The sequence below is a fragment of the Lingula anatina genome, chromosome 4 (genome assembly GCF_051362555.1).
Source record: "Lingula anatina isolate TDL-2025a chromosome 4, LinAna3.0, whole genome shotgun sequence".
NCBI lineage: Eukaryota > Metazoa > Brachiopoda > Lingulata > Lingulida > Lingulidae > Lingula > Lingula anatina.
The window spans coordinates 5,126,705-5,198,793 of record NC_141770.1 but is presented as its reverse complement, the minus strand read 5'-3'; the positions used below and the strand labels follow the sequence as shown (position 1 = coordinate 5,198,793).

The 72,089-nt window shown below is 35.3% G+C and overlaps 3 protein-coding genes and 5 long non-coding RNA genes across 15 annotated transcripts in view; 3 read left to right on the top strand and 5 right to left on the bottom strand.

The window, feature by feature from the left end:
* The window catches only part of LOC106158293 (uncharacterized), a 25,132-nt gene extending 11,875 nt beyond the window's left edge, over positions 1 to 13,257 (bottom strand). For 2 of the 3 annotated variants that reach the window (XR_015334198.1, XR_015334199.1), the window contains exons 1-2: positions 9,755 to 13,257; positions 8,717 to 8,796 (exon numbers count right to left, since the gene is read on the bottom strand). This is a non-coding gene — a long non-coding RNA (uncharacterized LOC106158293). Of the gene's footprint in view, positions 1 to 8,716; positions 8,797 to 9,216; positions 9,730 to 9,754 lie in introns of those variants that run through there. The other variant, XR_015334197.1, reaches the window with a different exon arrangement.
* LOC147762128 (uncharacterized) lies at positions 13,190 to 14,379 on the top strand. The gene is made up of 2 exons (XR_015334203.1): positions 13,190 to 13,583; positions 13,929 to 14,379. It is a non-coding gene; the product is annotated as an uncharacterized LOC147762128 (long non-coding RNA).
* A 2,824-nt stretch (positions 14,380 to 17,203) lies between these two features.
* LOC147762127 (uncharacterized) lies at positions 17,204 to 18,160 on the top strand. Its single transcript, XR_015334089.1, has 2 exons — positions 17,204 to 17,379; positions 18,020 to 18,160. It is a non-coding gene; the product is annotated as an uncharacterized LOC147762127 (long non-coding RNA).
* A 1,014-nt stretch (positions 18,161 to 19,174) lies between these two features.
* LOC106158295 (uncharacterized) lies at positions 19,175 to 36,237 on the bottom strand. Of its 6 annotated transcripts, none has more exons than XR_015334192.1 (7): positions 36,145 to 36,237; positions 35,243 to 35,344; positions 25,449 to 25,528; positions 24,938 to 25,017; positions 24,424 to 24,503; positions 21,110 to 22,349; positions 19,175 to 20,063 (listed from the first exon to the last, which is right to left on the bottom strand). It is a non-coding gene; the product is annotated as an uncharacterized LOC106158295 (long non-coding RNA). The 6 variants fall into 6 exon arrangements; XR_015334194.1 differs by having other exon boundaries at positions 24,424 to 24,500; XR_001237900.3 differs by having other exon boundaries at positions 24,938 to 25,014.
* LOC112042443 (uncharacterized) lies at positions 27,530 to 31,573 on the top strand. Its single transcript, XM_024077010.2, has 4 exons — positions 27,530 to 27,921; positions 28,632 to 28,865; positions 29,157 to 29,298; positions 30,748 to 31,573. Exons 1-4 carry the CDS (start codon positions 27,629 to 27,631, stop codon positions 31,531 to 31,533), a joined length of 1,455 nt encoding a protein of 484 aa, XP_023932778.2. The 5' UTR covers positions 27,530 to 27,628; the 3' UTR covers positions 31,534 to 31,573.
* On the bottom strand, positions 28,944 to 34,716 carry LOC106158290 (uncharacterized). The gene is made up of 4 exons (XM_024077011.2): positions 32,697 to 34,716; positions 32,271 to 32,386; positions 31,540 to 31,616; positions 28,944 to 30,602 (listed from the first exon to the last, which is right to left on the bottom strand). The coding sequence occupies exons 1-4, from the start codon at positions 33,009 to 33,011 to the stop codon at positions 29,491 to 29,493; spliced, it is 1,620 nt and encodes a 539-aa protein (XP_023932779.2). The 5' UTR covers positions 33,012 to 34,716; the 3' UTR covers positions 28,944 to 29,490.
* A 2,949-nt stretch (positions 36,238 to 39,186) lies between the features above and the next one.
* LOC106158283 (uncharacterized) lies at positions 39,187 to 42,028 on the bottom strand. Its single transcript, XM_087011668.1, has 2 exons — positions 41,929 to 42,028; positions 39,187 to 41,072 (listed from the first exon to the last, which is right to left on the bottom strand). Exon 2 carries the CDS (start codon positions 41,023 to 41,025, stop codon positions 39,856 to 39,858), a length of 1,170 nt encoding a protein of 389 aa, XP_086867794.1. The 5' UTR covers positions 41,026 to 41,072; positions 41,929 to 42,028; the 3' UTR covers positions 39,187 to 39,855.
* A 1,622-nt stretch (positions 42,029 to 43,650) lies between these two features.
* Positions 43,651 to 46,787, bottom strand: LOC147762126 (uncharacterized). The gene is made up of 3 exons (XR_015334121.1): positions 46,484 to 46,787; positions 44,988 to 45,080; positions 43,651 to 44,582 (listed from the first exon to the last, which is right to left on the bottom strand). It is a non-coding gene; the product is annotated as an uncharacterized LOC147762126 (long non-coding RNA).
* Positions 46,788 to 72,089: the final 25,302 nt, after the last annotated feature.

Sequence of the window (72,089 nt, the reverse complement as noted above, 5' to 3'; positions counted from 1 at the left end):
CAACAAAAATGTACACAGTTATAGTTAGTCTGATTGATTAACTTGGTCACCATTATCCATTACCATCAGAAAAAACAACAATATGTAATGTTTCCTTAAACACATGATCCCACAATCCACTAGGGGCAGGCCGGGAGGCACCTCTGCTGAGCAAAGAGCGCATCGTTTGCGGGGAGCTGAGGAGCGCGAGCATCTGGCGCAGCGCAAGTGGCACGCGCCAAATGCTCACCGTGTGCGGGCCCCTTAAGGGAAGCAAAATTTGCAAAGTTCAGTTCATGGTGAAAAGTAGGTCAAAGTTCAATTTTAAGGTCACATTTAGATTGCCAGTATATGACTTCCCATTCAATTTCAATAGTAACTATGGACCTATCTCTGCCAGTTTTGGAGATAAAAGGGAAGCAAAATTTGCAAAGTTCAGTTCATGGTGAAAAGTAGGTCAAAGGTCAATTTCAAGGTCACATTTGGATTGCCAGTATATGACTTTCCATTCAAGTTCAATAGTAACTATGGACCTATCTCTGCCAGTTTTGGAGATAAAAGGGAAGCAAAATTTGCAAAGTTCAGTTCATGGTGAAAAGAAGGTCAAAGGTCAATTTCAAGGTCACAGTAAGATTGCCACTATATGACTTCCTATTCAACTTCAATAGTAACTATGGACCTATCTCTGCCAGTTTTGGAGATATAAGGGACTAAATGTTATTATTTTGGAGTTACCATAATGTGACATAAATTTCCTACAGAAAAGATTAATTAAAATAAAGAAAACATCATTTTGGTCAAAATTCTTAAAGTAGGAGGTGCTCTGAAGTTCCAGGTGTTCACATTTCATGAAATAATGTCATTTTTGACCACAAGTTGTCTGCTTTGCCAAGCCTTATGTATTATTTTTCCAGAGTTCAAAATTTATTATCCATTACCGTACTGCACATTTTGCTTTCACCACCAATATGTACTTTTTGATACAGCTTAACTTGAAAACCGTATGGAATACAAAAAAACGGAGACCACTTTCAGTGTTGGGCTTTACATGCTCTACAAAATGCAAAAAAGAATGGGTCTCTAGCATTAACGGTTCCCGAATTAGAGATAGTTTTCAGTTTCGGTACTTTATGGCCGCTACTCCCGTGAAAATGCACCGATTGACCCCAAATTCACGGAGATGAAAGATGACCCAATGGGTAACACTTTCCAATGATATTATTGGTTAAGTCTGCGTGGTGTCTGAATAACAGGGCAAAAAAATTTTTTTTCGTAAAAAATTTCATTTTTTTTGAAAATTTTGGCCCGTTTGACCTTGAAATAAAGGTCAAAGGTCAAATCCAAGGGCATATTTGAAATCTACACATATGACTTTTGGAAAGCTGTCTGTAGAAATTTTTCCCATAACTCCTTCCTTAGGGTAGATAATTAGCATTTAATTTTGCCATTTTTAGACAAGGGTGCATTGCAATGAGTGCCACACCTAGACCCCAATACCGACAAAGCCCAAATTTTACGTGGAACGAGTTGAGATTATAGGTGACCTGAATCCAAGAGATGGGTACAGGGGCCCTTACCGTCTAGGAGGAGAAGCGGTAACGGTGACTTGGCGGCGGAGCCGCAGGAGCCGGCGGAGCCGCAGGAGCCGGCGGAACATACGGGTCGGGACTAAAACCATGGGTACCGCCAGCGCCTACGCTGGTGGTACAAATATGTCCGTCAATGCTACTCTATGATCAAACCAAACATTGCAACTGGCAACAAGTTTTGCATTCTTAATCAAAAATTACATTGTGGATGATTTAATGAAAGTCATTAGCATTCTAGTATGTGTAAACTAAATCATTTTGAAATAAAAAAGGCATAAAAAGGTTGGATTATTCTTATCCTTATTTTGTAAACTTTTTAAATATTTTAACACCTATGGGTAAAGGCATTTTTGTTGTTTAATAATGAATTTTATTATAAATAATCAAGATCCAAGCAGGGGTATACAAACCCAGCAGTTAGGGCCCATGAGGTCAGCTATTCTTGACAACGTGACATAGTTTGGGGATATGCGAGGGCTACCCATCGACATCATGTATTTGAAATGTTGTTTTTTCCAATATATATACTTACAGATAATGGAAGCTTTGAGATAGGAATGTATGCATTTTTCTAATTGTAGGGTAGATGTAATTATTCATTGTGGATTTATTGATGACTTAGTGCTCGGGTAGTTAAGATGATGATGAGTTGCCATGTTGCCATGGTTCATTGCACGAGGGAAAGCTCTTTTTTTTTTTGCAAAAATGGACCAAATACACATTGAGCAATACTCAGTGGGCATCTGCACATTTTGAGGATTGGGTTTGGAGGCCTATAAAGGCCCAAAAAAGGCCACCCATGTTGTTAGTCCAGTGAATGGAATCATGCCATGTCTATCATGTGAACAACATACACCTCTGGGCATTGGGTGTGAGGGGAGTCTGATTTGAGCTATAATGTATGAGTTGTTCCCACCCCACAATCAGGAACCTGGTTGAATCCCACAACATGCCAGGTTCTGTTAGCAAAATACCACAGCCAGGGTGAGAGAGTGTCAACTTTAGACAGGAACGCTACATCAGGTTGCATCAGCTGCGGGACCAATTTCGCCATGCCAGTCGTATAGCACAAGAAGCACCCGGCAGGAACAACAACCGGAGCAGCAGCCCCACTGTGCGTCGACGCTTGCTGGAGGTCAAGCGATGGTGGTCATTGATGGCAACAAACCAGTAACTGCTCGTCACTACATACAGGTAACGGATTTAGTCAGAGGACAATGCACCACTAACGCGTCTGATACCTAACTACGCCCCCTTTTTATGAATGGTCACCGTGGGAAGAAGACAATGCGACCATAAGTAATTAACGCATCGGCATTAAGGTTTAACAATGATGTTTTTCTCAAGCCAGCACGTAGCGCGAGCCTTGTCAAAATAAGTTGTTGAAGCCGCAGCGGGACGCCAACACCACTTTATTTTTTATTGTTATGTAATCCGGTAAATGACGCGTGGCTTGTTGAATGAGCTAATAAGATCGCTTCAGTTAATTATAACCTTGTGGAACGTGCTTGCATCATATATCTCGCTAGACAACTTGATTGATTTATTTCATTATGGATTTGCCAAGCAAAATTTTACCTGAACAGTTTACCGAGTGATCTCGACAGCGTGACCCTCACATTGCAGGGCATGACTCGAGTATATGCACAGAGTCTGTTTGATATGAATATACTAATGCTGCCGTGGTTTAATATGTTCTTTAAAACTTCATGTTACACTGTTTACATCATTTCAGGCCACCATTCACAGAAAATTTATTTTCAAAACAATAACTACATTCCGCGTCGAGTCGACTTTGAGCACGCAGCTGATATTTCATTAGCGCCATTTTTTACATGTGCAAGCAACAATATATCGAACGCGCTAACTACATTGCGACAAAAAAGTCGTTATAGCTTTTAGATAGAACTGTTAAAAGTGCTTATGCACCTCAGTGCCCTTTTTGCTCTCTACACTTTTATATCCAATTGAATTTCAGGTTACAAGTATGGTTACAAAGGTAATTCAGATGATGTAGGCACATGTACATGCCTTATCCGACGACAGTGTTAATTTATTGGTTTGTTTGCGGTCATTTTTATGTTGCCATGTTGCTCACTATTTTTGTTTTAAATGTTTCATCTAAAAGTCAACTTCAATTTTATAACCATTAATTGCATGGAATCAACATTTGTTCGGTTAGACAATTAAACTAAATTAGACTTTTAAGTAACAAGTTAAAACTTTTAAAAAGTAAACTTTTAAATTGTGGAAAAAAGATCAAACTAACATATCAACCCAATTTTGTAATTATTTACCAGGGGGTGAAGGATGCGAACATTCTTTGTATCTATATTTATAACAAATGTTTCACTGCCACCCCCTTACCCAGTACACACGACAGCTACCGCTCATATTTGTGTAGTGAAGATGGGTGAGATAGCATATATTAACTGATGCAGAGCTTATTTCTGTTTTAGGAAAGTGATCTTTGTTTTGTATTGCGTTTTGTACTGTTTACTAAACTAGTAATTAACTAGCAAGGGGTAGGTTAAGAGTGCAATTAGCTTGTTACTAACAAAGAGCTGCAACTCTTGTTTACGCGTCAGGGCGGCTACGACTTCTATCAACTTGTGTCGCTGAAAATAATCAAAACAAAGTCTAGCAACACACGCAAATTGTTCAACTTTGATGTGGAAGGGCAGACTTTCCTGAAGCAAGTAAAGTGTTGGAAGTTTCCACGACGACTCATATATTTAAGAGACACGAAGGAAACCGCTATATCCCGGATGTAATGAACAAAAGCTGACTGGTGGGGCAAGACATGTTAACACATTTTTGAGAAAAAGTGCATATAAACTTCACGAGCTAAGCAAAACCTAAGCTATGCCTATACACAAGTTAAAATCAACCGCCCTTTACATAAACCCCGCGAGCAAATCTGTTGATACATGTATTAGTGCGGTTTCAGGAAAGTGATCTACTGCGTTTTGTGATGTTAAGTAAACTAGTAATTAACCAGCGAGGGGTAGGTTAAGGATCAGGGGCGCAACCTGACCTTTTAGAATTGTAAGCACAGATTTTCAAAATTCCCAGGTACAGTTAAATGTAAATTTAGAATAAATTAAATTTGCCAAATATTATAGCTCAGTTTTCACCGGTAATAAAATCATCAGTTAAAATTAAATACATTGCGGCTATTCAATTAAGTTCCATTACATCATTTCACCCAGAACCAAGCCTTTTTTCTAGGATTGGGATACAGGCTGTCCAAAATGGGGTGGGAGTGTGATGAAGTGAAAAAATATTTTATAAAATTATAATAAATTTCAATGGGAAGGGAGGGTTAATAACAATCGATAACGATCTGCCGCTGACACTCTTTTGCGAACCAATTCCCATGAAAGAATATGAAAATTGCCTTTTCGTCTCGCTTAGATCGAGAACGATCTCCGGCTGACGATCTTCCGCAAACGGAAGCTATTGAACGGATATGAGAATTGCATTATCGTTTCGCTCGGATTGCGAATGATCTCCCGCTGACAATACGAAACTTGCGTTCTCGTCTTGCTCTTTGGCTAACGAAGTCTTTTTAGCAGATATGAAAATTGCCTCCTTGTCTCTCTCGGATTGCAAACGATCTCGCGCTGAAAATTTGAAAATTGCCTTTTTGTCTATCAGCTTTGCCAGGTGCCGTATGCATGGAGGTCCGGAAGGTGTCCCCTTTCATAATTTGGCAGTTTGTTTGTCATACGAATAAAAAAAATGACTGCAATCTTATAACCCTACTGCGGTGTATCATGGTGTACGACTAGACAAATTATGAAAATTTATGCAGTTGTGAAATTAAATACCTTGACAATGATATAATTATAACTGTTAAATTTCTTAATTTTATAGTGCATCAAATTGAATAAATGCCAGTCGGGAAAGATAGTGCGTGATTTTTACTAGCATGTTTCACAACAGCAAAATGTTCATCATTTGAAATGTAAAAAAAAGTATTATAAAAGGTGGGATTATTCAAGGACTTTCAGTTATTATCTTTTTCTTCGTGGTTATTCAACAGTATAATGCAATTTGAGAGCATTTAACTCGAGAAATACACGACGCGATCCGCAGGCTACTATTCTTCTGACTCACAAAGGCCGGCATTTTCACCCCACTCACCCCATCGGGTTTATCACCCTGTTTATCTAAATGAAAGTGCAGGAGTATCTTTCTATTGATGATGGTGTCCTGCTCACAGTGGGTGGCTAAAAGCAAGCTGAGTAAATTTAGGCCGAGTTAGAGTAGTATTTATCGCTGCTGGGTCCCAACGGCTTAAGGTTTAATTCCCTATAATTAACGCACTGATAATAGTCGTTTAACTACCATAAGGATTATAAACCAAGGCTATTAAAGTGTCCTCGAAATTAATCCTGTAACTGTAGATCAGATTCTGCAACCTCACATGACCTCGTTCATGCAGCAGAAAACTGAAATCACCATTTCCCAACAGGACAAGACCCGTTCACATTCAGCACAAATGATCCAAGTGTATCTGGAGTCCCAAGGGTGGATGTCCTACCCCGACCTGTCTATTCTTCGGATATGAATCCGATTGAACACTTGTGGTACTACTATATCTTGGCCGTCCATTGGCCAAGGCAGCAGCTGATCCAGGCACTATGACAAGGCTGGAATAGGATTCCGCACGACACCATCCCATCCACATTTATTGCCTGAGCATGCGCCAACAGATCGCCGCCTGCATCGAAGCAAGCGGAGATCGTACCGGCTATTGACTGTTGTGATTTTGTGTTGGGTTGGTGCCATTTTTGTCTTGAAACTATTCATGAAACTTAAGATTTTTGGTTCTGTATACCAATGTCCTAAACAAATGATTTATATGAAAATAATCCAGTTAAGAGCTTCAAAATAACAATTATTTTGAAAAATATGTCCTCAAAGATTTTAATGGCTGTCAGTATATAACCAAAAGATTTGTGAGATGTTTTTTTTATTGACTCTTTAAAATGTAAAGTAAAAAAAAAGTGCAGTAATAAGAAAAACTAGAAATGCTGTTAAATACTGATGAAATATTCTTACAAGTGCCAATCTCAAAAAAAAAAAAAAAAAAAAAAAAATGGGAAGTTTTAAAGCTAAATTTTATGTACATACTGAAAAAGTTATGATAAAGATATAAAATCAAAATATTAAGGTATGATCAATATAAAAACAAAAACCAAAAATAATAATACGGTTAATATTTTGACAAAAGTTCAATAAAATTACCCTCCCCCCCCCCCCCCCCCCCGCCCCCAACCCTGTCCCCACCAACGGACTTGGTTGGACTCCATGTAAATATAAGAGTCCCGATTGAAGATTAACATTTTGGACTCCCTGTGCCCAAATTCCTGCAGAACCCCCTGTTGACCATTGATAAACGTTTCATTAGATTGAGCCTGTATTAAAAAGAGAACTTACGTAATGGTCAGTCCTATCAATGATCCTCTTAGTATAACTGTACCTTACAAGTACACTTTGTCAATAAATAAAAAACGTTTGATATATATTATACAACGAATTACCGGTTTAAAACATAATTTAACTGCTTATTTTTACCTTTTTGGGCATGTTTTAGCGGTCATTTGAAATGCCGAAAACCATGCACTTTAAACCCGACTCTTTGCTATGTTACATAATTATTTATTTATAATATAATGATAATATAATATTTTTTTTATATTATTGACGGCCATCTTGAATTTTGAAAATTGATCAATGTTCAGTATGTAGCCACTGCCAAGAAAGCCCAAATTAAATTGGCTTTTATACCCCCAAAGTATTAAATTCTTTTAAAAATTTCAGGGAATAACATTCAAAGTATTTGACTATGGGAGCCGGGCAAGCAAACAGACTCTCGGGGGGGGGGGGGGGGGGTTATTGAACTGTCAGATAAGCTTATTCCAACAGTTCATTGTCATGACTAACAAAATATTAAAATTAACATAAATATAAAAAGGGGATATGGTTTTAATAAAACTAAATATGCAAAAAACAAACTGATTCTGCAGCTTTTATTATTTTCTGCCGTATGTTTTGATGGCCATTTTGGATTTTTGCTAAGTGGTACGCCATTAAGTGTATTCACTAGTACTGTTGTGCTCTCCTGACAGGATACACGTTCAAAAAAGCTGTCAATAAAGTTTACCTGGTGACTTCTGGTCGTTTTTCTATTTTTCCTCATAAATTGACGGCCATATTGAAAAATGCGCAAGGTCTCAGAAATAGCAACCAAGCTAATTTTGCTTCTCTCAGCCTGAAGAATGTATTTTAGCAAAAAAAAAAAAATTACAGGAAGGAACATTGCAGGGTACGACTATTGGGCCTATGAGAGTGGCGACTCGACTATGTGTTTTTGTATACTCTTTGTAGAAAGTTTTTCATGTGTTTTTGTATACTCTTTGTTGAAAGATTTTCTTTTTACTCTCTTACTAGACTTCATGTGTAAATATTGCATTATTGTAATTTGTAGATATGTTTTCATCCTTACCCAGTCGGCGAATAGCTGTAAAGCTAATGTTTCCATTCAATTTATAACCGACATGAAATCAAATTTATTGTATTGTAATTTATTGTATTGTCTATGTAAAGATTTTTGCTAAGCGCCCCCCAACAGTTTACATTAATCCTTGTCACCTTGAATATATATAAAACTGAGTGAGATCTAATTCACCTTTTTCCAAAATGATAATTTCTCAGGTAAAACATACTGTATAGCAGCAATGTTCACAATGGGATTGAAGAGAATCACCAATGTACCAATATCGTTGTTGCACTGACCTGTGCTGATGATGTGAGGTTGAGATGAGTTCAGCTGATCAGAATACTATACAGACACATTCAATGTCACAACAGACAATGCACAGGCATCAGAATGTATATATAAAATTTTGTCTATATCAAAATTTTTGCTTAGGGAACCCTCGCCTCCCCCCCACCCCCCCCCCCCCCAACAACAGTTCACATTAACCCTTGTCACCTTGAAAATATATGACACTGATTTAGATCTAAGTGACCCATTTACAAATGATAATTAATTTCTCAGTTACGAGATATAGTGGCAATGGTCAAACTGCGATTAAAGAGAATATTCAGTATGGCAATATCGTTGTTGCACTGACCTGTGCAGAGGCTGTGAGGTTGAGATCAATTTAGCTGTCCTTAGTGTGATGATAATCCAGGAAACACGTGTTCATCTCTACTGAAAAAAGATAATACATCAAAAATAAAATATATTTATAGACACATACAGTAGTAACAACACAGCAATAACACAGTGATCAAAATATATAATTATATTATAGTAAACATATACAGCGACAATTAAGACATAGACAGTGATCAGAATATACATCCAGTCACATTCACTGTCACAACAGACAATGCACAGGCATCAGAATGAATACATGGAATTTTGTCTATATCAAAATTTTTGCTTAGTGAACCCTAGCTCCCCCTCAACTCCAAGCAGTTCACATTAACCCTTGTCACCTTGAAAATATATAAAACTGATTTAGATCTAAGTGACCCATTTACAAATGATAATTTCTCAGTTAACATATATATATTTTAATCTAAACCTTGGAAATTTTAATTTAAAGTCCATACTTTTATACCCTACCCTCAGGTCATTTCAATGTCTTTTCATGCAAGAATGTTGTCTAACAACTCGGGTTGATACAATGTTGTTATCTGACGTTGATACAAAGTTGTTATCTGAGGTTGAGCCAACTTTCAAATCCAATGTTTATCCAACGTCTTATCAACGTTATGGTTCAACGTTGTTTCAATGTTAAAACAACATATTTTGCCCGCTGGGATTATTAGTTGTAGTAGTTGCTTACTCAACTTTTACAGAATAAATTTGAAATACTTCCATGTGAATTTTATCTGTTAATTCACTTCCTCCCTTTGAGGATTCAGTAGCACATTTACATTAATTAACAAAATATCAAGAAAACAATTATTTAATCCAAATTTACTCCTTATTTTACCCTTATCTGCAATGATAATGTTATAGCATTGGTGGCAGGTGTCTCTATTTAACAGCTTTAGACAACAGTTTACAGTGCTGTTTTTTTTTTTTTTTAATTTAACAGGGAGTCTCTTCACTGAGGCACCTCAAGACAGATGACACTGAGCAGAGCTATTATACTCACAGCAACTCCCTGAATGATTTCTACATGGTTCTCCAGGCTGTGACAGAGGACGAAATCAAAGCAGACCAGATGACATCCCCTTATCACATATACGATATATGTGCAGATGAGGCCACAGACTCTTCCAACAAATCTGTCATCTTCATTTACTACCGCTACATAGATGCAACTGGCATAGTGAAAAGTAGGTTTATGGGGGTGAGGGAGCTACCTGGGACAAGTGCTGAGGACATCTACACAACCATCAGCTGTTTGTATAATGCAGCTGCTGACCGTGGTCTTGAAGGGCGAGCTGTTCTCCATGGTGTTGTCAAGCAGATGGCCAAATTCTCTTTCATTGCCCTAACCTTAGAATTTTCAATTTTCAATCAATTTTCTGTCATTTCTCAAAACAAATATAGTATCTTCATTCCCTTAAGAAGGTAATAATTTTTCTTTGATAACGGACTTATTTAAAAAAGAAACATATTTCTCTTTCAAGCCAAATCATTTGTAATTTTCTTTAATTCCTCAACTGAAGACTTATGCTAACATTACTAAAAAGTTACATAGTGTATTATCATTTTCTCACACACCAATTACTCCATTACATTTTGCAGAAGTTTGCTGAACTTGTTCATGTTGTTGGCCATGATCTTTTGATCATTTATAAACCTGTTTTCCTTGCACAAAAAAAAAAAAAAAAAAAAGAATGCTGAAAAGGTTGTTGAAAAAAGTGTGGCTAACAAGTTTTTCTTTTGGCTAAGAATTTTTAGGCCCAATTAGCCACAGTGACTAAGACAAATCTATTGCTAGAGGAAGCCTAGCATAGACAGCGATCAGAATACATATACAGTAGTAATAATAATTATGTTTCTGTTGTATAACGTTTTAAAAATGTTTGAAATTTTTTAATCCCTATCCTGTGAATAGAAGGGGGCGGACAAACAATGGAGAACCGTCTAAATCCCTTCAAAATTCGATTGCAAAAACACAATAGTTTAGGCGTAATAACACACAATACCTTAGGCGAGTGAACCCCTTGATGCCAGTATCTGTGGTCCAACGAGAGCGCAACAATCCACTGTAACAAAGTGTAATTAACAGCAGGACACATCAGCCAGAAGGTCCCCATTGTTTGTTGTGGTGATAGGATTATAGCTGTAAGAGGCTTGAACCCATGCAACCGCGTGCCACTAAACCGTCTCCCGTAGCGAACTGTCCTTTTGTTCACTAGTTTGGCACGCGCATCTGATTACCTTTTTAGTGTTGCTAACAAACTGCTAGTTAAATTTGTTATCAGGTATTTCATTCCATATGAATTTTCCGTAGTCAAAAATTGAACTAAGTATTTTTAAATTTAAACTTGTTCAAAGAATAGCTATATACTCTAAATAAATGCATACTTAGCAAGTCTAATATGATATTATGATTGTTGGGTATGTAGACTTCATATTCATGTACACTTCTATTGAAATTATGTAGTTTAGAATGAGCTTGAGTTCGTCAAAGTCGCACTGAGCGGTAAAATTTGACCTTGGCAACATTGTAACTTTGGCCACTATTCCTCAACTAGAGAGTGTGCGGGAGATAATGTATCTTTTAATCAATGTTGTATGTATAAAATATTATTAAAATCCATCTTTGGAAACAAATGTTGCAGAATTTTTTGTACCAAAAATCGTGCAAAATCCAGGTTTTTGTGTCATCCATGACCCTTTATTTTGGCGATTATCACCGGTTATTTTGGATATTATTACAGTTTTCAATTGATAGTCAAACAATGCGTGTCAGTTTTATATCTAATTTGTCAATTTAATATTGTTGCACCTTCTTTTTCTATGATCTACTACCGGTACATGTCCCTTAGCAAAATGAAAAGTGTGCAGCACATATGCTGCAAATGTACTGTACATGTGCGGCACACTCTAGAGTGTGCAGTAGACAGCTTTGGGAAGTGTGCAGAAGTGTGCGATAAAATTTTTTTCTTGTTGCACACCTACTGCACACTTCCATAAGTACAGATAGTGTGCAGAAAGTATGCAAGAGACTTGGTATTTCAATAGAAGCATGCGGAGAGTGTGCGATAACCTTAAAATTTGATCAAGAGTATGCAACAAGTGTGCAGAAAATGTAAATTTTCTGTCATGAGTGTGCAGAAAATGTGCAAGACACTTGGTTTTTCAACAGATGTGTGCAGTAAGTGTGCAATAAACTTTCAATTTCATCAGGAGTTTGCCATAAGTGTGCAGAAAACTCAATTTTTTTGTCAGGAGTGTGCAACAAGTGTACAGGAAACTTAGAAATTTTAAGTTGTGTGAGTTGAGTATACAACAAGCTTTTAATTTTATCGGGGTATGCTATTTTAGAGTAAAAACCTTATTATTTGATTATTTAATATGTACCAATACAATATACATGTATATGCAATGCCATTGGCAATTACACAAACAAAATACTTCAATACACATTTTACTTTATATACATCAATCGGAAATAATCAATGCTTACATAAAATTTTAATTATTATCATATATAAGTGGCAAGTACACAATGATTAATAATACACTATTGTGAGCTATAGTGGGTATTTATGTAGCCGGCCAGAGAGAAATCCAGCCAAATTAGTCCAACAAACAAATAAATAACATTATGTAAAGCTAGTTATAAATTGTATTGTTCTAACAAACTATGGTGTTTACCTCACTCAAAGTATGAGAATACGTCAAGAGCAATATAAGTTTAACAACATCTGATAGAAAAATGCCTAATCAACCCTTTAAACTCATTCACTAAATCACAACTTTTGAAATGCTATGCCTGTCATTTAAAAAGATTATTATCAGGATGTATCAAAAACAGTCATGAAATCTAGGGTTGTGGTAAATTAAACATGGCTCCTACTAGTATAATCTTGACTTTGCTAGTTAATTTTCACAAAAAGATAAAAACACAGTAAATGTATTTTTAGTATTTTTATGATGATATTTACTAACTTCATATTTCTTCTATTATATTGAAAGTCAACTTTATCTAGTCAGATTTTAATCTTGCTTATAGTCAGATTTTACTTGACCTTGGCTGTTTTAAAAAGTGAAATTTCAATCCAGCCTAATATATGTAATGTAATGTAAAAGTAAGTGAACATAAAGGGTATAGTACTGTCCCTCATAAAGGGTGGGAAAGGAGGACAAATTAATATTTTTAAAGATACATTTTATTATAAATCATGCTCAATCACACTTTAAGCCTAGGGTTTAACAGCCAACTGATGTTAGAGAATGTCCTACTCCAACCACAGATTCAACAACTGTCTTTTGTTAGCCTGGCACCTATTATTAGGTCTCTATTCCTGCAGCTATTGCTACACCAATAGGGAATGTCCGGGATAGCCTATTTTGAACATCTGCGCAGCAGATGACGTCAAACGAGACCTGGATTGGAGAGAGATTTCACGAGAGGTGGGGTTAAAATCTGCCATTGAAACTTCTCTCGCGGTTGGGCACAAGTCTATGTTATAGGATTGCATTGAGTAAAATTTGGCGTTGTCATGTAATTTGGCGAATTGCTAATGTTGTGTCGTTGGGTGCATTGCAGTTAAAGTTAAGCAAGAAAACCAGGAAAATGACCATGGATGACGGACACAACTGGCGAGAGAAGTGAAGAAAGAGAAGTTGGGCTTGATTAGATTAAAAGGACTAAGTGCTGACATATTTAAAGTACAGATCAGGTCGCAGTATTTTGTAGAAAGAAAGGGACCAACTGCAGACAACTCGCACCCGGCACATCACTGGCTCCATGGCATCACTGTATAGACCGTATCATCAACGGTCGAGGGGCATATTAATAAGTAAGTTTTGTGTGTAGTTTACAGGACACCATGGTTTATTAATGTAATACAGCCCTAGTACTTGTGATTAATAGTCTTTTACGGTAACTATATCAGACAAATTTGCTTGTACCATTCCTATCTCCATATAACGTGTAGGCCTACCCGATTATGAAATACTGGTGAACCTTCCACACCTATTAAGCATACACAATGTTCAGTTGCATTTGTAACATTCCATGCCGGGTGGTCAGTTATCATAATTGCAAGTAAGGTAGAAATTAGAGTTGGTATTTTACAACAACGTTTATCACATAATGATATATATTTCAGAAAACTAAGTGAGTTATTTTTTATTTATTTTAGAGCATGACAGACACAGCGCATGTTATTGAACCAGGCAAGAACTGTGAGAGTCATGTGGTCAGGATAATCAGATGTTGAAGATTGCTCAGTGTATATTAATCTCTTATGTCCTAAGTTATTATGTTGTTTACTTAATTATATCAGGAGTCAATAGATGGCATTTTTGTCTGGGTGTCACTTACAGTATCAGGCATTTTCTTTATTACTTTAAAATGAAATATTCGGTTTTATGAATAGGCTTATATATAGGCCTATGTGATTTAATGAAGAAAATTATTTTTCTTGCTAGTATCATTCTTATGTTACTGTAGTGACTTTTTTAATAACTATATGACACCTGTTTTTCATATCATTTACTCAGATCACAAATACAAGTTCGCCTGTGATGTGTTTATTTGTTGCATTTGTGTATAACTGTCAATAAAATGCAATGATTTTGTGAAAATTTCAACTTATATGTTGTCCATTTTAATACTTTCTTTTGTCATCTTTCCTGTCATTTAAGTCGGATCTGATCACAATGAAACTTACATTTTGTGAATGCCATTAGTTTCTATAGCATCATTTTCATAAGTAAATAAATGAAGAAAATTAACTTTATGATCAAATTCGAGCCTTTTGAATTAGTTACTATAAATTTAGTGAAAGTAAAACAAAGATGCAGGCAAGTCTAATGTTCTAATATGCCATCCCTTCAGTAAATGAAATGTCAAATGATTTTATTTTACTTCTTTACAAATAAAGTTTAATAGTAAAACATTTATAAAGAAAAATTAGTTGCAGTTATAAAGCTTTTGTTGTTCAAACGGATCTCATGATATGACCAGTCAATGAAGAACAATCAAAAATAAACAATATCTTTAATATGTCTATTTTGCATCCACTGGCATGTTTAAATAAGCATCTCTTTAAAATCCCAAAGACAGTAATATAAATTGACAATTAAAAAATGAAAAAGAGTGGATAACTATATAAAGTTCTTGACATCTACATCAGGGAAATAGTGAAAATGGAAGTTTGTAGCCAACACCGATTGAAGAATATTTGCAAAAAAAAACAGAAGTAGGAAATTTTATATTGCAATACGCTGGAGTTAATAATTTAAATTTAGTAATTATGATAACCTAAGAATGAAGCAATTAAGCCCTCGACAGAACTGGATTACTTTATTTACAAATGTCCAATGCCTGTAGAATGTACATGGACCTACTTTCAACATTGATCTCATTGGAAGCAAAACAGTCATGCCACTCCCATAAAGTGACAAAAAGGTTGCAAATGAATCTCTGCAAAGGCCATAAAGGTGATTAAATATAGTTGTGAAAGTCCATCATTCCTATTCAAAATGAATAACAATACTGCCCCTGTTATATAAACAAGGTTTGTTAAGTTTGTATGTACACTAAGGCATTTGATCTTCAAAAATCTATCCCTTCAGCTAGAGGATTCAAGTCAATTTAGACTGGTTTACATTTGCCAAGCAATGTGATCCATCTTTATCCCAGAGTTCGCATGTGAAGTTATCCAGCCCCCTTTACCGGGTATGTCCAATATGATGCTAGAGCCACAGCATGTTTTATATGGCATCCCCACTGAAAAAAAAAAACAATGAATAATTTAAGTTCACTCACAATAACAAATTTGAAGTGCCGGATACTAAACATAGCACTATAGACTTTTTGAGAGATTGCACTTCAAACTAAAAGTGATAATGATGGCCTTTTAATTTGTGAATAAAACGATTCAAAAACATCAGCTGACAAAACCTATCATACATCAGTAATATATTAACAGAGATGTGATGTATACACTTCATCATAAATTAAGAAATATTTCCTTACCAAAGTTTAACATTGGCCACATGAATAATTGGAAGCTGCCGGGGCATCATCCGTCCGATTCTCATTCAATCCTAGCTACTTTCATCTAAAAGGCATGCGTATCAACGGTCATGGTAACTAATGTCATTTTCCTGTACCACAAGCATCTGGTGATGTAGCCTGTTTAACGCGACCTTTGCTGCATAGTACGTCCTCCGAGCGAATTTTGCTTTGCAAGCGTCATCGGCTCTTAGCTTGGCAAATTCAACATGTCAGTTGTACGTACATATTATATCAATACTTTTTCTTTATAAAGTGAAGAAAGAACAAGCCTGTAGCTAAAAAAAATGTGTAAGTTCAGCTATTTTTCAAGTAAAGAAATCGCTGCTCTACTTCCTTTTGGTCTCCATATTTTAACCCCACCTCAAGGCAGATCTCCTAAAATCACGGGGAAATTTGGTCTTCTCGTTGAGAACCCGGACAGCCTCTATTACAACAACCACCTATTTGGTGTTATCAGATGTGTGGTATCCTGTATAAGTCTTTGTTTATGAGACAAACAGCAAATGAGTGAAGGCTGTTAACTATCAAGCCAGTTTTAACTGAGGAGCATAGTGGAAGCTGAGTACAGATTGTAGAAAAAAAGATTGAGGAAGGTATGTATTACAGTAATGCATTGGATCATTTGGGCATCTAATCAAATTGAAAATGAGAAAATTGATCTAATTTGTAGTGTACATTGTAAACATTATATCTATATTACACTAAATAAGTTATAATTTATAATGTATACTTCCCTTTTACCCAACAAAGAAACAAGGATATAGAATGCAATCACTGTTTAGTCTCTTCATTTCTTATAAAACTATGATCAATTGCTCACCAAAATGTTTCTTCAAATGCAGTTGAATCTAAAAAAAATCTGTCTCTTACTGTGCTACTTGAACAAATGGATATTTGTTGAATAATTGTTTATTTCAGGTGATCCATACAGAAGCTGGCATGACAAGACTGGAAGGGACACTTTGCTGTGAATATCTATAGTTGGTGGCTCATCGAAACTCTCACAAAGTGTACCAAAAAGTCAAGTACCTTTGTGATAAAGAAGTTACTAGAAAGTTTTTTCAGCCCACAAGAACTGTCAGCAACAGTTTCTTTTGTGAAGGATTCTCTAGTTGAAAGAGCTGTGCAGAGTAAGTTTTAAAAGAGAACAACACTAACTGCAAGTTGATTACATCATTCAACAAGTATATGTTGAAAATAAGTGAAAAAGTGAATGCAACTATAAACCTTAAGATTTCAACATAACAACAATGTGCGAGGCATGTATATAAAGTATTCTTCAAAGCAGTTTTAGCACTTTGTTTTTTTTAATATCCAAGACATTTTTCTGCCTACCTCTCTACCTTTTCTTTATATGAACAAGTGTGCGGGAAGCTTAAAATTTTGCTGGAAGGGACACTTTGCTGTGAATATCTATAGTTGGTGGCTCATCGAAACTCTCACAAAGTGTACCAAAAAGTCAAGTACCTTTGTGATAAAGAAGTTACTAGAAAGTTTTTTCAGCCCACAAGAACTGTCAGCAACAGTTTCTTTTGTGAAGGATTCTCTAGTTGAAAGAGCTGTGCAGAGTAAGTTTTAAAAGAGAACAACACTAACTGCAAGTTGATTACATCATTCAACAAGTATATGTTGAAAATAAGTGAAAAAGTGAATGCAACTATAAACCTTAAGATTTCAACATAACAACAATGTGCGAGGCATGTATATAAAGTATTCTTCAAAGCAGTTTTAGCACTTTGTTTTTTTTAATATCCAAGACATTTTTCTGCCTACCTCTCTACCTTTTCTTTATATGAACAAGTGTGCGGGAAGCTTAAAATTTTGCTAAGGGGTACCTTGCATATGTTTCAATGTTACTTATGAAATTATGTAGGTAATTGAACATTTCTGAATCCAAAACTTAAGTGAATGCAACTATAAACCTTAAGATTTCAACATAACAACAATGTGCGAGGCATGTATATAAAGTATTCTTCAAAGCAGTTTTAGCACTTTGTTTTTTTTAATATCCAAGACATTTTTCTGCCTACCTCTCTACCTTTTCTTTATATGAACAATAAACACTTGAACTTGATTTTAGGACTTCTCAAACAGTAATGTGTATATTGATGGTTTTTTGTCCTCCACATGGATGTTAAAGATTTGGATGTTAAGCATTGTGCACAGTGTGGTAAATTTGTAGGACTTTTATGGTATACTTTTTTTTAGATGGACGTAGCAGGACAGGATGAGTAAAGGAGAGAAATGTGACAGAAAGACGTAAAGAAGAGAAATATGGACATGGCTTGGATTTTGCTGATTTTGTTCGATTTTTTAATTTGATTAATAAAGCACAATATATGACTGTAATTTCTTGTTTGTTGTTGATAAACGGATTTAACAATATTTCTGTTTGCACGTCTTTAAATATGTAACTCAGAACCTGTCTTTATAGAATAAATATTAACTGATTGAAAAAACGAGTGAATAAAATTTAAATTGTGTTATAAAATATTTAAATTAGTGTGCAAGAAAGTATGCAAAAAGTGCACAGGAGGTGTGCAAGAAGTGCACAAGAGGTGTGCAAAAAGTACGCAGGAGGTGTGCAAGACATATGCAGGAGGTGTGCAAGATGTGCGCAGGATGTGTGCAAAAAGTACGCAGAAGGTATGCAAGAAGTACGCAGAAGGTATGCAAGAAGTGTGTTGGTTGTGGTGTTGGGGGTGTGCAGAGAGTGTGCAGGAGATGTGCAAGGAGTGTGCGGGAGGTGCGTATTTTACCATGCAAATGAGGCGTGCTGCGCATCCGCAGAAACCCTTACTGTGAATCTGCTGCGCATCCGCAGAAACAGTGTGCGGGAAGCTTAAAATTTTGCTAAGGGGTACCTTGCATATGTTTCAATGTTACTTATGAAATTATGTAGGTAATTGAACATTTCTGAATCCAAAACTTAAGTTTAAAATAAAACCAACTTGTTTTTCTTTATTTTGCACAGACAAATTCATCCTTTCTTAAATTAATATTTTAAAGGGTTAACAACTGTTTGTATGAAATTCACATTTAAGAATAAATAGTGTAAAGAACCCATAGGAATACAATATATATATATTCCATTTTACCACCAAAATGGTAGTTTTCACAATATTTTTGGAAACTGTTCTTGCCATCCAATCACATGGTGGCTGTACTCTGTAATCTTTTGAAATATTAAAACAAATTAAAAAATTACAGTACAGACTAATTTTGAATGTCAAAACTGATTCAGTACCCCAGTAACTATTAATATTGGTAAGAAGGGGGAAATTGTCATTTACTCCAGGAGAATCCATTTTGGGCTGATATGAACAGTTACCTCTTTTATATTCAATAAAAAAACAGAGGGTAAAAAAAACAACAGGATATAATTTTATTTTCAAAACAATGGTACAAGTATACATGCACAGGAAATCCATATGCATGGGCGCTAGTAAGAATACACAAAGTATTTAGTTATACAAAGTGTGTAAAAATTTAAAAAATACATAAATAAAAACAAAAAATATTTCCAAACTTAATGAAAAAAATTCACTTTCATTGCACTAGGTTGAACTTAATGACTTTCCTTTTTTTTTTTTTTGCTGAAGAAATTTTCATACATGTTCCGTCTTCAAATGCATTACCTCAAAAAACATTAGCTATCCTTTTAAGACTTAAAATAAGAGAAAAATATGCTGACCACCAAGGACAATTTATGTCTTTATTCAAAACAGTTCCATATGCTTGTATTTGATATCTGATATTAAAATATGGGAATATGTAACTTGCTTCCTAAAAGGGCTCTACCTGTATTTGTGAACACCAGGCATTATATACTGGATATAAATGGACGTGGACTGTAAATATATTCAAAGTACCTCTTTTACTATTCTGACATTTTTTTTCTTTTTAAATTCTTGTTTGAATCTGAAAAGCAGTCTGGTTCCTGGGAGTCCAATTAGAAAAAAATGTGTCCATAATAACACTTGTTTGCAACACTGCCATCCAATTATCTTAAAGAAATACCACCGAAGTCATATTTCTTTTAAAAAATTCAATATTTATGTTTCAAAAAATGTAAGTGCTGCCAAAGAATACTTTGATAACCAATTTTCACTAAGGGCTTGGTGACAGTTTTTTTAATATGACTAATAGGAATGCATGATAACGATGCAGCATATCATCGTGATCACTTTTCAGGGCACTTCAAAGCCTGGCAGAGATTCTGTAATATCTGAAAAAACTGTTCTTCTTTTATCTGGAAAAGAAAATCAGAATAAATCCAGAATTTACAATTCCATGCAACTAAAAGTAAAAACAATCTGTTTACACCCATCACCCATTTTCAATATATAGGTCCATTTAACATTAAAAAATTGACTAACAATGAGCGAGGGACGGAAGATATGTCCAAGTGGTACTTAACTAACACAAGTCTAGGAACTCACATAATAAAATAATAATTACTGGCTTTATCTTTTTTCATACAGAAAACATAAGTGGATTATATTTTAAACCTTTATTACTGTTGTTCTTAGAACCATAATACATTCCCCAATAGATCTACTTCATTTTAACTTAAGTAAAAAATCTACAACTTCAACAGTAAGTGAGTATGGTGTATAAATGTCTCAACTTTCATTTTCATACCTGTACTAGCAAGTCATGGATTTAAAAATTTTCGATGATTTATAAAATAAACCCTACACTTTCAAATGGACCTTTATACTGAAAATGAGTGTTAACTGATCATGAAAAAAAGCTCATATTACATAAATACTTCTACCATTCTACATGTATATCCAAACATCTTTTTCCTTACATCAATGTTGGAAAGTTTTAAAAATTTTATCAGCCTGAAAAAAAGACAAGGGAAATGTTAAATCTTGCCAAATACTCCCCTGACCTATTGCTAATTATTACAAATAAAAGGTGATGTATTCATAATTCAATCAATATATACAACTCTAAAGCACATTATCTGTGCTTTACACGACAGGTGCTACATGTACATTGTACAGCTACAGTACACGTACGTACTAATTAAGGCACATGTTATGTAATATTAGTATTCTAAATAACACTAGATCAAAAGTTAATCTTAAAACTGAACTGTAGTCGGAGTTAGAGTACTCTGAATGAGCCTGCGTCGGTCACACAGTGCACATTTTAACAACAAACCTACAAGATACAATGTATAACAAATATGTTTGATTATGTACAGTAGTGGAGCGAAACTAGCACATTTCTCGTAATAAAAAGCATTTATATATATTTTACAATCTAAATAATTTGTATACGTACCTGATAATGAGTCTCTGACATGCTATAAATATGTGGGTTCCATATTTCAGCAAGGATAAAAATCATAACTTGCCGCACAACCTACTTCACCTGTCCCTGCCTCGTGGTAAATTGTGGGGTTTCGTTGGAAAGCACCTCAGTTCACCTCTCGTTTAGTGGATGGGATTTCGGGTAAATTTACTAAATTTGTATTAAGTTTTTGGTCTTTGATAAAAGAAATGTTTATTCTGTTTCTTAAATTTATATTTGACTTATATGGGTCTATAAAGGTGCATTTTAGCACCCAAATCTGCGCGTCACATGATTTGTATCACATGACTTTTTTGAACTTCCACAGTTCAAGGTCAAAAAAATACTGTCGTAGCAAGTTATGGAACATCATTGCTTTGCATGAAAATTGAGGTTAGTCACTAACTTTTTTGGATGAATAAACGTAATTTTAAGTTCGGAAATGAATGAGATGTGCACTTTTATCGGAGGTGCCTCAGGGGAGAAATTTTGCTCTGTTTTTTCACAACTTTTCTGATTTTCTGTCGAGACTTCTTAACCAGAGAGTGTGCGGGAAATTCCCTTCAAAATCGAAAACCTGGATATATATTCGACCATTTTATTAATTCTAAGCCAATTTCGTATTTGGAAACAATTTCCTCGCAATATAGTCCCTCGCTATACAAAAGCATTTTCGGACATGTAAAATTTTTCAGTTTTCTTGATTCAGAGAGAAATAATTGTAACTCTGTACAGTGCATTGACAAAATCTTACAGTTTTTCAATAGACGGATAACTCCTTGTTTAGTCTCTAAAATATGGAAAGTCAATTCACTATAGTTTTTTCGCAAAGTTTATTTATTTCCGACGTATGCATTTTTCATCGCGCCAATGTTTTGGTGCTATTTCGTGACCCGGACGTAGCAGAAAATACATGACGTTTCAAATCACACCTAAATCCTGACAGTATGTGTCCTACTGTATAAAACTGCATGAAGAAGATAACAAGACTCCATTGCGAATTAACTTTCACAATGCTCTATGCTTCAGGTTTCCAAGAGTCCCATGTAATACAATAACATCGAAGAGTATAGCCTGAGAGTAATATAAATATGAGGCCGTGTATGAAAGATTTTACAAATTAAAAAAATCAAGAATTTAAACACATCGTGCACATCACTTAAGTCATTTCACAAAAATTGCACCAAATTGCACTCTACTTTTATCGATCTCAACACCTTGTCTGATCCACCTGAAAGAAATATAGTGAACATGAGACAAACTAACACGTTTACATGTAGGCGAAGGGGGTATACTTCAATATTGATTACAAACAATACCAACAGTGATTCAAGACAGTTGCCTGTCTTTCACACATTTACACAAACACACGAAGGTCGAGTCGCGATATCTCTCTCTTTCGAACAAGCAAAGGGCTGACCTGAAGTAAGCTTTCTAAACTAATTTCCTTTTGATTGTATATTGTAATTACTCCACTTGCTCGCCTCCATTGTCTTGTAAAAGTGACAAAGAATGTGTTGTTTCACACTCGAGTTAACAGAACTTTACACAACTCCTTTGTCTTGTTGCATAATGTCTTTATCAAGGTTATAATCAGTGTGAAGAGGGCGTCTTGCCTCACTTAAAAAGGCAGTTGATTTTCATACTGGTTGTTGCTTAACTTATGCTAACCCACTTTGTACAAATATGATTTCAATAAATCGACAAAATTATGACATTTATGAACATTGTGTATCAAACGTTTTGATACGATTGAAATAAATGGACAAGAAGGATTACGGTATTAGTTATTATTTACCTTTGGCATTAACTTCACCCTGCTATATAAATGAACAAATGTTGCAGATTGTAACAAAAAAATTATTATAGTGTTTTTATGACATATGCTTTACATATTTGATAGCGAAACACTCCTCGGCTTTAATGAATCACCTGATGTTAACTATGTCTCCCCCTCCCATGCCTCCCGAAAAAAACTGCTTCTTTCAATTTCGAAATGAATTGTTTTTTTTAGACAAATATGTTCATTAAACCTTTTACTACTCATTGTACAGCATGTTGTAATCGATATTTAAAAAAGTTAATTATTGTACTCCGCTTTTCAGTGTTCATCCTGGTGCTTTCATCGGGGATACCCGTAAATTCAGAATTAATAGCTAAATAGCTTAATAGCTAAAACGCAAATGGACATCTGCCCTAATTTGTCAGATAACAAAAAATGCCAGTGTTCCAAGCGGAGGATACACTTTCCTGAAGGTAGCGGCGCTGAACGGCGTTTTTTCTGAACAACTTACCTGTGAACCTGTATTAGTTACGAAAAGCCCCCTTTTTCAACGGGAGAGTTTTATTAATTAATTCATGTCACAGAGTAAATTTATACAGGCAAAATTTCATTCAAGGAACTAGTTCCAAGAAATGAACGAGAGTAAAATAAGTCAGCACAAATATAAACCATACAACAATGAGTCTATATTTAAAGTATAATCCCTCCTGTTATGGGCCATCACCTTGGTGCAAAACAGTCTATTGTTTTCTTCCACCACAAGTCCCTTTAATTAATGTATCTGTTTCTTTCCCTTCCACTTTCACTTGTTAGAAGCAGGGTAAATAATTAAGCACTCAAAATCTGCATCACCAATCTTCAGAAAAGAATAAGTGAATGAAACATTGGGCTGGTCCACAATGTCCGACACAGCAGAATGAATCAAATAACAGCTTTCACAGATTCAACTGAAGTTAGCTATATAGTGTCACTACAAATATAATCCGCTGCACGCACAAAGCTGTTGAACAAAAGGATAGTTCGGTACGGGAGACCGTTTGTTTACATAAGTACTCTAAGGGGGGGGGGGGGGGGTGTGCCTACACAGGTGACCAGGAGATTAGGCTAGTCACTATATTCCGTCAAAAATCGTTTAGCGACCCTATCATTAGCACACTTCCTCTACTGTTTTTTCTGTCGTTTTAATCGCATCTAATCTTCTTATGGTAGACGGAATAAATGTACACATACATAAAATTAGGATGGTATACACATTTCATGCGACAACAGACAATGCACAGACATTATAATGCACACATGGAATTTTGTCTATATCAAAATTTTTGCTTAGTGAACCAACTCCCCCCCCAACTCTGAACAGTTCACATTAACCCTTGTCACCTTGAAAATAAATAAAATTGATTTAGATCTAAGTGACCCATTTACAAATGATAATTAATTTCTCAGTTACGAGATATAGTGGCAATGGTCAAACTGCGATTAAAGAGAATCTCCAGAATGGCAATATCGTTGTTGCACTGACCTGTGCTGAGGCTGCGAGGTTGAGATCAATTTAACTGTCCTCAGTGTGATGATAATCCAGGAAACACATGTTCATCTCTACTGAAAACAGATAATACATCAAAAATAAAATATATTTATAGACACATACAGTAGTAACAACACGGAAATAACACAGTGATCAAAATATATTATTATATTGTATTATAATAAACATATACAGCGACAATAAAGACATATATAGACAGTGATCAGAATATATATCCAGTCACATTCAATGTCATAACAGATAATGCACAGGCATCAGAATGAATACATGGAATTTTGTTTATATCAAAATTTTTGCCTAGCGAACCCTCCCCCTCAACTCCAAACAGTTCACATTAACCCTTGTCACCTTGAAAATATATAAAACTGATTTAGATCTAAGTGACCCATTTACAAATGATAATTTCTCAGTTAACAACATATAGTGGTGATGGTCAAACTGCGATTAAAGACAATCACCAGTATGGCAATATCCTTGTTGTACTGACCTGTGCTGAGGCTGTGGGGTTGAGATCAGTTCAGCTGTCCTCAGTGTGATGATAATCCAGGAAACACATGTTCATCTCTACTGAAAAAAGATAATACATCAAAAATAAAATATATTTATAGACACATACAGTAGAAACAACACAGAAATAACACTGTGATCAAAATATATTACTATATTATAATAAACATATACAACGCCAATAAAGACAAAGACAGCGATCAGAATACATATACACATTTCATGTGACAATTAACATGCAGACAATGCACAGGCATTATAATGCACACATGGAATTTTGTCTATATCAAAATTTTTGCTTAGCGAACCAACCCCCCCAACTCCGAACATTTCACATTAACCTTTGTGTCACCTTGATAATATATAAAACTAATTTGGATCTAAATGACCCATTTACAAATGATAATTTCTCAGTTAACAACATATAGTGGCGATGGTCACACTGCGGTTAAAGACAATCACCAGTATGGCAATATCGTTGTTGCACTGACCTGTGCTGAGGCTGCCGGGTTGAGGTCAGTTCAGATGTCCTCAGTGTGATAATAATCCAGGAAATACACCTTCATCTCTACTAAAAATAGATAATATATCATCAATAAAAATATTTATAGACACATACAGTAGTGACAACAAAGAAATAACATAGTGATCAAAATATATTAATATATTATATAATAAACACATACAGTGACAATAAATACATACAGTTTTGTGCAGAGAAGATGACATTACGGATATGCTTACTTCAAAAACGATTAAGTTGTCTTACGTATGCCCCTTAGGAGCACAAAAGAATTGTGTGAAAATTTGTACTTACGTATATTTTACAGACATCTTACGTACATGTACATCTTACACACATGCAGCGATGAGTAAGAAGGGGTGGGCTTATGTAAATAGGGTGACGGCGGGGTTTTTCTCGCCTTGCGGCAACACAACCATGCATGAAAAGAGGCGTGATATATGATCCCGCTTAATTGTGGGCTATTAAATCGTCTTCTGTTACGCTGCGACGCGACCCAAACATGACTTTGCCCTGGTTAGAATTGGACGTTTAAGAGTAATTTACATTGATTTATTGATTTCTTGTAAAAAATCAATCCCAACAGAGACTACTAGGATGCCCAGTCAATCCTTACTCTCGCCAGCAGTTATGCACGCGATTCTTCTTTTAAAAGGTGTAAGGCATTTTTTCAAACAACTTGTTTCTCAAGCTCCGCCAACTTTAAAATGGCCAAAAAAGAATAAAATAAATAAAATTGAAACCAAAAATAATTTTGTTTTTTTTTTCTCTGACGTCTGACTGATCATACTGTTCAATTGGAATAACATAAACGCAAAAATTCTTTTTCACGGTACTCTCACGTCACATGACTGCCTACAAGTTGTAAACGAAGGCCATTTGTGCCAAGGTAAACGCTTGGTTCATTTCCTCGAACTTCCGGTTTTTAAGCCAATCAGTACTTCATTGATATTTTACACAACACGTTCGACTACATGTGTCAAATTAATGCAAAATGGCCGGAAAGTGAGCTGGAGTAGCCGTCTTGATTTAAGCAGGAATTTGACCACTGTTGTGTGGCTCAGTTTATAGTGAAGAAGGGACCAAAAGCAACGTCCAATCCTATGTAATGAACATCAAACTTACAGATCACATCAACAACATAACAGTGTAAATCTTAAGGGAACCTTCTTTCTGTAATGTTTGAGTTAATAGGTGGTGGGCAGAGTCTTATTATTCAATGATGATAATAATAATTGTAGAAGTAGGGCTACATGTAGTCGCACAAAAGCACATTCCTTAATTCTGTGATCTATTCTAGGGTGTAGGTTTTCGTATATTTTTTAACTGTACCATTAACTTTCCAACTTTGGACAACTGGTGAGCAGACATCTCTGTGCTTTAGATTTCCTCTAGGGATGACAATTTCACTGTTGTCAGGTGCTGGTCTCGTATCGGCAGTTGCCGCAGGGAGCGTGATTGAAATCAAACTTGGCACATCTTGAAAGTTTAAGTGGGACAAAAGATTTTCAGGTGACACTTTTAATCAGAGCTGCCACGTAAGCTAACAGTTTAATTACTGCAACGTACAGGTAAATTGAGAGTTGCAATAAGATCACCTTCTTCCTATTTCTCCATCAACATATTTCTTGAGACTGCCTTTATTTTCGTTCACTGTACAACAAGGATAATTATCAAACGAAGAACATTGTATGGAGAAGGGATTTTTATTCATTATTTTATTCATGAAACAATAAGCAAACTGCTCGTTTCAACAGAAGGATGGGAATATAAAACCATTAATTTAAAATAAAGTTCTTAGAAAACTGCTTGCTTAAAGCATTCCATCAAGATACACATGAACTAAATCTGGATTGAATAAGTTGTATGAATAATATCATAAAAGAATATTTGCTATATGAATATATGCCAGACATTTCACTCATTGCGATAGATAGAATATTCTGATATAAATTCGGAAAAAAAACAGAAGGTACTGGTGACAGCCCGTATCGGTAATGTATAATTTGGCAGAGCAAGCTTACATGCACCAAACCAAGCAAATTTCAAAAAACAATTTTTGTAACATATTTATTCACCGTTCCGAGATGAGCGGATAAGCTCCGCCCCCTTAGATATTGTTGCTACGTGTAACAAGCTATAGTCAAAATGGCGACCGAGCAGACGAACATCGTGTCAGATTCCTTAGAGAAAATACCTGAAAATATCGCAGTTAATTTCCTTCCGAATAGTAAATCTTTATCCAAAAAAGCTCTTGAAAAAGGACTGAATTATTTTACGCAAGGTTATATTCACAATGTGAAGATTTCCGAGAGAAACGGAACAATTTATGTTGATGCAAACTGTTGGCGGTCGATGAGGAAAAATGAAGAACCGCACAAACTCCAAATCAAAATCGACGATAACATGTTATCAGATTCATTTTGTTCTTGTAAAGCCGGGTAAGTTTTTACATTTTCTACTTTTTTCTTTCAATTAAGATACTTTTAGAGGTACAAATGTTGCGTACGCCATTCACGCCTTTCATTTGATCTATTATATCTAGCCTACTGTAGTACCACACTCGTGGACATGTTTATATTTGCGCAGTGAAACTTCTGTAGAATGTGACACGATATTGAGTCATTCAGAATGTGATAAATATATATTTTGGTCAAATGGTGTTTATTACAAGTACATAATTAGATTTCTGTGTTGTTTTACACACAATGATTAGAAACCACCCTTGAAAACGTGTTAAGTGTTCTCTTGTATTTGATTTTTTTTTTTTTTTTTTTTTTGGGGGGGGGGGAGTATAGATTTGAGTAAAAAATGATTTTGACAGTTTGGAAAAATAATTCTTACCATATGAGGTGTATTAAATTTGAAGCAAAAATATTAGTCTCACTGCATCAAGAAAAAAATTTAAAAAGTCTTCACCAGACAAAAATCCAAAACCACCCCCTAGAAAATCAAATGGTTGCTGCCTCAGCAAGTTTTTTTAATAGACTGTTAACTTGCATTTTTTTCATCCCTATTCCCAGTATGTTTTGAATAAATTTTTAAAAATATATAGATATTTATTTTCATGAATCCAGCATTTTCAACCATGTGCTGAATGCTTTATTTTGCTTTTCCCCAGAAAAATCATGACAAATTATTAATTTTTCAGTTTGAATGGACATTGTTCCCATATAGTTGGATTCCTCAAGACACTCCAGGGATTTAAACTTCACAATTTCACACATGTACCAGACCAACAAAGCTGTACTAGCATACCACAGCAGTGGCATGTACCAAGGGGTGACAAAATTCAGCCAGTGCCATTGAACCATGTTGTAGTAGCAAGGCCTGTTGAAAATAGGAAAAGACGTCCTGTTTTGTGTCACATTGAGCCAGACTGTGTGTAAGTATGCATTGGATATTGTACACACATATCATTTGGGACGAGGCCTTTAAGATCTAACTTAAATAACTCATATGCTTGAAAGCCCATACTATGGTTTTTATTACATACTTTTTAGCAATAAAATTCTACAGAGATAATATTTTTATGTACAGGACAGACATCGGGTAGTTTGTTTTCGACCCGAGTGTAGTGTTACATTGTGTAACACTCAAATTACACTAGATGATTTAGTAGTATTATTTCAAAACCTGGGTGTTCAAGTTATGTGAAAATATTGTTGAATTTCAGATTACCAAAGATAACCCATCAAGACATCAACATCCTCAAAAACATGAAAGGGACCCCATTAGCCTATATTGCTTCAGTGGATGTTCCAAAAGTAGATACACCATTAGGAGAAGTGCAACTTGGCTCATATCTATCTTATCAGGTAAAAATCTGTGTGATATCGCATTACATTTCGACAACAAGTTCTCATCAGCTTTTGGCCAAAAAATGGCAAAATAGGGGTTAAAAAATCACTGTATACAATAAAGCATTTTTCACTTCTATATATACACATTTTCATTTAAATAAGTACCATTAAAAGTTATTTCTACAATTATACTTCATTTTTTAATCATCAATTATCTTCATGTGAGCTTTTATCAGTGACAAAAGTATCTTGAAATAAAGTTAAAAAGCAACATATTGTCCATATCTTATTTACACTCTGAAATAAGTTAGTTGGTATAATGTTTGAAATAATTTGGTAAGTTTTAACTTTTGCAATTAGTCTTTCAATGTGAACCCTGTGTTTAGCTATTTTTTGAGTCTGGTATGTTTGTGCTGCTGTCATTTGGGCCCCACTAGATGAAAATGGAGGAATGTTCAATCTGAGCCCTAATGTTTTTAATTCTTTTTCTATTGTAAATCCTTTGTCAGCCATGACAGAGTCTCCTTCAGCAATATAACCTTGTTGCTTAAGCTTATCTAATTGTTCATAAAATCCACTCTGTTCAGTTATGCATTTATCAGATATAGACCCAGTAAATAGTTCTGAAATGAAAATAACAGATTCACTGGGATCACAGCCAATAAGACCCTTCAGTGTTGTATTGGACTTGTAATCACTATACATCTGACTTTGCAAACCAAGAGCAGATGGAGTTTGTGTTTTGAACTCTGTACCATCAATAATAACCAATGTATTTGGAAAATCAGCTTTAAAGTCTTTTGGCATATTCTCAATAATGATATTTCTATGTGGCCAAATTGACAGTTGTCCAAACTTAAGATGCATGTGGGCTATCCATGTATTAAAAACAATTCCAGCAGACTGAACAGTTAAACCAAACCTAATGGCAATATCCTTTAAACCAAAATTATGACGTAACCATATCAACACAGAAAATAAGCAGTCCTCTTGTGTCAAAATTTTAATATCATTCCGCCCTTTTTCATACTGTAGTATATAGTTGTCTGGTAGCAAAAAATTGAACAGACTTTTAAACCGCTCATGAGTAATTCCTGTGTAGTACTTAAAGAGTCCTTTTATCTTCTGTTCTTTGTCTAAAATGCTTTCTATTCCAAATTTCATTTGATCATCAATTTTTTCCTTCAGCTGTTTATTTTCGTCTTTCAATTTCATGATCATTGACTCCAACTGCTTGATTTTGTTATTTTTCAAATCTAATTCACCACGCAATATGTGTAAATCCGTAGATGTAGCTAACATGTCCATTGGAGAAACCCCTGCAATAAAAAAATATATATTTATATATTTATATATAGATAGATAGATAGATAGATAGATTTACAATTATAATAAATGTATATGCTGACATGAGTTCTTATTTAAATATACATTTAATTTTCAATTATGACTGGTTTATTTCAGACAAGAAACATCAAAAGGACAGAGGAACCAGTCCACGGAATTGGGTGTGGTGACAACTCTGTTTTCAAACCATCGCCAGTGATTTTACCCGAGGAATATGTTATTTTGAACAATGAATATAATGACACAGATTTTGTTAAGCTGGAACTTAAAACCAGAGATCAATCTTTGTCAAAAGATTGGTTTGAGGCACGCAAGACCAGACTAACTGCCTCAAATTTTGGTCGTGTGATCAATAGAAAATCAGTACCTACTGAAAAATTTTTACGAAACTTATTTTCATCAAAACAGATTACAGCTCCATCTTTAGAATATGGAAAACGTCATGAAAGTGAAGCTAAGAAGGGGTACATGGAGCGACACAGAAATACCCATTTTCATGAATGTGGGTTAGTTATTAACAAGGACTACGCATTCCTGGGGGCAACTCCAGATGGAAAGTTGTGTGACAATGGACAAACCGGAATTGTAGAAATTAAATGTCCCTTCACAGCAAGAAACATGAAAATTTCGACTGCATGCGAAGACATTGCCAATTTTTGTCTTGAAAACAATAATGGGGAAATAAGATTAAAAACAACCCATGACTATTACGCTCAAATTCAAGGACAGCTCATGATAACAGGATGCGACTTCTGTGAATTTATTGTATTTACACAATGTGATATGCACATTCAGAGGATTATGCCAGATCAAGCTTACATGACAGAACTTCTACAAAAACTATCCAGATTTTTCAAAGACTTTGCAAAACCATTTTTGTCTAACACTTTAAGCTTGAAATAAACTTACACTGTTCTTCTGTCTGAGTGCTTGTACCAGTTTCTGTTTCAACAGTTGATTCAGATGCATGTGAATTATCCTCACCACTGCAAGAACAAAAAATAATTTAAACTAAAAAAAATTATAATCTATGAATTTTTTGTTATGTTTACAGCTGGGGACATTAAATAAAGAATGTTGTTCACAAATAAATGAAATTATTGAATGGGGACCACAAGTCCAATTTTTAAAAACTTTATTTATGTCATGGAACATTATCCATAAATTTTGTGATCACTTGTACACCAGAACCAAATAAATTTCCCACTGAATGCATTTCAAAGGTTTTGAGCATGAGCAAAACATTAGGGTCAGCTATTCTAATATCCAGGAACGTACAAAGAATTGTATTTCAGACGGCATTCTTGCTCATTCTGTCTCGGGCCTATATCTGGAATGTGCAAGAATCATTTGATGTTCATTCTGAGCATTCTAGCGGCATTCTTTCTAAGCCGTAAGAATAAAGGTAAATTTGAAATTCCCTCCCAAATGGTGCACGAAATTAAAATTTTATTCATTCCAGTTGGTTCTGCTTGATTCCTGCTGATTCCGAATAAGTGTGACAGGGGTATTAGTTTGAACAAAGCATATTCTGTTGTGTACATAATTCCTGATCAACTTTTATCAAGAAACGAGTAATTGAAAATTATGCTTAATTTACATGTTCTCAGATGTTTTGATGTGTAATATAATAATATTACCTTTCAACCTCCTGCAATAGTCTTTTCCTTGCTTTCCTTGCTTTTCTGAAGACACTGCAGTCAAAGGGAATAGGGTCAGGATAATCTGATGTTGGGCCAATGGCATTTTTGAAATGCTACATGAATAAAAAAATGTATAGTTTTTATCATAAGGGTTTATGGTTTAAAGACTTAAACATCAAACATATTTCCATAACACTGGTGGTTTAACAAGGAAAAAGCCCCAGTAAACAGGGAAAATACACAATATTTCGATGCGTGGCTGTTACATTCCCTGTCCTGCAATACAAACTTACTAAATCTGTCGCCATATTAATATTCGGCGCCATCTTCACGTTTTGAATACCGTTTACTGTGAATAAATTGTTTTTGTAATGAACTGAATAAGTTAATACTTGCACTGCATAAATAAGAGCTTTAACTCACCTTTGAACATATGTATGTGTTTTTTGTTACATTCTTAACGCTAAACTGCCTGTGTGGACGACCGCATGCACGAATCCAGGTTAGACACTTCTCCAGCTGTGTTTTTGGCTTCGGAAAAGCAATGAAATACACCCCTTCCATTCGTTCCGGATAACGAGAATCAGATTTGCAACACCCATAACAACAGTGTTTTACTGGCATGACTTTGTCGGAGAAACGTATTCTTAAGTGACAAAAAATGCAAAAATCTTCAGCGTAATCTGATACACCGGACAGATGATTGTTTGTCCGGTAAGATGGCAGCTGTTTACACATGCGTATCACGTGACATTAATTATACGGTTCTACTGGTTAAAACAATGCTGTCAATCACTCATCTCGGAACGGTGAATTGGTAATGGTAGCCGGTCAGATTCCTTGAAAACATTATATAACCATGCTGGCAGAGACTAATAGAAAAGTGCAATAAAAACAGATTTGCTAGGTCAGCAAGTAGATGTAGTTATCAATGAAGGTTACTTCTGACAAATGAATTGCGGTAAAAAATGATAAAAATTTTCACCACAATCAAAATAAGCCGTAAAGCCAAAATGTCACATAAGATGACAAAATTACAAGTAAGACGTGGCACTTCTTTGACATTTTAAGTCGAACAAAAGATTTTGGTGACACGTTTAATCAGAGCTCACTTGCCACGTAAGTTAGATTAATAACTCCAAAGTACAGGTAGACTGAGATTTTCGATAAGATCATCCTCTCATTTCTCCATCTCCGCAATTCTTTGGAGCGTTCGATAAGATCTAAAGGGACCCGGGCAAGTGGATTACACGCAATTACCATGATTGTTGATTATCTTCCTTAAATGCTTGCTTAATCTCCAATCATACTTTTTGTCGACTCCATGTTCTTAGAAAATCCTTTTAAAAACCCTTTCTACAAGCATTTAATTTGACGTACGAGTCAATGGATATAATCTCCAATCTCCAATTGAATACTCCGCGCCGCTTCATAATTAAAAGTAAAAAAAAAAAGAAAAACGTGTTTGGATAGATTACCCGGCCAATGTTGTTCTTCGTGATCGAAAATGATGTTAAAAGGTTAACAGGTTAGGGCAAAGCCAGGTTAAACTGCAATCAATTATATGTTCAAAATTTATAATAGTGTGAGCATTTCAATGTAATAATTTGAGATGAAATTGATGACTTGGGGAAAAATGTAAAATACGCCGTCTTAAGCCTAGGTCCCAACCGAACGTACGGGCTGCTACGTGTGGTCTACGGCCAAAAAATGGGGAAAACGTGGGAGTTCGTGCGTGAGGAGCACGTCCATTGTGCGACTTTTGGAGGACGCAAACAGCATGTAGAAACTTTTTGACATGATCAACAGCCGCTACGTGCAATCTTGCTACGTCCTAGCCGGACGCTAGTAACCTGAAAACCATGCGTCCAAAACGTAGTTGGGACCTCGGCTTTATTAGGGTTATGGATCCTTTATTTTCAACATTCAGAATCAATAACACATGGGAAATTTGAAATTTACAACACAATTAACAGCAAAAAAATAAGTAACTATGTGCTATATATGCAGCAAAAACGTCTATTGAAACAATTTTAGGAGTAACATTTTATATTGTAACTGAGCCTTGAGAACCAAGACATCGTTAAGAAAGAAAATGCTATCTAAAATACTATCTAAAGGACAAATACAATGAAAGCGTGCCCCATATAGATGAACAATGATTGTGTGCAGTCGGGCAGATAATCAGATAAGCAACTGGGACTTGGGAGATGACAATTAACACTGTCGCTCAGCAGCATCAGTAGAGAGAGAGGTGGCAATTAAGGCTGTCACTCATCACCTCAAACGAGGCCAACTCGACTTACTTCCCATAACCCAGCTGACACGCTAAGCATTGTGGCCTATTGTGTTTACCCTGTAATTATGTTAAATGTGCGATACATAAGATTAGGGTGGTTTATCCATATCCGTAATGTCATCTTCTCTGCACAAAACTGTATATAGGCAGTGATCAGAATATATATAAACATATTCAATATCACAACAGACAATGCACAGGCATCAGAATGTATACATAAAATTTTGACTAATTCAAGATTTTTCCCAAGCGTCGCCCCCCCCCCCCCTCCGTCAACTGAACAGTTCACGTTAACCCTTGTCACCTTGCACATATTTAAAACTAATATGGATCTTAGGGTGTATTTCCAGAGATTTAGATCGATCCAGGGATTAAAATTTAGATCGACCTAACTCCCTGGGGGTTCACGCTAAATTGCAGTCAGCCGAGCGGGCACTATAGTTAATTACCGCTTTACAGCTTTTAGTAGGCGAACAGATGCTTAATCTGGCCAAGCTGGCAGTAATCTAGTGAGACTCCCCACAGGGATAGATAGATCTAAAAATCTATGGAAATGGGGTGTTAGTGACCCATTTACAAATGATTATTTCTCAGTTACAACATATGGTGGTGATGGTCACAATGGGATTGAAAAGAATCACAAGTGTAGCAATATCGTTGTTGCACTGACCTATGCTGATGCTGTAAGGTTGTAGAACTAGATGGTGAACAGATGAATTCAGCTGTCCTTAGTGTGATGATAATCCAGGAAACACACCTTCAATCATCTCTACTGAAAACAGATAATAAATCATCAATAAGAAATATATATGTAGACATATACAGTAGTTATAACAGAGAAATAATGGAGATCAGGTTATATTATTATGTTATAATAAACACATACAGCGACAATTAAGACATGCGCACAGACAGTGATCAGAATTCATAAAGACACATTCAATGTCACAACAAACAATGCACAGGCATCGGAATGTAAACATGAAATTTTGTCAATATCAAGACCTTTGATAAGCAAACCCTCACGCCCCAACTGATTTTATGTTTTAAAAAGTAAATCCATTGGAATTTCCTTAGAATAACAGGGATCTTAATTCCTGGGTCAAAATCTGGTAGGGCCATTTTGGCCCACTTGGTCAAAAAAAAAAAAAAAAAAAAAAAAAAAAAAAAAAAAAAAAAAAAAAAAAAAAAAATTGGGCCATTTTTAAAAAATGTGTAACACAGTGATCAAAATATATTATTATAATACAATAAACACATACAGTGACAATAAAGACATATACAGTAATCAGAATACATACAGACACATTCAATGTCTCAACAGACAATTGCAAAGTCATCAAGATGTATACATGAAATTTTGTTTATATCAAGACTTTTGCCCAGCGAACCCTCATCCCCCAATTCCAAACAGCTAACATTAACCCTTGTCACCTTGAACATGTCAAAAACTGATTTGGATTTCAATGACCCATTTACAAATGATAATTTCCCAGTTACAACATGTAGTGGCGATGGTCACAATGGGATTGAATAGAATCACCAGTGTAGCAATATCTTTGTTGCACTGACCTTTGCTGATACTGTGTGGTTGTAGAACGAGACAGTGAACAGATGAATTCAACTGTCCTAAGTGTGATGATGATCCAGGAAACACACCTTCATTTCTATTAAAAACAGATAATAAATCATCAATGAAATATATATATATATATATATATATATATATATATATATATATATATATATCGTAGTTACAACACAGACATAACACAGTGATCAAAATATATTATTATATTATAATAAACACATACAGCAACAATAAAGAGATAGACAGTGATCAGAATACATGCAGACACATTCAATGTCTCAACAGACAATGCAAAGTCATCAAGATGTATACATGAAATTTTGTTTATATCAATAGTTTTGCCCAGCGAATGCTCGCCCCCCAACTCCAAACAGTTAACATTAACCCTTGTCACCTTGAACATATCAAAAACTGATTTGGATCTCAATGACCCATTTACGAATGATGATTTCCCAGTTACAACATATAGTGGCGATGGTCACAATGGGATTGAATAGAATCACCAGTGTAGCAATATCTTTGTTGCACTGACCTTTGCTGATACTGTGTGGTTGTAGAACGAGACGGTGAACAGATGAATTCAACTGTCCTCAGTGTGATGATAATCCAGGAAACACACCTTCATTTCTATTAAAAACAGATAATAAATCATCAATAAAAAAAAAAAAATTATATATATATATATATATATATGGTAGTTACAACACAGACATAACACAGTGATCAAAATATATTATTATATTATAATAAACACATACAGGAACAATAAAGACATAGACAGTGATCAGAATACATGCAGACACATTCAATGTCACAACAGACAATGAACAAGCATCAGTTATACATGAAATTTTGTCTATATAAAGATTTTTGCTTAAGGCCCTATTTCACACAAACCACGAATCCCACGAATGGCCAGGAATTGACAAATTTCAGGATTCCTGAGAATTCGTGAGATTTTGCAAATTTGTTGGCCTAATACGGCACGCTCTACGAACCAGTTACGATACAGGTTCGATAGTGTTACGAATGTTCGTGGGATTCGGCTGGAATCGCACGAATATTTTCAAGAATTCACTACGGTTTATAAGAATCTATTACGAATACTGCACGAACGTTACGAATCAATAAGGAATTAGTTAAGCACACGCCGAATGCATGCACGAATTGGGTACGGATAAAAGTGATTTCTGGACTATTCTTGACATTTCGTGGTATTTCCCCTCATGATAGGTATGAAAAGGCATTCAGCCGAGCTTGTGCATCAGTTCTGAAATGGATGTTCAACGTAGAGCAGCTGTTGTATTGGCCCTGGAAATTGAGTATCAACACCAGCTGCTGATAGTTAGAAGAAGACTGCTTCAAAGAAGAGCCCGCAGGTGGTGGGTTAAACCGTGGCTGACACCAGCTAGAAGGCTAGAATATGGTCACTACAACAGACTGATGCAGGACCTGAGGGTGGAAGATGAGAATGCCTTTGCCAACTATGTTAGAATGCCTGCCCACATGTTTGATGAGCTACTCAACAGGATTAGCCCAGTCATCCAGCGGAGGGACACCCATATGAGACCAGCCCTAGATGCTGGAATAAAGCTGGCCATGACGCTCAGACACCTGGCTACAGGAGACGGGTATCGCACCCTCCAGTATGACTTCCGATGTGGCTATTGCATGGTGGTATGGAGTGTGCAGGAAGTCTGTCAGGCCATCATACAGGAGTTAAAAGATGACGTCATGCCATTGCCAAGAACCAAGGAGGACTGGAAGGCCATTGCCCAGCAGTTCCAAGAACGATGGAATCTTCCTCATGCCCTGGGGGCCTTGGATGGAAAGCACATAGCCATCAGGAAACCACAAAACTCAGGCAGTGTGTTCTACAACTACAAAGGCTTCTTCTCCGTGGTGCTGTTGGCCCTGGTGGATGCGGATTATAAGTTTATCTGGATAGACACTGGTGGAGAAGGTCATCAATCCGACGCACAGTTGTTTGGTGCTTCAGAACTGAAAGAGTGCATTGATGACAACACCATAAACTTTCCTGACAGCGATCCTCTGCCCAGTGATAACAGAGACACACCCTACTACATCCTGGGAGATGATGCCTTTCCCCTGAGGACTTTCCTCATGAAACCCTATGGCAGTAGGGCTCTGGACAATGACATGCTGGTGGCCAATTACAAATTTTCCAGGGGCAGGCGTGTGGTGGAGAATGGTTTCGGAATACTTGCCAACAGATGGAGATGCTTCCAGGGCACCCTGGAACAAGGACCTGATGTTGTGCGGTTACTGGTGGAGACAGGTGTCATCCTCCACAACTTACTGAGGATCAGGTTCCCTGCCATTGGGAATGCGGAAGTGGACCAGGAAGAGGAGGAGCACAACATAATCCCTGGTGCCTGGAGGGCAGACCAACATCTGCAGGAGATACCCCAGTTTAATGCACCCAACAGAGACAATCGAGAGGGCAAAGTCATGAGGGACTATATTAAGGCCTTTTTTAATAGTGAAGCAGGTTCAGTTCCGTGGCAAGAGAGACTAGCTGGAGTGAATCTTAATTAAATGATGACTGTTGATATTGAAATGTTTAACGATGTATGCTATTAGTGTTTACAAATGCTCTTTTTTACCAATAAAACGTATTAGAGCAATAGGCCTGTATCGCTCTACTGACTCCTGGCACAACAGCTGCCGCAATCAGTATATTAGAATTTCAGCTCAGTCATAGCATTGTTGTTTTCTTTTTAATGTTCACATTGCCCTAGCCCATCTGTCTAAATTTCATCGTGGTTCAGCAGTTGCTTTTGTTTTAGTTGGATTTTACACCTTTTTCAACAGTACTTCAGACATGTAAGGGCTGTCAGTTAAAGAGATAATAACTTGGCCAAAAAATGAATTTTCCTGGAGTAAACAACAGTTTTGCCATACTTACCAATGGTTAATGAATCCATTTTAGCATTCAAAATTAGTCCCTTTTTTTCTAAAAAGTTGATTTTAACAGAGTATAGCTATCAGTGGAGGTCACGTGGTCTTAAGACAAGCTCAAATATCAGAATAATAGCTATAACTGCCGTTTTTGTGGTGCAACAGAAAATATTATATTTCTATGAGTTGTTCACAATGTTTTTATTGTGAAATATAGATCTCATACGAAAAGTTATTATCCCTTTAACCTACATGTACTCGTATCGTTCCAGGGCGGGCTCAGCCGACCTGGACGATTAACCAGCACTAGATGCACATGCTCCTACAAGTAACTGGCAACTTCCCTACATGAAACAGTGGTAGGAGCGAATGGCTGTAGAAACAACTTTGGATTATGAACTTCTGATTGTTATTATTATTATCACAATTTTTTTTTTGAAGTTTTATTTGCATTATTCAAACTGAAAGACAGAAATACTTATCAAAGTACATGTTTTTACATGAATATCATAATCATAAAAAAACATATCACTTAAAGCACACAGCTAAAAGCACACATTCTAAGTAGCACATAGCTAATAATACAGTCTAAGGAGTGGAGAGTGAGGACCTGTCAGTCTCAGTGGTTGCCGTCGACGTCTCTGTGACCGGAGTGGCAACTGCTGTGGGTTCTACGTCCATCAGTAGTTCAGACAGACTGCCGAATGACGAATCCTGGGACACAAGGGCACTGGAGGACCTCTGGGGCTGCTTGTTTTCAGCAGGAGGCATCATGGTGGTGCAGGTAGCTGCTTGTGAGGACCTCTGACGGACCAGTTCCTGTTGGCTGGGGACTGGGTATACCCTGGGAACTGCCTGTCGACCCAGGCTGAATCCTGTGAGTGCCACACCGACCGAGCTGGAGCCACTGGTCTGGACTGCCACAGCAAGGGATGCGGCTGCCACTGCTGGTGCTGTTGAGTAGGTGCTGGTGCTGGTTCTGGTGCTGATCTTCCTGCTTCCTCATCTGCCTGCTTCTCAGCGTTGTATAGAAGATCAAAAATGGCCTTCTGTTCGTCGCGATAGATGGACTGGGGCAGGTTCTGGAAAGCATGCCCGAGGTACTCCGCGAACTTTAACCTCTCTGGGTGGGGGGCAACAGGCACGGAAGGGGCTTGCAGGATCTGTAACAGCTTCTCCTGGCGGTCCTGGCAGGTATGCAGTGCCTGGTCCAGAATTTGTGGCCCCATCCCTCTGCTTCTGCATCCCCTGTTGGGCTCCGTCACAGTCAAGCTCCCCGTAGCGGTGGTGGACAGTGAGGTGGTTACTGGATTCTGGGCCTCCTCTTCCTGGGACTTCTCACCCTGGCTGATGGTGGCGCTACTCCGGAAGCTCTGGACTGTGCGATTGGTGACTTGTCCGCTGTGGGGCACCAGGAACTGGAATCTGGTCCATATCCACTGTTGGCGGTCTGTCATATCAACAGCTGCCTGCCTGCTCTTCTTCCTCCTGAGTTTCCCCATCTGTGTACGGATACTCTCGAAAAATGTAGTTAAAGCCTTTACTTCTTTCCCCATCTCCTGTGCCAGATCGTTCCAAACCTTATTCTTTTTTGAGACAAAGGTATGGTCTGCCCGCCTCTTGTTGTAGATAAAGTCACTCCTCTCAAGGAATAGGGCCACCTCCTCTTGTTCGTTCTCTGTGAGGTTGGACAAGACCCTGGCCTTCTTGCTCTTGGACTGGGAAGAAGCTGCTAGTTCATCATCAACATCACTAGCCACTGACTCAGCAGCCACTGACTGTGCTGCTGAATCTGCCACATCTTTTTCTACTTCTGCAGCTGATTCATCTGCAGGTGGAGGGGTAGCTTCTCTAGGTGGGGAGCCTTCTGTAAAATCTTCCCTGATTCGCTTGCTTGCCTTACATCTCTCCTTGCCCTTTCTTGCAGGTTTTCTTGGCATCTTGCTAATTTGTGGATTTCGTGACACAATCGTCAGCAGCTAATGACCTGAAATTAATGTTAAACTCCTTATATACCCAACTGTCCGGCAATCGTAGCTGATTCGTGATAGATTCGGGAGATTCGTAGCGGATTCGTGCCTGATTCGTTCGCTATCGTGAATTCGTAAATAGTTCTTACTTGCTTCGTACATGCTTCGGCGATTATTCGTGAGATTCGTGACTGATTTGTAGCCGATTCGTGGTCAGTGCAGGTATTCACGAATCCCCGAATGAGTTAAGAATACATACGAATGCCTACGAATCAATTAAGATTCAGTTACAATGCTACGAATTAACTACGATTTTTTGAATCGGGAGTTCGTGGCCAAAATGTTGAACAGCTCAAAGTTTTTGCCATGAATTGCTGATTGATCAAGAATTGCAAGAACTGACTACGAATATATACGAATCTGTTAAGAACTTCACGAACTGATTACGATTCAACCACGAATCCTGAAATTTTCAATTCCTGGCCATTCGTGGAATTCATGATCTGTGTGAAATAGGGACATCAAGATTTTTGCCACTAATTCCTGTTAGTCAAGAAGTGCAAGAACTGACTACGAATATATACGAATCTGTTAAGAACTTCACGAACTGATTACGATACAACCACGAATCCTGAAATTTGTCAATCCCTGGCCATTCGTGGGATTCGTGGTCTGTGTGAAATAGGGGCTTTAGTGAACTCCCGCCCCCAACAGTTTACATTAACCCTTGTCACCTTGAATATATATAAAACTGAGTGGGATCTAATTCACCTTTTTCCAAAATGATAATTTTGCAGGTAAAACATATAGCAGCAATGTTCAAAATGGGATTGAAGAGAATCACCAGTGTAGCAATATCTTTGTTGCACTGACCTTTGCTGTTACTGTGTGGTTGTAGAACGAGACGGTGAACAGATGAATTCAACTGTCCTCAGTGTGATGATGATCCAGGAAACACACCTTCATTTCTATTAAAAACAGATAATAAATCATCAATGAAAAATATATATATATATATATATATATATATATATATATATATATATATGTAGATATATATGGTAGTTACAACACAGACATAACACAGTGATCAAAATATATTATTATATTATAATAAATACATACAGCAACAATAAAGAGATAGACAGTGATCAGAATACATGCAGACACATTCAATGTCTCAACAGACAATGCAAAGTCATCAAGATGTATACAAGAAATTTTGTTTATATCAAGAGTTTTGCCCAACGAATGCTCGCCCCCCAACTCCAAACAGTTAACATTAACCCTTGTCACCCTGAACATATCAAAAACTGATTTGGATCTCAATGATCCATTTACGAATGATGATTTCCCAGTTACAACATATAGTGCCGATGGTCACAATGGGATTGAATAGAATCACCAGTGTAGCAATATCTTTGTTGCACTGACCTTTGCTGATACTGTGTGGTTGTAGAACGAGACGGTGAACAGATGAATTCAACTGTCCTCAGTGTGATGATAATTCAGGCAACACACCTTCATTTCTATTAAAAACAGATAATAAATCATCAATGAAAAAAAAAAATTATATATATATATATATATATATATATATGGTAGTTACAACACAGACATAACACAGTGATCAAGATATATTATTATATTATAATAAACACATACAGGAACAATAAAGACATAGACAGTGATCAGAATACATGCAGACACATTCAATGTCACAACAGACAATGAACAAGCATCAGTTATACATGAAATTTTGTCTATATAAAGATTTTTGCTTAGTGAACTCCCGCCCCCCCCCCAACAGTTTACATTAACCCTTGTCACCTTGAATATATATAAAACCAAGGAGTTATAACAGAAGGAGATTACACGCAAGCCTATCTATTGTCCGATGTCTGTTACGGTGGGCGGAGCTAGCTACGGGGGGCCTCCTGTCTCAAGGTTTCGTCTGGGTCGCTCTCCTCCGCTTGGAGATTGATTTTATATGCGTTATTTCGCGTTAGAATTCGAGATCAGTAGTGTCAAAGCGGCGCTGTGTGCTGAAGATTTTTTTCACAGGTAGTTATTTGGACGATGTGCTGGGAGGGAACGATATCATAGAAAGCGATTATAAGGTGGTGACTGAGGATGGTCGCCATGAGTTTTTTTGAGTCGGTGATAGATGGCTTTTCTTTTGCACAACACAGTGAAAAATCACCAAGGATAAGTCAAAAGAAAACGTCCCAACTGTGGTTTGTGAAAATGACATTCAAGTGAACGTCTGTCCTCACTGCCAAAGAACATAATATTAATACATAAACGTTTTGACCCTCCTGCCCTTGGGTCCCATAAACATATACATTGAGACAGTGCCTAAGCTTTGTGTCTGGTTTTAAATTTCTTTAAGTATTTTTTTCTCTCACTCGGTATAATTTTAATATCATAATGCATTAAAGTGAAATTTTAATCAAAGGTTGAGGCAATGCCACGACATGCCAGTTTACTAAATACTCGTTATAAATTTCTTTATCTTGGAAATCTCCCTTTTTTTCAGGATTATTTTGACACATACTAACACTTCATATTTGTCGGTAAACAAGTACACAGTGCTAAACATTAAGAATAATTTTTATTCATTCATAAATATATTAATGTACAAAATATATCAGAAATTTTAGTATTAACTGAGCTCTTTAAAGTGAAACAAATAAAGATGAGAATTTTGAATTTCAAACTATTATTTACTATATTAACTTAAAATATCTTTTAAGTCAACTCTATACTCAAGCATCATGAGTAAAACCATTTTATTATATCAATAGAAGAACAAAAACAAAATTTTACACATAAGCAGTAATTAATGAAGTCATAAGAATGACTAAGTTGCTATGGTTCTCCAGTTTTATGCAGTCTATGTTGGCATTTTTTTCAACCGTGCAAATAGAAATAATTATATTCCTTTTTATCTGACTTGCTGATACCAGTCTGTGCCAGATACTATTCCACTGACAGGCCAGCAAGGTCTGAGAATCTAATGGGCTGAATGAAAAAAAAACCCTAGAAGATAAAGTGGCTAATTCTTACAAATAGGATAAAAAACATGGGATTTTCAAAAGGTTATTATGAATCAAGACAACACTTAGTAAGAACATTTATAAAATGAACTGGAGTACATGTTACAGCTGAAAAAATTAACTGGGCCAGTAAGTGACTGCTTTAAAGAAATTTCACTGAAACAGTCCAAATTTTACTGGCAATCAAGTAGACTGTTATACCATGGCACTCAACAAATTATATATAGGTTTTGAATTTTTTTCCACGTGACAGTAACATAAAATTTATGTCAACTTTTGAAAGGTATAGAGTCAGTTAGGTGACTGTAAATGTTTTAAAATGTCATGAAGGAGCACTATTAATTTAATGCAATCTCTGTTGGCCAGTCTTATCCAGTTTCTTCTCCAAAAAGGACAACTCAGGTGAGAATTTCTTCAGGGCCTTTTCTTCTGCCTGCCAATGCCATGCCACTCAGAAAAGAGAGAAACCTGTAGGTTAGAAAAAAAACATAATAATAGCATTATGAACTACAAGTATCCATGAAGACATTATGGAATTACGCAGTGAAGTTTAATGTGTCTTGTTTTGACTTGACTGAAATAATGTTCACCACATAAATGAACAATTGACAACTAAATTTATATAGAATATCAAGATTCATGATCACAAGCTAATAACCCCAAGAAATTGAAAGAAATTGTACTTATTACAAGAAATTATTTAAATCCGCCCTGATTCCTACTCTTCTGACAGGACAAAAAGGGGATTTCAGAGAGGCTGGTTGCTAAAAGGAAAATGCCCAAGGTTGTTGTATTTTGAAAAAAATTTAAAAAAGGGTACTGTTGTTAGTGAATGTTTAATGCATCGTAGGCATTATGACAAAAGTAACTTACCCCAGACACGCTGACCTCCTTTTTTCATTGACATTTTTTAATTTTTTCCAGCCTGACCATAATTCATGTATTCAATGCAGCCTTCTCCCATATCTATAATAGAATAAAAAAACTTGAGTAGTGTTAAGATAAGCATGTAAAATTCATTATCAATTTTGAGAGAATTTCTGTTTCAACACTGCAAGATGAAATATTTACTTTCAAGTAATGAATAAACCTTAATAGAGTTCTATTCTTTTGTAACCACCAAGGCAAAGCTTCTTTCTTAAAATGAACAGAAACATCCAAGCTTGCCACCTAACATGCCAAAGTAGTGAAGTATAATTAAAGTAGAGAAGCAAGTACCCCTTAATTATAGAGGTGTCTTACACAATAAGGTGTGTCTTACACACCTTGACTCAGAGGGAGATGTGTAGTGAGATAACAGGTTAAGTAATTGGTATAGCCTAGGTGAACTTAAAACCTTTAGACTTTAAATTAAAAGCACCAGGATTCATGTGTTCTTTTTTCAAAGGTTTAATATAAATTAAAACACATATATGTAAAAAAAAAGACTAAATAAGTTAAAAATAACTATGCCATGAAGTCAAACTTCCTGTTAGACCGCCATGATGGAAAATGCTGGGTGGAGGCAAAATTTTCCAGTCAAAAAAACTGAGCACTTTACTTAAACAACAAAGTTACCACTCCAAAGCCACCCACCATGGTGAGATGAAAAATGATGACCAACTGTCATGATAAGTCTTTTTAGATTTAAACATGAAAAAGGTAAAGGCCAAAATGGTACATTTACCCATAACACTAGAGTAAAAAATTGGTATTCTGAACAAATCAGGTTATTTTTTTCAGGAAATATTGGAGCAGTATCCATGCAATATATACCACGCCACGACCAAGATGTTCAAGAATCTAAACACACCAAATTTTTTTATAATCTTGCATTTGAAAAGTACAAAAAGCGGTAAGGCTTTTGGCCGTAACAAGCGTAACACTTTTTGATCGGAACTCATGAAAATTGTCAATTGTCGTATCCAAGCTAGACCACATGTAAAATCGCAAAAAAAAACAATACTGCTCAAGCAAGTGTGTTGCACACATAACAATTAGCTAAATTTTATGACTGTCATGTGACACAAGTTTCAAAAAGTAGGAGGAAAATGTCTTTTGGAGTAATTTTTTTTCGAAATATTAACAAGATGGCGGCTTAAGCATCTGCTTGTTATTCGGCTACTGAAAGTGCACCTAAGTTTTATTCTTTGCTATTACCACAAATTACTTAACAATTGCAACTGTATAAAGACCAAACTTTCTTCATCTGATACTATATTTATAGGCACTTGTTATGAGTGGGAAATATTTTTCGTGCAATATTTATTCTCCACACACCACCTCGCGAGATCAACGTGTAGCTGGACACTTACACAGTGAGACCCTACGACATAAAAGTTGCAATTTATCTTCATATTTCATGTAGTTATGCATTTAAAAGCACTTACCTGTTTTTTGAAAACCTTGTCCAACGTAATATCATATAAATTCTGTAATTCTCTCATTTTAAGAAACTTTTGACTGCGTTTCTGTTTGTGTCCTCTCCAAACGACAGACGAAGGCATCTATTCTGACAAACGAGATTTAAACGAGAGTAACAATTAAGCGTAACAGAGATAGGCATCCATTGTTCTCTGGGTTCTATTCATTCCGACCAATGAGAGACCGTAATACGGGCTCCACCCCCACGCGTGTAATCTCCTTCTGTTATAACTCCTTGATAAAACTGAGTGGGCTCTAATTCACCTTTTTCCAAAATGATAATTTTGCAGGTAAAACATATAGAAGCAATGTACAAAATGGGATTGAAGAGAATCACCAGTGTACCAATATCGTTGTTGCACTGACCTGTGCTGATGATGTGAGGTTGAGTTGAGTTCAGCTGATCAGAATACATACAGACTAATTCAATGTCACAACAGACAATACACAGGCATCAGAATGTATCTATAAAATTTTGTCTATATCAAGATTTTTGCTAAGCGCACAACTCCCTCCCACCCCCCACCCAAATCTCAACAGTTCACATTTACCCTTTATTGTCACCTTGAGTATATCTAAAACTGAGTATGCATGATATAATGGCACAAGATTACAGATATAAAGAGATTTTTCGCCTGATCATGTGTGTGTTATATAATTTTTTTATTATTTTTAAAATACTGGATAAGCTGAACACTTCTTTGTTTTAACAAAATGTCAAATTTTTCTGTTTTTTTATTCTAAAAATAATACAACTTTCAAAATTGGCATAAAATTATTGTTTAGTTTTTTAAAATCAATTTTGAAGTTCTTTGAGCTTTTTTAATACTAAATTCTCTATCTCTCTTACCACACCCTCCCACAAACAAGCTTTCTCTCTCTCTCTCTCTCTCTCCCCCTCTCTCTCTAACTCACACACACACACACACACACACACACACACTTTTTCTCTTTCTCACACACACACACACAGACACACACACACACACACACACAAATTCACACAGAGTCAGAAACACACCAAGACATCACTGAGACTTAATGAAGACTTCAGCCTCACTGTAAGGTGCTGCTGCCAAGTGGATAAAGCAAGCACTATGTTGTAAAATGCAGCAATGGGAAGAGCATCCCCAAGCAGTAAAGTATCATATCTTGAAATAGAAAATATGAAACAAACCAAAGGAAAATGAAGAAATTGATTTCTATAATTCATTGAAATAAATTGTACACACAATAGCACAGGATTCAAACGACTGCGCATGTCCGAAAAGTGCACTGTTTGAAATAAACAAGTTGGTGAAATTGACAAAGCCTGCCTGTGTTTAGCCACTGGTTGATTTGATTTAATTTGCCCTCTGGTGTTGTTTTGAAAATTTATATTAGAAACATTCTATTGATTTTATGTTTTAAAAAGTAAATAAATTGGATTTTCCTGAGAATAACAGGGATCTTTATACCTGGGTCAAAATCTGGTAGGGCCATTTTGGCCCACTTGGTGAAAAAGAATTGGGCCATTTTTAAAAAATCTGTAACACAGTGATCAAAATATATTATTATATTATAATAAACACATACAGTGACAATAAAGAGATAGACAGTGATCAGAATACATACAGACACATTCAATATATCAATATATCATTGTAGAAGGAGATGGTGAACAGATGAATTCAACTGTCCTCAGTGTGATGATAATCCTGGAAACACGCCTTCATTTCTACCGAAAACAGATAATAAATCATCATTTAAAAAAAATATATATATATATATATATATACTATTATATATTTAGATATATACGGTAGTTACAACACAGACATAACACAGTGATCAAAATATATTATTATATTATAATAAACACATACAGCAACAACAAAGACAAAGACAGTGATCAGAATACATACAGACACAATCAATATATCAACAGACAATGCAAAGTCATCAAGATGTATACATGAAATTTTGTTTATATCAAGAGTTTTGCCCAGCGAACCCTCATCCCCCAATTCCAAACAGCTAACATTAACCCTTGTCACCCTGAACATATCAAAAACTGATTTAGATCTCAATGACCCATTTACAAATGATAATTTCCCAGTTACAACATGTAGTGGCGATGGTCACAATGGGATTGAATAGAATCACCAGTGTAGCAATATCTTTGTTGCACTGACCTTTGCTGATACTGTGTGGTTGTAGAAGGAGATGGTGAACAGATGAATTCAACTGTCCTCAGTGTGATGATAATTTTGGAAACACGCCTTCATTTCTACTGAAAACAGATAATAAATCATCATTTAAAAAAATAATATATATATATATATATATATATATATATATATATATATATATATATATATATATATATATATATATATATATATGGTAGTTACAACACAGACATAACACAGTGATCAAAATATATTATTATATTATAATAAACACATACAGGAACAATAAAGACATAGACAGTGATGAGAATACATGCAGACACATTCAATGTCACAACAGACAATGAACAAGCATCAGTTATACATGAAATTTTGTCTATATAAAGTTTTTTGCTTAGTGAATTCCTGCCCCCCAACAGTTTACATTAACCCTTGTCACCTTGAATATATATAAAACTGAGTGGGATCTAATTCACCTTTTTCCAAAATGATAATTTTGCAGGTAAAACATATAGCGGCAATGTTCAAAATGGGATTGAAGAGAATCACCAGTGTACCAATATCGTTGTTGCACTGACCTGTGCTGATGATGTGAGGTTGAGTTGAGTTCAGATGATCAGAATACATACAGACTAATTCAATGTCACAACAGACAATACACAGGCATCAGAATGTATCTATAAAATTTTGTCTATATCAAGATTTTTGCTAAGCGCACAACTCATTCCCACCCCCACCCAAATCTCAACAGTTCACATTTACCCTTTATTATCACCTTGAGTATATCTAAAACTGAGTATGCATGATATAATGGCACAAGATTACAGATATAAAGAGATTTTTCGCCTGATCATGTGTGTGTTATATAATTTTTTTATTATTTTTAAAATACTGGATAAGCTGAACACTTCTTTGTTTTAACAAAATGTCAAATTTTTCTGTTTTTTTATTCTAAAAATAATACAACTTTCAAAATTGGCATAAAATTATTGTTTAGTTTTTTAAAATCAATTTTGAAGTTCTTTGAGCTTTTTTAATACTAAATTCTCTATCTCTCTTACCACACCCTCCCACAAACAAGCTTTCTCTCTCTCTTTCTCTCTCTCTCTCTCTCCCCCTCTCTCTCTAACTCACACACACACAAACACACACACACACACACACACACACACAAATTTTTTCTCTTTCTCACACACACACACATACTTGTCTATGTGTACCAACCGAGGACATCAGCACAACACCATACAACCGAGGACATCTTATTCCTTGGTTAAATCAAAATAAAAACATTCAATTTAGGGTAAAATCTATTCGAGTATGAATGTTATAAATTAATTTTTTATAAAAACTAATTTTTTGCTGACAAGAATTTTACATTCTAACCGAGGACACACACGGACACACACACGGACAGACACTACACATTACAACCGAGGACATGCATGCATCTACATGTAATAATGATTGTACTTTTAATGCAAAGCAAATTTTATATAGCGTTACTTTGCAGCAATTCACATTTTTATGAAATTCTTTCATATTTAAGGTAAATTCCAAAATAACACCAGAGGTGATGATTAAATGAACAGTTATACAATATTTAATGCTGGGCTTTGCCACTTTTTTAGAATTGAAGATTATGAGATAAAACATCAATTAATTTAGGAAAAGAAAGGATACTGATGAAATAAAATAAAAGACCAAAGAAATTCGTTTTCAAACATTTTATTTTCATAATGCTTATTTTCTATTTAGCACTCTTTTATTATCATGAATTTTGTATTTTGATAACACAAAGTGTCGTCCATTGGATACAGACTTGAACAGTACACAATTTTACAATTGAGGACATCATGCCAGCAGCACCCAAAATTGTGCTTTCTTCCAATTTGATGCAATATTATATAATGCTTAACAGCATAATGATCATCAATTTTTTATAATAAAATATTAGTATCATGAATATTCAGAAAATGTGACTAGCAAAGGTTTTCAGGTTCATGGAACTCCAAAGTCATACTTTGAAAATGCTAAATGTATACAAGAGAGCACTGTACTGAAATGGGTTTCTTTCCATTTTTAACTTTTTTTACATAAAATAATACAGTTTATTGCCATTTCACATGATCAACTAAGAAAATTGTTGAGATGGCAAAAATATCAATATAACAAGTTTAAATGTCCAATTTCCTCCATTCCGAACATTGTGAATGATTGAATCTGACAAACTACAATGATACGAGTTCATTTCCATTTTGGCACTTTTTTTACACAATACAAGATAACAGGTTTACCACCATTTTTATATAATCAACTAGCAATATTGTCAAGACGCAGAAATTGTCAAACAACCCATTTTACATATCTAGTAAATTCAATAATGAGACTGTTTACATGCCTGACAATCAAATCTGAGGAAAACCACTTATATACAAATAAAAGCTGAAGTCCCTCAAAACTCAACCAATCAATCTTATTTTTAAATTTGATTTGTATATAGATAACATTGATCACTCTTGTGAGTTTAATGACAACAGGCCTATCGGTTCTCCCTGAAATGTGCTTACAGTGTTACTAATATGCTTTTACTAATAATCATCAGTTCTGTGAGTTTCATGAAAACAGGCTTTAAGTTATTGGTTCTCCCTGAAATGTGCTTACAGTGTTACATATATGCTGAAAAAAAAAAAAAAAAAAAAAAAAAAAAAAAAAACAGCATAATATTTGAAAGAAAAGGGCCTGGTCTTGCTGATTTTCAATCTTGACCATTCTTTTACTAATAATCATCAGTTCTGTGAGTTTCATGAAAACAGGCTTATTGGTTCTCCTTGAAATATGTTAACAGTGTTGCATGTACACTGAAAAAAGGAGAAAAAATGCAAAACTTTTGAAAATAATCACCCCATTTCCTCCATTTGGAGACACTGTATTACACAGTACATGATAACATGTTTACCGTCATATTTATATAATCAACTAGCAATGTTGTAAAGATGCAGACAATTTCAGAGAAACACTAACATATTTACATATCTAGTTAATTCAATAACGAAACTGTCAACATGCCTGACAATCAAATCTGAGGAAAACCACTTATATACAAATAAAAGCTGAAGTCCCTCAGAACTCAACCAATCTATCTTATTTTTAAATTTGATTTGTATATAGATAACATTGATCACTCTTGTGAGTTTAATGACAACAGGCCTATCGGTTCTCCCTGAAATGTGCTTACAGTGTTACTTATATGCTGAAAAAAACAGCATAAAATTTGAAAGAAAAGGGCCTGGTCATGCTGATTTTCAATCTTGACCATTCTTTTACTCATAATAATCAGTTCTGTGAGTTTCATGAAAACAGGCTTTAAGTTATTGGTTCTTCCTGAAATGTGCTTACAGTGTTACTTATATGCTTAAAAAAAACAGCATAACATTTGAAAGAAAAGGGCCTGGTCATGCTGATTTTCAATGTTGACCATTCTTTTACTAATAATCATCAGTTCTGTGAGTTTCATGAAAACAGGCTTATTGGTTCTCCTTGAAATGTGCTTACAGTGTTACATATATGCTGAAAAAAAAACCAGCATAACATTTGAAAGAAAAGGGCCTGGTCATGCTGATTTTCAATCTTGATCATTCTTTTTAATTTACTAATAATCATCAGTTCTCTGAGTTTCATGAAAACAGGCCTATTGGTTCTCCTTGAAGTGTGTTTACAGTGTTGCATGTACACTGAAAAAAAGAGAAAAAAAATGCAAAACTTTTGAAAATAATCACCCCATTTCCTCCATTTTGAGACACTGTATTACACAGTACATGATAACATGTTTACCGTCATATTTATTTAATCAACTAGCAATGTTGTAAAGATGCAGAAAATTTCAGACAAACACTAACATATTTACATATCTAGTTAGTTCAATAACGAAACTGTCAACATGCCTGACAATCAAATCTGAGGAAAACCACTTATATACAAATAAAAGCTGAAGTCCCTCAAAACTCAACCAATCAATCTTATTTTTAAACTTGATTTGTATATAGATAACATTGATTACTCCTGTGAGTTTCATGAAAACAGGCTTATTGGTTCTCCCTGAAATGTGCTTACAGTGTTACTTATATGCTGAAAAAAAAAACAGCATAACATTTGAAAGAAAAGGGCCTGGTCATGCTGATTTTCAATCTTGACCTCTCTTTTACTTATAATCATCAGTTCTGTGAGTTTTATGAAAAGCCTACTCTGAAGTATCGAATAAAAGTACTGATGGAATAAAAGTACTGGGTGGAAAAAATCTCAAAATTTAATAAAAGTACTGATGGAATAAAAGTACTGGGTGGAAAAAATCTCGAAATTTAATAAAAGTACTGGGTGGAAAAAACCTTTACACCGCTCCCCCCCCCCCCAAAAAAAAAAAAAAATGAAATAAATAAATAAAAGTAAAGAAGAAGAAGAGAAAGAAACAAGGCAGCAAAGCTGTCAAATGTACAGACAAAAACCAGAAAATAAAAACGCAGGAAATAGGATACTGTCAATTCTGATGAACTAATGTATTATGCTAACTGTAAATGCATAGCCAAAATCAAATTCTTATTCTGCATAACATTGGATTAGGATGAAAGTAAAATGTGTATCAAGCATTAGACTAAGTTCCCATACCTAGATCAATCTAACAGGATCAATCCAACTCCAAGGGGTTTCTCACTAAATTGCTTTCAGTTTGAGAGTCTTAGGATTCTGGCATGCCAGTTTCAGTAGGCGTGACAGACAACTAAGCCACTTACATTGATTGCAATTTAGCGAGAATTCCCATGGAGATAGATCGATCCACAGTTAGCGTGATAGGGTCTGGAAATAGTCCCTAAGGTGTCAGGCTGATAAGAGTTAAACTTTGGAAATGCCAGAATGAGGTACAGTGAAAATTAAACACAAAAAAAAAATTGCTTAAACTCATTAAAAAAAAAAATATATATATATATATATATATATATATATATATATATATATATATATATATATATATTAATTATTATTAATTTTTTTTTTTTTTTTTGCTGTATGTCAATCCTAAGAATCATTCTTGTAACTTAACAAAATACAGAAAATGTTACAAAGTAAGAGTACAGGGCTCCTGGCAGATGGGAGTGATAAGTCACGACTTGAAAATGCCAGTATAGCACTCTATAAACCTGCATTGCCTCCAAAACAGAAAACAATCACACTGGTTTTCAAACACAAGCTGCACTTCTGTCTTATGAAACTTTTCAGTAAGTTTCAGTATCGTAAGTAACATGGTTTTCCCTTAACCGCTATCTTGGCAGCAGTGTCCAAAATAGGGTTTTCTTCAACTTTCATGCAATAAACCATAATACTTAACAGCATAATGACCATCAAATTTTTTATAAAAAAATAAAAGTATCATGAATATTCAGAAAATGTGATTTGGGAAGGTCTTCAAGGCCATGGAAGTTCAGAGTCACACTTTCAAAATGCCAAAATGTAAACAAGAGATAACTGTACTGAAATGATTTTCTTTCCATTTTCAACACCTTTTTTAAAACAAAATGATCAATAAACTGTCATTTTTAAATGTTCAACTAGGAAAATTGTTGACATAGGAAAACTATCAATAGAACAATTTTCAATGTCCAATTTGCTCCATTTGCAGATGCTGAACATAGTGAATGATTAAATCTGACAAACTGCAATGATGAGTTCCTTTCCATTTATGATACTTTATTACACAATGCACAATATTATAACAGGTTTACCGTCATTTTTATATAATCGACAATATTGTTAAGAAGCAGAAAATGTCAAAACAACACTTTTACATATCTTATTAGTTCCATAATGAGACTGTTAACATGTCTAAGAATTAAATCTGAAGAAATAACAATTATATACATAAATACAGAAAATGCACAGCACTTCTGGTGGATGGGAGTAAAAAATCACATCTTGAAGATGCTAGTGTTTGAAAAATAATTTTAAAAAAATTAAAAAAAAAAAAAAAAAACGTAAAAAATTCCAATAAAGCTGCTATTCAAACTTTTAATCTAGCTGTATTAAGTTGATATTAATAACCCCACCAAGTTTGAGAAAAATAAAGCACTGTTATTCATCTATAGCATGATGGCATAACACATTCTTTTTGTTGTAAATTTATTTGCAATGTTTAACACCATTTATCTGCACAATTATCACCAAATCCTAATTTTGTGACACAGTTAAGAGAGCTAAACCTATGGGACTTTACAGGGAAATCTCAAGGAGTGTTTTATGTAATCTCATTTAATGGCCAATTGAAAATTAATGAGTAGGCAAGTGACTTTATAGACCTTAATTTAATTAGTGATCACCCAAGGGACAATTTTATAGACTGCCATCCATACAGTACCATCATATAGCACAAAGGTGTTGCATACATGCTGAAAAAAGTGAAAAACAGCATTACTTCCCTAAAAATGACCCAATCACGCTGATTTTCAAACTTGACCTGCGTATTATGAATATTCATCAGTTCTGTACGTTTGAAACCAAAAGGTAAAATGGTTTTCCACTTATCGTGTTATCGGTGCTGCATATATGCTGAAAAAAGTGAAAAAACAGCATAAATTCCCTATAAGTGAACCGATCATGCTGATTTTCGAACTTGACCTGCGTATTACGAACATTCATCAGTTCTGTAAGTTTCAAGCCAAAAGAAAAAACAGTTTTCCACTTATCGTGTTATCGGTAAAAGTGCACGGCGACGACGGCGACAGCGACGGCGACGACAGACGCAGATGACGGCTATATGTACAGACACATCTGTGTCTGTACATAAAAAGCTAGCTATTGATCATTGTAAAAAAAAAAAAAAAATTCACCAGGTAAAATTCACTTAGTATTAAAATTTATCTTTAAAACGGGATGAGTTAAATTTCATAATTGTCAGGGGCCGAAGACCCAGATATATCGCACCTAAGCCGCCTCCGAGAGCCATACGGTTCATACTAGTAAATTTATTCTCAGATATAAGGTTCGTTTTGCATACCTGTAAACTCCTAAGGGTTTATCTTACATAGAAATGTGATTTAACATCGTTTAAATCATAAATCGGCATGAAATAATTGACGTTTGAAAACAGACACAACTTCTTTGCTGCACTTGAAATGACCTCCTTAGCTATAAATATGATCCTATCACCTTGCGACATTGCATCATTCGATCGATATACATGAGTAGTTGTCACTGCTGAAGGGAAAGCACGTCTATTTATAGAAACTGAAATCAGGTGACGCATGTACTGTTGTGTTCAGAGAGCGACTTCCGCTTGACCTACTTTCCAGTGCTGTTTGTGGAACAGTACAGTAATGAGTTGAGATCTCGATTTTCTTCTCATTATACTTCAATTTAAGAAAATAAAAAGCGTGACTTGTACTTGTGTAATTTCCCACCGGTACAATAGGTATTTAATAAACATACCGGGTGGAAGATTTTTGAAAAATTAATAAGCGTAGGCTACTGGGTGAAAATGGAGCGTACCGGCGGGAAGAAATTTGGAAAATTAATTAACGTACCGGTACGTTTATTTGATACTTCAGAGTAGGAGAGCTTAATTTGATAAAAAAGACCTTTAGTTTAAAAATATGAACTTACTGAATATATAGACATCTGAGATATAACATTAGTTTCAGTTTAGTCTGCCCTTTACAGCACAACCGAGGACGCGGAATTTGGTCCGCCCTTTACAGCACAACCGAGGACGCGTGTGTATAGCTCGATTTCAGACAAAAAGTTGGACAGTATTTCTGATACACTCGTGGCGGGAATTTGGCCAGCATAACCGAGGACTGGCTCAGAATAGCGTCAAATTTCACCACCTAACTTGAAATGGGCCCCTTTATGCATTCCACTGCTTATGTCAACCGAGGACGTCCTCGGTTGGAGGTGTGTCCTCGGTTAGTGGGTTTCGGGCGGGTGTGTGTCCTCGGTTAGAATGCGTGCACAAGAGCACACAGACACACACACACACACACACACATTCACACAGAGTCAGAAACACACCAAGACATCATTGAGACTTAATGAAGACTTCAGCCTCACTGTAAGGTGCTGCCGCCAAGTGGATAAAGCAAGCACTACATTGTAAAATGCAGCAATGGGAAGAGCATCCCCAAGCAGTAAAGTATCATATCTTGAAATAGAAAATATGAAACAAACCAAAAAGAAAATGAAGAAATTGATTTCTATAATTCATTGAAATAAATTGTACACACAATAGCACAGGATTCAAATGACTGCGCATGTCCGAAAAGTGCACTGTTTGAAATAAACAAGTTGGTGAAATTGACAAAACCTGCCTGTGTTTAGCCACTGGTTGATTTGATTTAATTTGCCCTCTGGTGTTGTTTTGAAAATTTATATTAGAAACATTCTATTGATTTTATGTTTTAAAAAGTAAATAAATTGGATTTTCCTGAGAATAACAGGGATCTTTACCTGGGTCAAAATCTGGTAGGGCCATTTTGGCCCACTTGGTGAAAAAGAATTGGGCCATTTTTAAAAAATGTGTAACACAGTGATCAAAATATATTATTATATTATAATAAACACATACAGTGACAATAAAGAGATAGACAGTGATCAGAATACATACAGACACATTCAATATATCAATATATCATTGTAGAAGGAGATGGTGAACAGATGAATTCAACTGTCCTGAGTGTGATGATAATCCTGGAAACACGCCTTCATTTCTACCGAAAACAGATAATAAATCATCATTTAAAAAAAAAAAAAATATATATATATATATATACTATTATATATTTAGATATATACGGTAGTTACAACACAGACATAACACAGTGATCAAAATATATTATTATATTATAATAAACACATACAGCAACAACAAAGACAAAGACAGTGATCAGAATACATACAGACACATTCAATATATCAACAGACAATGCAAAGTCATCAAGATGTATACATGAAATTTTGTTTATATCAAGAGTTTTGCCCAACGAATGCTCGCCCCCCAACTCCAAACAGTTAACATTAACCCTTGTCACCCTGAACATATCAAAAACTGATTTGGATCTCAATGATCCATTTATGAATGATGATTTCCCAGTTACAACATGTAGTGGCGATGGTCACAATGGGATTGAATAGAATCACCAGTGTAGCAATATCTTTGTTGCACTGACCTTTGCTGATACTGTGTGGTTGTAGAAGGAGATGGTGAACAGATGAATTCAACTGTCCTCAGTGTGATGATAATTTTGGAAACACGCCTTCATTTCTACTGAAAACAGATAATAAATCATCATTTAAAAAAATAATATATATATATATATATATATATATATATATATATATATATATATATATATATATATATATGGTAGTTACAACACAGACATAACACAGTGATCAAAATATATTATTATATTATAATAAACACATACAGGAACAATAAAGACATAGACAGTGATGAGAATACATGCAGACACATTCAATGTCACAACAGACAATGAACAAGCATCAGTTATACATGAAATTTTGTCTATATAAAGTTTTTTGCTTAGTGAATTCCTGCCCCCCAACAGTTTACATTAACCCTTGTCACCTTGAATATATATATATATAAAACTGAGTGGGATCTAATTCACCTTTTTCCAAAATGATAATTTTGCAGGTAAAACATATAGCGGCAATGTTCAAAATGGGATTGAAGAGAATCACCAGTGTACCAATATCGTTGTTGCACTGACCTGTGCTGATGATGTGAGGTTGAGTTGAGTTCAGCTGATCAGAATACATACAGACTAATTCAATGTCACAACAGACAATACACAGGCATCAGAATGTATCTATAAAATTTTGTCTATATCAAGATTTTTGCTAAGCGCACAACTCATTCCCACCCCCACCCAAATCTCAACAGTTCACATTTACCCTTTATTATCACCTTGAGTATATCTAAAACTGAGTATGCATGATATAATGGCACAATATTACAGATATAAAGAGATTTTTTGCCTGATCATGTGTGTGTTATATAATTTTTTTATTATTTTTAAAATACTGGATAAGCTGAACACTTCTTTGTTTTAACAAAATGTCAAATTTTTCTGTTTTTTTATTCTAAAAATAATACAACTTTCAAAATTGGCATAAAATTATTGTTTAGTTTTTTAAAATCAATTTTGAAGTTCTTTGAGCTTTTTTAATACTAAATTCTCTATCTCTCTTACCACACCCTCCCACAAACAAGCTTTCTCTCTCTCTCTCTCTCTCTCCCCCTCTCTCTCTAACTCACACACACACAAACACACACACACACACACAAACTTTTTCTCTTTCTCACACACACACACAGACACACACACACACACACACACACACATTCACACAGAGTCAGAAACACACCAAGACATCATTGAGACTTAATGAAGACTTCAGCCTCACTGTAAGGTGCTGCCGCCAAGTGGATAAAGCAAGCACTACATTGTAAAATGCAGCAATGGGAAGAGCATCCCCAAGCAGTAAAGTATCATATCTTGAAATAGAAAATATGAAACAAACCAAAGGAAAATGAAGAAATTGATTTCTATAATTCATTGAAATAAATTGTACACACAATAGCACAGGATTCAAACGACTGCGCATGTCCGAAAAGTGCACTGTTTGAAATAAACAAGTTGGTGAAATTGACAAAGCCTGCCTGTGTTTAGCCACTGGTTGATTTGATTTAATTTGCCCTCTGGTGTTGTTTTGAAAATTTATATTAGAAACATTCTATTGATTTTATGTTTTAAAAAGTAAATAAATTGGATTTTCCTGAGAATAACAGGGATCTTTATACCTGGGTCAAAATCTGGTAGGGCCATTTTGGCCCACTTGGTGAAAAAGAATTGGGCCATTTTTTAAAAATGTGTAACACAGTGATCAAAATATATTATTATATTATAATAAACACATACAGTGACAATAAAGAGATAGACAGTGATCAGAATACATACAGACACATTCAATATATCAACAGACAATGCAGAGTCATCAAGATGTATACATGAAATTTTGTTTATATCAAGAGTTTTGCCCAGCGAACGCTCGCCCCAACAACTCCAAACAGTTAACATTGACCCTTGTCACCCTGAACATATCAAAAACTGATTTGGATCTCAATGACCCATTTACAAATGATAATTTCCCAGTTACAACATATAGTGGTGATGGTCACAATGGGATTGAATAGAATCACCAGTGTAGCAATATCGTTGTTGCACTGACCTTTCCTGATACTGTATGGTTGTAGAAGGAGATGGTGAACAGATGAATTCAACTGTCCTCAGTGTGATGATAATCCTGGAAACACACCTTCATTTCTACTGAAAACAGATAATAAATCATCATTTAAAAAAAAAAAAAATTTATATATATATATATATGGTAGTTACAACACAGACATAACACAGTGATCAAAATATATTATTATATTATAATAAACACATACAGCAACAATAAAGAGATAGACAGTGATCAGAATACATGCAGACACATTCAATGTCTCAACAGACAATGCAAAGTCATCAAGATGTATACATGAAATTTTGTTTATATCAAGAGTTTTGCCCAACGAATGCTCGCCCCCCAACTCCAAACAGTTAACATTAACCCTTGTCACCCTGAACATATCAAAAACTGATTTGGATCTCAATGACCCATTTACAAATGATAATTTCCCAGTTACAACATATAGTGGTGATGGTCACAATGGGATTGAATAGAATCACCAGTGTAGCAATATCGTTGTTGCACTGACCTTTCCTGATACTGTGTGGTTGTAGAAGGAGATGGTGAACAGATGAATTCAACTGTCCTCAGTGTGATGATAATCCTGGAAACACACCTTCATTTCTACTGAAAACAGATAATAAATCATCATTTAATAAAAAGTATATATATATGTATATATATATGTAGATATATATGGTAGTTACAACACAGACATAACACAGTGATCAAAATATATTATTATATTATAATAAACACATACAGCAACAATAAAGAGATAGACAGTGATCAGAATACATGCAGACACATTCAATGTCTCAACAGACAATGCAAAGTCATCAAGATGTATACATGAAATTTTGTTTATATCAAGAGTTTTGCCCAACGAATGCTCGCCTCCCAACTCCAAACAGTTAACATTAACCCTTGTCACCCTGAACATATCAAAAACTGATTTGGATCTCAATGACCCAGATAGCATGCATACGTTGGGCCAACGTTGGCCCAACGTTGCCTTGGTTGACCATGCAACGTTGGCCCAACGTTGGGTTTCCATCTAAGTGCTCACTTTGGCCAACGGTTGGCTGAACGTCTTTTTAATGCCAACGCATTGCCAACGTATTCCCAACCAAACTGCGTTGGCCCTACATTGGGCCAACTAATAACCAACATTGGTCCAACAATTACCCAACCTGTAACCAACAGTGTATTTACGTTGGTCCTACTAATAACCAACATCAGTCCAACGATTATCCAACCAAACTGCATTGGCCCTACATTGGGCCAACTAATAACCAACATTGGTCCAACAATTACCCAACCTGTAACCAACAGTGCAATTACGTTGGTTCTACTAATAACCAACATCAGTCCAACAATTACCCAACCTCAAACCAACAATGTATCCCCGTTGAAACAAAAAGATTAGTGATATATATTTTGAACTGTTTAATTAATTCATAACATTACATAAAACAAATACATTACACCAACTAAATAATGATATGTGAATTGAAATACCGGGTATAATACAAAAAGACAACAAAGAAAATTTTTATAAGATATTATAATATTAAATTTAAACATTAATAAGTGTGTCTTATATCAATTGTTACATGATTCACATCAAAAAAATTTTAACAGTCGTATGACTTTTCACCTTATTCCTGTAGTCAAGGCATTTTTCTACTAGTAAAGTCTTTTTTGCCCCATTTCAATTTTTAAAAATATTTTCATCAAATTAAACTTTAAACCTGAAACCCTTGTTAATGTCAGGTAAGATGCTTTTCATAGGAACTTTCATAAGTTATATGTCAAGTCTATAAAATCACAGTCTCTTCCGTCAGGCAAAATCTCAGACATTGTCTCTTTAAAAATCAAATCAGTGGTCATATGAGTTCAATCTTTGTGTTTTTTTCTCTCTTTCCTGTCCTGCACCTGCATGATCTTTGGCAAAGCACGATTAGTTAGGTGTATCTTCAACATCTTTTTCTGAACAGTCACAGAAGAGTGTGCTGCACCTACAAATTTAAATATTAAAAACACTTGAAATATAATGCTAGAATTGGTATGGTACATAACATGACTGTACCTCTTCCCCCATATTTCATATACAAACTAGTACTAGTAGGTGTGTATTATATGATAATCTCCCCACCTTTTCTAAGTTAGGCAAAAGCCAATATCTTAACTTTAAAAGTGTGTGTCTTGTGTGCAGTAATTTATAGTGATTTATTTAAATTAGTTCTTACGTGTACACTTGACCATGAATTCAGTTTTTAGACAACTGTAATGTACCACTAAATTCCACATCATTTAATCATTCCAAAAACTCTATCACAGAATTTACTGGCCAGGATTCATACAGACACATAAGAACGATTGGCTTCCAAGGACTTTTAAGGCTCTAATTCAAATCGTTTTCAATGATTTTAACTAATGAGGGCAAGTTATACATTAATACAGTTATATTTAAGTGTACATACCAAAGGAAAAAGGACCCATTTCATTTAAACTTTGTCTTTGTAACACATTGATGATGAAAAGTTGAAAATAAAAGTACAAGTAATGATGTATTAAAAGGTATTACCCCCATCTGTGAATTATTGTCTGTATTCATCTCAATAAACTACAAAGTTATAAATAATATTTTTACAAAGACAAAATGCTGAAATGCAAACCTTTTTCAAGCCTAATAGCTTTTTCAAGTACTTTTCAAAGTTACATTTAAACTAGAGCCATTTAAACTAGTTACATTTAAACTAGTCCAAAGTGCTGGACTAAATTTGAACACTTTTCAAGGCTGTATGGATACTGGTGCATCAGTAAATAATGGGAAAATACACAATTAAAAAGTCACTTACCAGTACATGCTCACTTCTTATCCTGTCTCTTTATCTCTTCATTTTCTAATTTCCAAAAAGATGTCTTCTTTTTATATCCAGAAATCAATGCTTTCAGCCGTAATTCTTGCCTCTTCCTTAGAACATTTCTGACCTTCTGGCTTAGATTTTTGAATTGGCTCAACGGTCAGGGCGCTTAAGACTGTGCTATGTATAGTTATTTGACCTGTTTGAGCAGGCAGTAGGCAAACTGTTTATATCAAACTGACAGTTAAGATAAACACCTGGCTTGTAATGAATCTGGTCCAGTGAAAGTTACCAGTGTACTTTAATCAAAAGTCAATTGATGCTAACTATAAAGTTAAAAATTTATATATTGTGCAATTGTACATTATAATAAGATTTCAATCATTTGTCTGATTTCAATAATAATAAATATGTTTCACAGCATTATTTAAAAATATAAATCGGTTCACTCAGTAATTTTTTTTATAGGTGAAGTCTATGTACTATATACTATATCCATTCAGAAAAAAAGACAAAATTAAAAAAATATATATATATGAGAGATATAAAGCTTGGAAGACAAATAAAAGTAGAACACTGTTTTTTGGCCCAAGGAATTTGACAAACTCTTAATAAAAAAAAAATTAATCCTAAAAACTATATGTTACTGATCAATAGATAAGCACATGTGATTCTCAGTTGTGAACAGAAACATTTTTATTATAACAGAAACATTATTCATTTCTATTGAGTTGTTAATTGGATACGTTGGCCCAACGTTAGGCCAACGTATGCAACAAATATGCACACGTTGGCCCAACGTTGGGCCAACGTGAGCATATTGCAGTTATGTTGTGCATATTATGATGTGGTTGGGCCAACGTTGGGCCAACGTATTACTACTAACGCCAACCATGTGCCAACAAACCAACGATTCCCCTACGTTGGCCCAACGTATGCTTGCTATCTGGGGATCCATTTATGAATGATGATTTCCCAGTTACAACATATAGTGGCGATGGTCACAATGGGATTGAATAGAATCACCAGTGTAGTAATATCTTTGTTGCACTGACCTTTGCTGATACTGTGTGGTTGTAGAACGAGACGGTGAACAGATGAATTCAACTGTCCTCAGTGTGATGATAATTCAGGCAACACACCTTCATTTCTATTAAAAACAGATAATAAATCATCAATGAAAAAAAAAAAATTATACATATATATATATATATGGTAGTTACAACACAGACATAACACAGTGATCAAGATATATTATTATATTATAATAAACACATACAGGAACAATAAAGACATAGACAGTGATCAGAATACATGCAGACACATTCAATGTCACAACAGACAATGAACAAGCATCAGTTATACATGAAATTTTGTTTATATAAAGATTTTTGCTTAGTGAACTCCCCCCCCCCCCCCCAACAGTTTACATTAACCCTTGTCACCTTGAATATATATAAAACTGAGTGGGATCTAATTCACCTTTTTCCAAAATGATAATTTTGCAGGTAAAACATATAGAAGCAATGTACAAAATGGGATTGAAGAGAATCACCAGTGTACCAATATCGTTGTTGCACTGACCTGTGCTGATGATGTGAGGTTGAGTTGAGTTCAGCTGATCAGAATACATACAGACTAATTCAATGTCACAACAGACAATACACAGGCATCAGAATGTATCTATAAAATTTTGTCTATATCAAGATTTTTGCTAAGCGCACAACTCCCTCCCACCCCCACCCAAATCTCAACAGTTCACATTTACCCTTTATTGTCACCTTGAGTATATCTAAAACTGAGTACGGTAATATGCCAAACAATTCGACCAAGATTAATTAATTAATTTCATGGAAATGTCAGTTTGGTCGAATTGATTAAAATACAGCAAATGGAAACCTTTGATATCGTCGGATTGTTAGGGGCATCTGCCAAAACGTCCATCTTTCCGGAAGTATTGCATTTTACCGGAAGTGTTACGCAAGATAAGCCGCAATTTTCGCCTAACATGTGTTTCAGGCATGTTTTATCCTCCTGAAAACTTATTTTGCTGTGTACAATATGTGCTAACATTACTTAACATTAAAAAAGACGACAATTATAATTTTTAATTATACATTTGCCTCACCTACGATCACTTTCATGATGCGCTTCACAAGTTGGACGAGTATTTCCCCGGAGACAGGTGTTGTAAACAAAGGCCGGTAGCTTAAGTGGACTTTAACTAGTTATGTGATCTACGTACGCCCTATTTGAATTTTAATATGACAACTGAAATCAACCGAATTGATATTTTTTACCAGTCTGAGATCAGTTGTTTTCAACCCGCAAGGCTTGCTCAGCGTCGAGGCGTAGACGTACGTACTTCCGAAGAAAATTCAATCACCCGTACCAAAGAATACCAACTGGTACTCAAACGGAAATCAGTGTAACTTCAAATTACTATTAAGTATTTTATTTAAAAAGCATGTCATATAAAAACATATTGAGTAAAGGCAAAATACGGAGCGTACCTGTGCCGATAGACATACAGTATTTTGCTGGCATTCTTCCGATTTTCTTACTTATATACTCTCGCTGTGCACAAACCACGGTGCATATTGAAAACCCCACTGATACAACCCGAACGTAAAAAAAGCATTTACTTGCCATAATTTTCACAAAACAGGTGCATTTATAATTTGACGTGAGAATTGAGCACATGCAGAAATGAGAGACTGGTTTTATCTGGTCTGTTCCAGCATAGCGCAAACCACATGTTAATGAAGACGGTCCCATTTTGGGGGAGGGGTCACAGGAATGGAGTTCGTCGTGGATTACGCTAAATATTATCAACATTTCATGCATCTAGGGAAATAGAAAGTGACTCACAGGTAACGTAAATACCCAGTGGAACTCTCTATGAAGCTCCCATGGAGTTAAGGAAGACGGCATTTTTATTGTTGACAAATCAGTTATCCATGTAGGTGAACAGCGACACGTGTTCATCAGATTTTGACAGCGCGTGGTATTTGGCGCCAAGAAGTCTGGGCGGTCGATCCCGCTGATCTTTCGGTCGATTGTAGTAAATGTAAGATCTTGCTGTGTTGACTTCAAGAACGTTTCCCCATCTGCATATATATTTCAATCGAACTTGAAAATAAATTGCTTATTCTTCCCAAACTTTTTATTGCTAGCAAACGCGATATATGGTCTATATGACGTATTTACGACGTATTTTACCCACTGTCGATATTTGGTTTCATCCAGAATAGACCTTTTTTTTACCCCCCCCCCCCCCCCCCCGCCCCAGTTACGGGCGTGATGAATCAGTCAGCGAGGGCAAGTCTGCTTAATAGCAAAATTTGTATGTCTATAAGCACTATTATTGTCATCGGGGACAAAGTAAAAGACAGGTACGTCATGCTTCCAGATTAGATCTTCAATTAATTGTTTCTTCCTCATTGACGAGAGCTATTGAAAGGACAACAATTGACAAAGGGCCGAGGCATGCAGCATCTATTTCACTGGCTTGAAAATATACCGAGTCTTGTCGACGATGTGGTCGAACAATCGGAACAAGAAAAAAATTCTGTCCCATGATTTTGACGTATGGACTAATTGTTTGAGTCCAGAAAAATTAATTTTATAAAATAATTTTTGTGGTCGGATTGACTGGGCCCGTCGAAATGCTTGGCACATTACCGTATGCATGATATAATGGCACAATATTACAGATATAAAGAGATTTTTCGCCTGATCATGTGTGTGTTATATAATTTTTTTATTATTTTTAAAATACTGGATAAGCTGAACACTTCTTTGTTTTAACAAAATGTCAAATTTTTCTGTTTTTTTATTCTAAAAATAATACAACTTTCAAAATTGGCATAAAATTATTGTTTAGTTTTTTAAAATCAATTTTGAAGTTCTTTGAGCTTTTTTAATACTAAATTCTCTATCTCTCTTACCACACCCTCCCACAAACAAGCTTTCTCTCTCTCTCTCTCTCCCCCTCTCTCTCTAACTCACACACACACAAACACACACACACACACACACACACACAAACTTTTTCTCTTTCTCACACACACACACAGACACACACACACACACACACATTCACACAGAGTCAGAAACACACCAAGACATCATTGAGACTTAATGAAGACTTCAGCCTCACTGTAAGGTGCTGCCGCCAAGTGGATAAAGCAAGCACTACATTGTAAAATGCAGCAATGGGAAGAGCATCCCCAAGCAGTAAAGTATCATATCTTGAAATAGAAAATATGAAACAAACCAAAGGAAAATGAAGAAATTGATTTCTATAATTCATTGAAATAAATTGTACACACAATAGCACAGGATTCAAACGACTGCGCATGTCCGAAAAGTGCACTGTTTGAAATAAACAAGTTGGTGAAATTGACAAAGCCTGCCTGTGTTTAGCCACTGGTTGATTTGATTTAATTTGCCCTCTGGTGTTGTTTTGAAAATTTATATTAGAAACATTCTATTGATTTTATGTTTTAAAAAGTAAATAAATTGGATTTTCCTGAGAATAACAGGGATCTTTATACCTGGGTCAAAATCTGGTAGGGCCATTTGGGCCCACTTGGTGAAAAAGAATTGGGCCATTTTTAAAAAATGTGTAACACAGTGATCAAAATATATTATTATATTATAATAAACACATACAGTGACAATAAAGAGATAGACAGTGATCAGAATACATACAGACACATTCAATATATCAACAGACAATCCAGAGTCATCAAGATGTATACATGAAATTTTGTTTATATCAAGAGTTTTGCCCAGCGAACGCTCGCCCCAACAACTCCAAACAGTTAACATTGACCCTTGTCACCCTGAACATATCAAAAACTGATTTGGATCTCAATGACCCATTTACAAATGATAATTTCCCAGTTACAACATATAGTGGTGATGGTCACAATGGGATTGAATAGAATCACCAGTGTAGCAATATCTTTGTTGCACTGACCTTTCCTGATACTGTATGGTTGTAGAAGGAGATGGTGAACAGATGAATTCAACTGTCCTCAGTGTGATGATAATCCTGGAAACACACCTTCATTTCTACTGAAAACAGATAATAAATCATCATTTAAAAAAAAAAAAATATATATATATATATATGGTAGTTACAACACAGACATAACACAGTGATCAAAATATATTATTATATTATAATAAACACATACAGCAACAATAAAGAGATAGACAGTGATCAGAATACATGCAGACACATTCAATGTCTCAACAGACAATGCAAAGTCTTCAAGATGTATACATGAAATTTTGTTTATATCAAGAGTTTTGCCCAACGAATGCTCGCCCCCCAACTCCAAACAGTTAACATTAACCCTTGTCACCCTGAACATATCAAAAACTGATTTGGATCTCAATGACCCATTTACAAATGTGGCGATGGTCACAATGGGATTGAATAGAATCACCAGTGTAGCAATATCTTTGTTGCACTGACCTTTGCTGATACTGTGTGGTTGTAGAACGAGACGGTGAACAGATGAATTCAACTGTCCTCAGTGTGATGATAATCCAGGCAACACACCTTCATTTCTATTAAAAACAGATAATAAATCATCAATGAAAAAAAAATTTATATATATATATATATGGTAGTTACAACACAGACATAACACAGTGATCAAGATATATTATTATATTATAATAAACACATACAGCAACAATAAAGACATAGACAGTGATCAGAATACATGCAGACACATTCAATGTCACAACAGACAATGAACAAGCATCAGTTATACATGAAATTTTGTCTATATAAAGATTTTTGCTTAGTGAACTCCCCCCCCCCCCCCCCAACAGTTTACATTAACCCTTGTCACCTTGAATATATATAAAACTGAGTGGGATCTAATTCACCTTTTTCCAAAATGATAATTTTGCAGGTAAAACATATAGAAGCAATGTACAAAATGGGATTGAAGAGAATCACCAGTGTACCAATATCGTTGTTGCACTGACCTGTGCTGATGATGTGAGGTTGAGTTGAGTTCAGCTGATCAGAATACATACAGACTAATTCAATGTCACAACAGACAATACACAGAAATAAATTGTTCACACAATAGCACAGGATTCAAACGACTGCGCATGTCCGAAAAGTGCACTGTTTGAAATAAACAAGTTGGTGTAATTGACAAAGCCTGCCTGTGTTTAGCCACTGGTTGATTTGATTTAATTTGCCCTCTGGTGTTGTTTTGAAAATTTATATTAGAAACATTCTATTGATTTTATGTTTTAAAAAGTAAATAAATTGGATTTTCCTGAGAATAACAGGGATCTTTATACCTGGGTCAAAATCTGGTAGGGCCATTTTGGCCCACTTGGTGAAAAAGAATTGGGCCATTTTTAAAAAATGTGTAACACAGTGATCAAAATATATTATTATATTATAATAAACACATACAGTGACAATAAAGAGATAGACAGTGATCAGAATACATACAGACACATTCAATATATCAACAGACAATGCAAAGTCATCAAGATGTATACATGAAATTTTGTTTATATCAAGAGTTTTGCCCAGCGAACGCTCGCCCCAACAACTCCAAACAGTTAACATTGACCCTTGTCACCCTGAACATATCAAAAACTGATTTGGATCTCAATGACCCATTTACAAATGATAATTTCCCAGTTACAACATATAGTGGTGATGGTCACAATGGGATTGAATAGAATCACCAGTGTAGCAATATCGTTGTTGCACTGACCTTTCCTGATACTGTGTGGTTGTAGAAGGAGATGGTGAACAGATGAATTCAACTGTCCTCAGTGTGATGATAATCCTGGAAACACACCTTCATTTCTACTGAAAACAGATAATAAATCATCATTTAAAAAAAAAGTATATATATATAAAGAGATTTTTCGCCTGATCATGTGTGTGTTATATAATTTTTTTATTATTTTTAAAATACTGGATAAGCTGAACACTTCTTTGTTTTAACAAAATGTCAAATTTTTCTGTTTTTGTATTCTAAAAATAATACAACTTTCAAAATTGGCATAAAATTATTGTTTAGTTTTTTAAAATCAATTTTGAAGTTCTTTGAGCTTTTTTAATACTAAATTCTCTATCTCTCTTACCACACCCTCCCACAAACAAGCTTTCTCTCTCTCTCTCTCCCCCCCTCTCTCTAACTCACACATACACACACACAAACTTTTTCTCTTTCTCACACACACACACAGACACACACACACACATTCACACAGAGTCAGAAACACACCAAGACATCATTGAGACTTAATGAAGACTTCAGCCTCACTGTAAGGTGCTGCCGCCAAGTGGATAAAGCAAGCACTACATTGTAAAATGCAGCAATGGGAAGAGCATCCCCAAGCAGTAAAGTATCATATCTTGAAATAGAAAATATGAAACAAACCAAAGGAAAATGAAGAAATTGATTTCTATAATTCATTGAAATAAATTGTTCACACAATAGCACAGGATTCAAACGACTGTGCATGTCCGAAAAGTGCACTGTTTGAAATAAACAAGTTGGTGAAATTGACAAAGCCTGCCTGTGTTTAGCCACTGGTTGATTTGATTTAATTTGCCCTCTGGTGTTGTTTTGAAAATTTATATTAGAAACATTCTATGATTTTATGTTTTAAAAAGTAAATAAATTGGATTTTCCTGAGAATAACAGGGATCTTTATACCTGGGTCAAAATCTGGTAGGGCCATTTTGGCCCACTTGGTGAAAAAGAATTGGGCCATTTTTAAAAAATGTGTAACACAGTGATCAAAATATATTATTATATTATAATAAACACATACAGTGACAATAAAGAGATAGACAGTGATCAGAATACATACAGACACATTCAATATATCAACAGACAATGCAAAGTCATCAAGATGTATACATGAAATTTTGTTTATATCAAGAGTTTTGCCCAGCGAACGCTCGCCCCCCCAACTCCAAACAGTTAACATTGACCCTTGTCACCCTGAACATATCAAAAACTGATTTGGATCTCAATGACCCATTTACAAATGATAATTTCCCAGTTACAACATATAGTGGTGATGGTCACAATGGGATTGAATAGAATCACCAGTGTAGCAATATCGTTGTTGCACTGACCTTTCCTGATACTGTGTGGTTGTAGAAGGAGATGGTGAACAGATGAATTCAACTGTCCTCAATGTGATGATAATCCTGGAAACACACCTTCATTTCTACTGAAAACAGATAATAAATCATCATTTAAAAAAAAGTATATATATATATATATATATATATATATATATATATATATATATATATATATATATATATGGTAGTTACAACACAGACATAACACAGTGATCAAAATATATTATTATATTATAATAAACACATACAGGAACAATAAAGACATAGACAGTGATCAGAATACAAGCAGACACATTCAATGTCACAACAGACAATGAACAAGCATCAGTTATACATGAAATTTTGTCTATATAAAGATTTTTGCTTAGTGAACTCCCCCCCCCCCCCCCCAACAGTTTACATTAACCCTTGTCACCTTGAATATATATAAAACTGAGTGGGATCTAATTCACCTTTTTCCAAAATGATAATTTTGCAGGTAAAACATATAGCGGCAATGTTCAAAATGGGATTGAAGAGAATCACCAGTGTACCAATATCGTTGTTGCACTGACCTGTGCTGATGATGTGAGGTTGAGTTGAGTTCAGATGATCAGAATACATACAGACTAATTCAATGTCACAACAGACAATACACAGGCATCAGAATGTATCTATAAAATTTTGTCTATATCAAGATTTTTGCTAAGCGCACAACTCATTCCCACCCCCACCCAAATCTCAACAGTTCACATTTACCCTTTATTGTCACCTTGAGCATATCTAAAACTGAGTATGCATGATATATAGCACAATATTACACATATAAAGAGATTTTTCACCTGATCATGTGTGTGTTATATAATTTTTTTATTATTCTTAAAATACTGGATAAGCTGAACACTTCTTTGTTTTAACAAAATGTCAAATTTTTCTGTTTTTGTATTCTAAAAATAATACAACTTTCAAAATTGGCATAAAATTATTGTTTAGTTTTTTAAAATCAATTTTGAAGTTCTTTGAGCTTTTTTAATACTAAATTCTCTATCTCTCTTACCACACCCTCCCACAAACAAGCTTTCTCTCT

What these genes read in the sequence shown, in the direction of transcription:
- LOC112042443 (XM_024077010.2), top strand. Translation starts at nt 27,629, where the DNA reads ATGGCGACCGAGCAGACGAACATCGTGTCAGATTCCTTAGAGAAAATA. An exon ending in CACATTGAGCCAGACTGTGT is followed by an intron (nt 28,866 to 29,156) that starts GTAAGTATGCAT and finishes GTTGAATTTCAG; the next exon opens with ATTACCAAAGATAACCCATC. An exon ending in GCTCATATCTATCTTATCAG is followed by an intron (nt 29,299 to 30,747) that starts GTAAAAATCTGT and finishes GGTTTATTTCAG; the next exon opens with ACAAGAAACATCAAAAGGAC.
- LOC106158283 (XM_087011668.1), bottom strand. Translation starts at nt 41,025, where the DNA reads ATGCCAAGAAAACCTGCAAGAAAGGGCAAGGAGAGATGTAAGGCAAGC.
- LOC106158290 (XM_024077011.2), bottom strand. Translation starts at nt 33,011, where the DNA reads ATGTGTAAACAGCTGCCATCTTACCGGACAAACAATCATCTGTCCGGT. An exon ending in CTATTGCAGGAGGTTGAAAG is followed by an intron (nt 31,617 to 32,270) that starts GTAATATTATTA and finishes TTGTTCTTGCAG; the next exon opens with TGGTGAGGATAATTCACATG. An exon ending in CACTCAGACAGAAGAACAGT is followed by an intron (nt 30,603 to 31,539) that starts GTAAGTTTATTT and finishes TTTTTATTGCAG; the next exon opens with GGGTTTCTCCAATGGACATG.